Genomic DNA, 61188 nt, shown 5'->3' with positions numbered 1-61188 from the left:
TGATCCTAGACTCACTCTCTGAAGTGTAAGCTCCAAATAAACTCTTTCTTCTCTAAGTTCCTTTGGTCATGATGCCTCTTCACAATAATAGAAACTTAACTACAACAATAAGGAAAAAGAGAACAAGGGTAAGGATAGTTTTATGAGATTTGCAGAGATTCATTGTGTTTGCCATTAGACCCTCTTGGACCACTCTGCAGTGTCTAATGGGATAGTGAACTAACAAGCAGTTATTGTCCTGATCTAAAACCATATATTCCAGTAAGAGAATCCAGATGGATAACTACAATGAAATTTATTATTATTATTGTTGGTGTGGTAATGGAGGATTTTGGAGACAAGGTCTTAGCATGTAGACAAAACTCAGTAAATTCAGGCTGGCTTAAAATTTGGGATCCTCTTTTATCAGCCTTCTGGAATTAAGGCCTGTGTCACCATGCTGGACATAGAGGCCAATTTAACAACTTTCTGATGAAGCTGATAGTAGGAGGATGCACAGTGCTGACTGAGGCTATGGTTAGAAGAAGGAAAGAACCAGTGTGTTTTGTGCTTTTAGAAAGTTGTAGAGCTCTCTTCCCATTTCTTCTGTTTAGTAAAGTTTCCAAGCCTGGAGGACAGGAAAAACCAAATTTTAATGAGACTTCAGAGCCTGTGTGTGTGTGTGTGTGTGTGTGTGTGTGTGTGTGTGTGTGTGTCTGTGTCTGTGTGTGTGTGTACATGTGTTGGGGGGGGGCATGGGAACTCTTTGGCCAATGACTCAGCAAGATGTTTCCCCTTCCTGGAACTGGAGGTTTCACTACGACATGTAGTTGGGACTTTCTCTCCCCATCCCATGATGACTCCATTTTGATTCTTTTCCTATATGTATATTTTTAGGATGCTTCCACCGTAGCAGGGTTCCATGTGGTTTTTCAAATGGCTTTAGTGTTAGTTGCCCCTCTCTAGTCTTTCTTTACCCTTCTCTCCCACCCCGCCCTATTCTAATTTACCTTTATCTCTTCATAACTCTGTATTCTATTCCCCTTTCCATTAAGATTCTCTCTTCTCTCTGAGTCCCTTACTAAATATGTAAGCTAGGTGATCATTCATTTTATAGCGTGCAGATCAAAAGCTTAAAAGCTAACATCCATTCACAAGTGAAAACCTGCAATATTTGTCTTTTTGAGTCTCAGTTTTCTCAGTCAGGATGATTTTTTCTTCTAGTTCCATCCACTTGCCTATACTTTTCTTTCTTTCTTTTTTTCTTTTTTTACAACTGAATAATATTTCACTGTGTAAATTTCCCACATTCTCATTACCCATTCATCATGGACATCTAGGCAGTTTACAATTTTTGGCTATTATTCCCAGAGAATAAATGAACATGGATGAGCATGTATCTCTTTAGTAAGATATGAAATACTTTGGGGTATAAGCCCATGAGTGGTATAGTGGATCTATTTTTAGCTTTTCGAGGAACCTCCACACTGGTTTCCATATGGCTGTACTAGTCTGCACTCCCACCAGCAGACAGTGTAGCCTATTTCCAAGGCTATTGATTTCTATCCACAACCTAACAGTAAGGTCCTATTGCTTACTACTTATTCCTATTGCCTTACTACTCATGCCACTAAACACAGAGAAGGTGAGTTAGTGTTCAACTAGAAATTTCATCCCTACTGACTAGTATTCACGGTGCTGGAAGGTACACTGCATGGTACTAGAAAAGAAAGGTAATCGTCATTACCACCAGCTACAAATTCTATCACAATAACCCCTGCAAGATGCATTGGAGTAATGGCGGCACAGATGCTATGGGAGAAAGCAAACACTTTTTAGAAAGTGGATCCATCACTGCTGAAGTGGACAAGAACCTGAGACTGAATAGCTCACTGGCCCAGGGGAAAACCTAATACTACTAATCTGTCCAAGGGGACATGGCAATAAAATGACTACTAATGACACATTTACATACCCATAGATGATTGCATTACAATGCTCAACCATATCAAAGAATCTTCTTTTTTCAGTAGATGAACAGTAACCCAAACAATAACAACAGGACAATGAGCAGAGAGTGAGAGACTTTGGAGTACTGAGTCCTAAATGGGTTGTCTTCATCATTCCCCTCTCCTAAATACTCAAGAGTCTGTGTGGAAGAGGAGGTGGAAAGATTGTAACAGTCAGAAGTGGTGGTTGACTCCAAGCAAATAGTGTCTTTCTGACAAAACAGGACTGATACTCACGTGAACTCATAGAGACTGTGGCCCCAGGCAGAAGACCTGCATAGGTTCAAACCAGACAGGGTCCCAATGCTGAGAGGATAAGAGCGGGAAGTAGAGATGGGGTCCTACCCATAACTGAGACGCTATTTGAAATACCTTCTGGGAAAAGGAAAACCTGTTTTTTTCTTCAGTGGAGTTCTCATTGAGTATATGAACCACACGCCATTGTCTCATGCCAAACAGTAGTTGGCCAACAAAAAATGAACTCCATGTTTGTTTGTTTTTTGTCTCATTTGGTTGTGTTTGTTTGCTTTGGTTTTTGTTGTTATAGGATATTTATTTATTTATTTAGTTTGAAGGGGAACGAGGGGAAGTATAATGTTGGGTGGGTAGGGAGAAGGAAAGAATCTGAAATGGGGGAGGGTAAAAGCATGATCAAAATACATTGTCTGAAAAAACTGGAACTATTCTCCAAACAACAACAAAGCAACAACAAAACTAAAAAAAAAAAAAAAAACACAAGAAGATTTCAGAGGAAGAAAGAAGGGCTAGAAATGATAAGAAACCTTTGATGTAGGAATGATAGACTGGTGAATTTCCTGTGCTCTTTTTTGTTTCACAACACCCATCATATCATGCAAAGAATAATAAACTAGAACTGTGAGTGGGCGCAGGTTAAAACAATGTCCCAGGAAGGGCCTGTGCCTTCAGTCAGAGGCCCACAGTAAGGAGAGCCTATTATTATTATTATGCCAGGTGACTAGTCTAGAGTAGCTAAAGAGCACCTAACATTTGTACTGCACAGAACTTAGGAGAAAGGTAGCTGAAAGCCTGTACAAATCTACCATGCTGCATTCTCTTGCTTTTGCTCCATTTTTTTTCTTTTATTGAAAATAGTTTTTTTTTTCACACAATATATCTTGATTACAGTTTCCCTGTCCTCTACTCCTAATTCCTCCTTCCTCCCCTCTCATCTGGATCCACTTCCTTTCTGTCTCTCATTAGAAAACAACCAGGCTTCTAAAGGATAGTGATAAAATAAAACATAATAAGATAAGACAAAAACTAACAGGTTAGAGTTAGACAATAGAAACCAATCAAAGGAAAGAACCCAAGAGAAGGCACAAGAAACAGATACCCACTTGTTTGCACACCCAGGAATTCCATAAAAACTCTAAACTGGAAGCCATAATATATACCCAAAGGACCTGGTGAAGATCCCCCAGGTCCTGTGCAGGCTGCCTCAGTCATTCTGAATTCATATGTGCTTTGATCATGTTGAGTTAGAGGGCCTTGTTTTCTTGATGTCCTTCATCCCTTCTGGCTCTTACACTCTTTCTGCCACCTCTTCAGCAGGGTTCCTTAATCCCCAAGTGGAGGAATGTGATCCAGATGGTTCATTTATGGCTGAGTGTTTCAAGATCTCTCACTCTCTACATGTCTGTCTGTAGGTCACAGTATTTGTTTCTATCTGCTGTAGGAGGATGATTCTTTGATGATGACTGAGCAAGACATTGATCTATGAGTACAGCAGAATGTCTTTAAGAAAATTTTATTGCTACAATTTTTAAAACAATAGTATTTTCCTTTACCCTAGGTTCCTGGGTTATCTAGTCTCAGGTTCTTGGTCATCAAAGCAATGTTGAGTATGGATTCTATCTCCTGAAGTGGGCCTTGAGTTAAACCTGATATTGGTTGGTTACTCCCACAAGTTTTACTACCTTTGCCTTAGTACATCTTGCAAGCAGGACACCATTGTAGATCAAGGGTTTGTAATTGGTTTGGTGTTTATGTTTCTCTTTTGATACTTTGCAAAGTACCTTTCTATAACAAAGATGCCTATATCTCTATAACCTAGGTTATATCCCTATAACCTAGGGATGAAGGCTCCATGTAGGCATCAGCTCAACTTCTCCATGATTAATGAGTTATGTGTTGTCTTCAGCATGGGGGCCTTGTCATCAGTTTGTAGAGAGCAACATATAGTCCTGACAACCCCAACAGGTTTGGGGATTTCCATGGGTAGTAGATAGGGTATAAATAGCATTAGAATATATTATGTGAAATTCTGAAAAAATTAATAACATATATTTTTAAAATTGAAAAATTAAAATCCTAAATATAATATTGCAGTATGAAATAAAACAGTGATATGCAATAACTTGGAGCCATACAAAATTAATGAACAGTGATAAACATTGCTACATAGATAAATAAAAAGCAAATATATTTTGTTGCATTTTCCTTTTTACCTAGCTTACAAGATCAATACATAAGATACAATTATATATGTATTCCTAGCAACATACAAGTAAATATGTGTATAGTTTTACATGTATAAAAAAGTATCTGACATCATTTTAATACAATTTGCATATTTGAAACTGATACAAATTTAGTATCATCGTAGCTTTTACTATGGAATAAATCACCATTCACTTCATTGAAAATGAAAGTGTGACATTGAATGTAGCGCTGGGGTTTTATTTGGCTCATGGTCAAAGGTAAAACTGTCCTCTATGTACCTGTAGGACTACACACTCCCTTACCATCTAGTTAAGCTTTTGCAGGACACCCCCCATCTCAGCTGGATTAACTCTGTTAAACAGTTTATAGCATGATGTGGTTCTTGCAACTTCTACTGCATTTGATGTCTTATCTATTTTATGCTGTCTTATGTCAAAAACCTTACAAATAGGTGTGATTACCATAAACACTGTGCCCTAGGCCCATGTTCTGTCTTTAAGGCTTCATATTGAATTTTTAGACGTTATCTAAGGCATGATGGATGCTTTCTTCTTCTGTGGCCTTGCCTATTTTGGCTCTCACATTTATTGAGAAATAGCCTTTGTTTTGTTTTTAAAGAGCAAGATATTCTTGAAAAGGATGTTAGCATGAGCTTCTTGACTTCTGCTTTACACACCAGACAGTTCTGGCTTGCTAGCTGGACCCAAGTGTGTCATTAGTACAAAATATAATGATGCATTGTAAGGGACTCTGAACTCTATATCTGTTAAAATTATGTTTTAATTAAAAAATAAAGACAATTAAAATAAATAAATAAAATTATTACAGAAAATAAAAAGTGTTCCTCATAGCCATGCATAGTGGTACATGCCTTTAAAGGCAAAACTCAAGAATCAGAAGTTAGTGGATCTCTGTGAGTTCTAGGCCAGCTGGGTCTATATAGTAAATTCTGGACCGTCCAGGACTACAGTGACCCTGTGTTTTAATTAAGGTTTCTATTACTTTGAAGAAACACCATGATCATGGCAACTCTTATAAAGGAAATCATTTAACTAAGACTGACTTACATTTCAAAGTTCTAATCCGTTGTTAGCATGGCAGGAAGCATGGTAGCACACAGGCAGACAGGGTGCTAGAGAAGGAGCTGAGAGTTCTACATCCAGATCTGCAGACAGCAGAAAGAGAGAGTCCCTGGGCTTGGCTTAAGTACTCGACAGCTTAAAGCCCACTCCTAGTGACAGACTTCCTCCAACAAGACCACACCTCTTATTAGTGCCACTCCCTATGAACCTGTGGGGGCCATTTTCATTCTCACCACGACACTCTGTACTAGTCACTTTTCTATCACTGTGATGACACACCATGACCAGGTAACTTATTGAAAACAGTTTAATGGGGGCTTACAACTCAGAGAGTAAGTCCATGGCCATCATGGCAGGAAGCATGGCAGCAGGCAGGCAGACAGGAAGGCATAGTGCTAGAGCAGGAGAAGAGAGCTTCCGTCCTGATCCACAAGCAGGAGACAGAGAGAAAGAGCTAACTGGGATTGGCTTGGGTTTTGAAACCTCTGAGCTCATCCCAATGACTTACCTCCTCCAAGAAGGCCACACCTCTTAATTCTTACCAAACAGTTCCACCAACTAGGAACCACACATTCAAACATATGAGCCTAAGAGGGGCATTCTAATTCAAACCACCAAAGCAGACTCTGTCTCAAAGACAAAAAATTTGTTCCTCAGATTTTGACATGGAACCATATTTACTAAGTGAGATTATTAACCCAGTCAGTTTCTTTAGAATTCCTTTAATTAGAAGTTCTTTCAAAAGTCAAAGAGGAAGTGTTTTATATAACTGCATTGTCAGGCTCAGAGAGAAGTTATGGAGTGTGAAATACTCCTGAGCTACAAGAACCTCACTCAGATTTGGTGATATAGAAAGTATGAATCATTGAATACAAGGAAGTGGCTGTCAGAGGTAACTCAGGAAATATTTGAAGTTTAACTTGAAATTCATTCATACATGCTCCCTCACATTGAAGCAAATGTTTCTTAAGTTTGTATTTAACTAAGATTCCAGATTTTTACTTTTAGCTGCTCACATAAGAATGTTTATTTTTAGCAAATCTTTGGTCACTGTCAGTATCCACAAGATGGCAGTCTCTTCTTAGAGACATGGGGGACCTCTCAAGTGGTTTTGAGTGACAGAGTTCAGGGGGGAGGGGTTTGTTGGTGTCACAAGGGTGGGGAAAAGAGCTTTGTCTTCCTACTTGGTGGCACAGTATCTTGATGTTTCCTGAAGGAGAAACATTAGAAACGTGAAACTGATTTTTTTTTTAAACAAGGCTTAAAATCTGTATCCTCAGTGAAGAAAGAAGAGAGAATAATGAAATCCTTGAGTGTTTCACTAGTGGTCCTGTGGCTTCAGTTTAATTGTGAGTTTTGGCCCTTCTTTTGGATATAAGGTGTGATACTTGGAGTTGTTGCCTACTCTAGGATAATGGTAGGAACACAAATTTTTTCATCCCTAGTTAAGGGGTGGGAGGCCCATGGAAAAGCTATTGTAGAGTGTTAGCATCCATGTGCATCTAGTCTTCCTTGTGTGACCCTTGTCTCTCTTCACAGGGGTGAGCAGCCAGCAGAAGGTGGAGCAGAACCCGGAATCCCTCAGTGTCCCAGAGGGAGCCATGGCCTCTCTCAACTGCACTTTTAGTGATAGTGCTTCTGATTACTTCAGCTGGTACAGACAGCGATCTGGGAAAGGCCCCGAGTTGCTCCTGTTTGTATTCTCCAGTGGTAAAAAAGAAGGCAGATTCACAGCTCACCTCAACAAAGCCAGCCAGCATGTTTCCCTGCACATCAGAGACTCCCAGCCCAGTGACTCAGCTGTCTACCTTTGTGCAGTGAGAACACAGTGCTCCCCAGACACCTGCAGCCTGCACAAAAACCTATTGGGCCCTAATAAGGCCTGAACTAGAACATACTTGATCGGAAAAGTATTTACCTTAAGAAAATATCTCATCCTGAACACATGGTGCTCTAAGCATCATGTCTCATATACCTTCTCATCCTCTTTTTTTCATTACCCACTGAATCTAGTTAGTGCTGCCCATATGCCTATGGGTGTGGGATCATCTACTAATACACGGGTAACCTACAAGTGGCCACTTTTCTAAAGAAAAATGACTCTCCTTGTGCCAACAACCATCAATCGCCAATAGCTCCTCAGCAAGAAAAAAGCCTCAGGAGCCCCTTTCACCTCCATGATTGAATTTCAAGCTGTCTTGATTTTGTGCATGTCTGGTACAGGTAACTACAGGTCCTGTGAGTTCATGTGTGCAGCAGCCTTGTCATGTCCAGAGAAAAGTATTTTGAAGCTCTTCTCCTCATCTTCTAGTTCTAAATGTTTTTTTTTTTTTGTTTGTTTGTTTTGTTTCACTTTTCTTCCAAGATATTCCCTAAGCGTTGTTGGGATGAAGAGTTGGTAGAGGTGTTTCATCTATGGCTGAGCACTCACAGTCTCTTTTTCTTAGCATTTTGAGCATTCTTCTTATCCTTGGGTTTCTACATTTTTCAACCCCCTCCTTTGTGAAGTTTTCCTAGCCTTGTAGGGGCTGATACAGATATCCCACTTAGGTTTGGACACTCAACACCTATTCTCAATACCTTGGGTGGTTATGCATCTCTGTGTCAACTCACTGAAAGAAAGCATCTTTGACCAAGGTTAAGAGCAACACTAACCTGATTGTTGGCTCTTGTCTGAACTCAGTCGTATTCCTTCTTTGCATCTGGGAGATACACTTGGACTTTTCATTTGGATGATCAGATTATCAATGTTTATTCAAGACAAGTGCTTCATAGACGGAGTCTCAGATCTGGCTATACCTCTGTGAATTTCCTCAGGGATCCAGGCGCAAACCACTGGCTCTGATCCTGTTGCGTCATGGCAACGTCCTTTGTACTGCTTGGAGTCTGTGTCAAAGTTCTCATGTATATTTTAGTTTCCATCAGTTTCCACCTTGCTGAATTTTGTGTAGATTAAATTCAGTTTCCTTTTGCAATCTTACAGTATTCTCTGTTTTCCACAATCTATTTCTTGTTAGCTATGAAAATAAAAAGTTTAATATATTTACCAGCACTAGAGACATCTGCAAGGTAGAAGTATCAATACCAGTCATTGACTACGAGCTATGAGGCAGCCAAGGTCAGCATTCCAGAAAGCACAACTCAGAGGTGGGTAGAGGGAGGCTTTAACAACTTCTAATTGGGTAGGTAGTACCTGAACATCACATGATCATCTCCCAACTTGGGACATGCATAGAGCATGTGGGGGTTCTACTAGTTCAGCCTGTGATCACCCAGAAAACTAACCAATCCCAACATAATTATATCAGAACTTGTCCAGTCTCTTCCACAGCCCTATAAAGACCCTAGACAAGGAGGGTGACAGTTCCCTCCTCTTTGAAATTATTCTTTCTCTGAAATTTCCCTCTCTTTTCCTTAATTTTTCACTTTTCTGTACCTCTCGTAATAAAGATTGCCTTGACTTTGCATACCCATACAAGAATCCACATCTTTTGCCTTCATTGATAGCAGATCACAAACTCAGAGCCACTGTCCCAGGTCAATCTTTGGTGAATGTCAGTGTCTGGCACCAGGGCCTTTGGTCATGTACAACTGAGTTGTGAAAGGGTCTGTCACCTAAAAAACCCCCAAAACTGAAAACTAACCAACCAACCAACAAAACCCCAAACTCTGCATTCCTGGCATCCATATGCAACTCTGTCCTCGTTCATGAAGACATGAATTAGACTGTTACCTTTTAATCTGTTCTAGGACAAGGCAGAGAATGAAACAGCTTTGCAATTTCTTCTGAATCAGCTCTGGACCCTCAACTCTCTCGTACCATGTTCAAGTAGCAAAATGAGGTGGTAAACACCAGATGACAGATGGCAAGATGGTGATGCTTCTGTCCCTTAAGACTTGATGTTAAGTCATGCTTCCGTGTGTGTGTGTGTGTGTGTGTGTGTGTGTGTGTGTGTGTGTGTGTGTGTGAAGACTGAGCTTTCCTCTGACTGGTTAGGATAAAACCAGGGCTCTGGGAAATAGACTAAACACACCTCAATTGGGGGAACTAACTTTTCTCTCTTAGGAACCCAGTTCCAAATCAGAGTCCAAAGCTGCATCCCCTGTGAAAAAAGGGAGACTGAGTAAACTCTGGGAGTTCTGGTGGCTGTATGCCTACAACTAGCTAGTGAGTTCAATCTATTGGTAATGGTAACAGGGATATCTAAGTTCAGGGGATGCACCATTGAAGAGGCCAGGTGTTTTTAATAATTTGAACATGCACTTGCAAAGTATAAATGCTGACTTCTGATCTCTAGCTTGTGTCTCTGTCTAGAAGTGAACAGCCTACAAGCAGAAGAGAATCCTCAGAATCCTCAGGCCCTAAGCATCTAAGAAGCTGAAAATGTCACCAAGAACTGCAGTCACAAAACTTTCATAGCTGCCCTACTGCAGCCCAGACAGGACTCAGGTAGAGGCCCTGCCCTGCTAATCTTAATCAGTTTAACTGTGAAAGAAAAACAGTGAAAGACTAAGAATCACTGTGGGCCCTGCCCCCCCCCCCCCCCCCCACTGTGAGTAGCTGCCGCCTTGCTTGCTGACCTTGACCAGATGTCCTCCCTATTCAGATTCCCTGCCGGTTTCCTTCTCACCTAATGATCAACCAGAGGTTCTTTGTTCCTGTATCTTGCATTTGGTGTAAACAGCTTAGATGCAAGAATGTAGGGAACTTCTGCCCTCAGATCTGCCATTGTGCTGTAAGCCTGTATTTAAGGTTTCCTACCTCTTTCAATAAAGGGCATTCGGCATTCAGCTGTGGCAAATGACTCCCTGTCTCTTGTCTCTTATTTTTTAATCCACAGCCCCTCGCTGGGACATGGTGAATGGGTTGAGGTTGCGCGGGCGTTACCGCAACAAATCACCATTGAGGGAGGGACCAGGTATTAAAGAGATTCACTGATAGGCTGAGAGATAGAGGAAGGGGACACTTCATTAACAAAAGTGGTGAACTTCCAAGATGGCTGGCTTTATCTTCACCCTGCTGATCTGAGATAAAGCCTAGCAATTTAAAACAGAGGGCTGGTGAGGCTTTTCTCCATCAGTAGGCCTCCTGCTGCTGCTGGACCTGAACAAGTTCAAGGCCTGATCAGCACATGTTTGTGTCAAAGCTGTGGGCCAATCATTTACCTAGTCTTTATTCAAACTGACCAACCATAAATTAGGGGAGAAAAACCTCTTAGAGACTCTTAAATACCAGCCTTGGAGAAGACACTAGAGTTTTGGGTTCCTGAATGCCCTCTCTGTACTGCAGAATGTCTTTCTTTGTGTTTCTCTCTCTCTCTCTCTCTCTCTCTCTCTCTCTCTCTCTCTCTCTCTCTCTCTCTCTCTCTCTCTCCTGTTTTCTTCTCTCTCTCCTCTTCCTAATACAAGCTTCTCTTCATCAGTTGATTCTGTCTTCTGTCTCTTCCCTGCTGCCATGCGTTGCACTGGAGATTTTTGCTGCTTTGTAATTCTTTAAATGATAGAGAAAAAGAACTGATCAAGACCCCCTAGATAGTAGGAAGACCTCTATCTTTTCCTGTCCTGTTCCTAGCTGTGCACACTGCGGCTTACTCCTGTGCTGCAGATGGAGTGTTTATCATGTACCTGTTGTTGTAATGCAAACCCTCTGAGATGCTTCCTACAAACCCCACCTATGGATGGAGTCGGTACTTCTATCTTCTCATGAGGAAAAGTCTGTTATCAATAGGAAAGGCAAACCCTTTCAAACTTGTGACTTTAAAAGCATCTGTGATTGAAGCAAAGTGCTATGAGCTTAGATTAAAAAACTGAAATGCAAGGCTCAGTTCAGGCCATTCTTACATAAATGTCTTCAAGTGTAGTGACTTTGTATTTCTTCACTTGAAATGAAGCTCAACACCTTCTGCACAGCTAAGGACTTTACCATGTGAATGGGAAAATCTTTTTAAGCTATATATATGACAAAATGTTAGTGTGTAGAATATAAAAACAACTAAAAATCCCTCAACATTAAGAAACAAATCCAATTTAAAAATGGAGCTCAACAGAGAATACTGAAGATTTGAATTACAAATGACTAAGAAACATTTAAAAATGTTCAGCATCTTTAGCTATTGTATAAATGAAAAATTAAAACTGCTTTGAGATTTTATAGAACTCCAGGAAGAATGGCTAGGATCCAAAAAGCAAATGAAGAGAAATATTGGCTTGGATTTGGAGAAAGGGAAATATATATTTACTGCTGATGGGCATGCAAACTGGTGGATCACTATGGAAGTCTATGTAAAGTTTCCTCAAAATCTAGAAATAGATCTACCAGATAATCCAGTTAAGTATTCTTTGGAATATACCCAAAGATCTCTGATTAGTCATGTTCATTGCTGGTATATTCATGATATCTAGGGAATAGAAACAGCCTAGATGACCACCAGCTGAAGAGTGGGTAATTAAACAGAGGTACATTCATTTGGAGTTTTGGGGGGCATTAGCCATTCTTTCTCAGTAAAATGAAATCTGAAAGTGATTTTAATCTGTATTTTCATGATATCTAGTAGTGTTTACACCATTTGTACTTCATCTTTTGAGAACTTTTTGTATAATTCCATGCTCTATTTTTCATTGGGTTTTCAGTTTTAATGATGTTCAGATTTTCAAAGTTCTTTTTATATTCTAGATATTTACCTTTCTCAGATATATAACTGGAAAAGATTTTCCTATTATACCTTTCGAAAATTCACATAGAAATGTATTATAGAAGCTTCATAAATACATCTACACATACATAAAGAGTTTCAGTGGAGTTACCCTGTAATGGGGCAACAATGCCCCAATTAGACAGCACAAGATAACAAATAAAAAGCTAAGTTCCAGGAATAGGTTACTTCCTACTGACTAGTGTGGTTCCATATATCCCTATATATTATGGGATATTGTCAAATCTGTTGATCGCCCTTTGAAACACGATGGTAAGAACCTGTTGAATAAGTCAAAGAACGTGGAGAAATTAAGCTGATACTCAGCTTGAGCTTCATTACTACTGGACAGCCTCCATAGTGCTAGAATGTGCTATGCATACTCCTGGAGTAGAAAATGAACTGCCAGTCTTTCTGATCTCTAAATCCTATGAGCTACAGCCACAACCTGGCAGACATGCCCATTGGTTTAATAGTGGCACAAATGTCACGGGAGTAACCAGCTAACTTCTGATTAGATTTAAGGTCTCCTCCATAAGCTGAAGCTCATAAGTGGCACCATTTGGGGCTCTAAGCACTTGTGACTAGACAAGACATAGACCCTATGGAAGAACCTATGATTATTACTCTACTAAATGGACATATTATTAGATCAACTCTTAATGAATTATTGTTATAAACATACAATGGTGCATCAGTCAGTCTTTATCAGAGAAGCTTCTTTTTGCAGCACATTGTGATTTCCACAGAGAACCAGACCTCTTGTGCTGCAGAGAAGAAGAGGCTGTGGCACACTCAGCCCCAGATGGAACATCTACATCACACACCCTCCTCCAAGGTCAGAGGTCACTGAGGAAGAGGAGGTGGAAAGACTGTAAGAGCCATATGTTGGGAATGACTACAAGGAGACAGTGTTTTCTGGACACAGCAGGGCAGCTGCACACATGGACTCACAGAGGTTGACAGCACACATACTTACAAAGGATCAGACCAGACACAATTCCAGCAGGCAGAGGGAATGTGGGTATTCCCACTCTTAGCTAAGGAGCTATGGGCAGTTGGTAGCTGCTGGGAGAGAGAATTGGGATTCTTTAAAACTGCAGCCCCTGGTACATAGACCACCCTCCACTGAAGGCCACACCACCAAGAGTATATGGACAGGACAACTTGTAATACAAGCCTTGAGGTGATTTATTGTAAGTGGGGGCACAAAAATGGGTTGAGAGTGAAGTGTGGATGGATCTGGCATAAGTGGAGGGAGCAGGTGAGTATAATCAAAATAACATTCTCAAAAAAACAATAAAATGAGAAAAAGTAGAAACATTTTATCAGAGGCATATCTGTGTGTGTGTGTGTCTGTGTGTATTCTTATATGTTCACTCATCACCCTAAATACCACAGTATACATATAGTTCAGTAACATTGGTAATTTCAGACAGCCAATATGGACTTGAGACTTGCCTCCTTTGGGTGAGGTTTCAAGTTTATTCACAGTATTTTGTGCAGACACATGTGGTGCAGTTTGAAGGAAAATCAGCAGAGGGCGCTGCGTCTTCGGATGTGGTTATTTTCTGCATCCAGGTGGTGGCTTCACGTGAAGAAACTGTCACTGTGCAGAAGGAGGTCCTTGTTTATGAGTGAGGAGTTTCAGTAAGGTCCTGCAGGAGTCTTACCCTGTGAGTTTGGTGCACTCAAGAACCAAATGTCATTTTCTTCTATGAACATGCTTCCTGACACCTGCTCAGTTCTGGTGCTGCTCTTAATGCTCAGTAAGTTACATTTACCCTAAGTGTCGATAATGTCATTTTCTTACACCTATGAAAGTCTTTACCTTCTTCCTCACATAGAAAAGTAATTTGTCCTTATTTATTTATTTATATTTTATTTATTTATTTATTTATTTATTTATTTATTTATTTATTTATTTATATTTATTTTCAGGGAGGAGCAATGGAGACTCAGTGACCCAGACAGAAGTCTTGGTTACTGTCACAGAGGGGTTGCCTGTGATGATAAACTGCACTTATCAGACCGCTTACTCAGATACTTTCCTTTTCTGGTATGTACAATATCTGAACAAAGCCCCTCAGCTACTCCTGAAGAGCTCCACAGACAACAAGAGGACAGAGCACCAAGGGTTCCAGGCCACTCTCCATAAGAGCAGCAGCTCCTTCCACCTGCAGAAGTCCTCAGTGCAGCTGGCAGACTCTGCCCTGTACTACTGTGCTCTGAGTGACACAGTGAGAGAGACTGCAGGGGAAGCTGCACACAAACCCAAGGTGCAGGAGCCTGAGGGAAGTGGCCTGTGAGGGAGGCTGTGTGTCTTCTCTAAGTGGGGTTTACCCAGCCTCCTGAAACACAGCAACACATCTCAGGTCAAATTCCTAGAAACCTAGGAATCTGTGGATACTCTGACAGGATAGGATGGAAGTCATTGTTAGAGACAACCAGGCTTTGATCCCTAGAAATACTGTTCTTTCCTTATGTGAAGGACCTCTCACAGAAAACTTCCAGGAAAACCCGGAAAAGGAATTTATCTCTACTGAGATGTCTTACAAAATTTAGTGATTTAAACTCTCCAGAATCTTCTGTTCTTATCCCACAAATTTGTGGCCAAGTGAAGAACATAGATTTCCAGTACTTAAAAATCTGCTTCAGTCTCACTCCACAAGTAATTTAGGTTCTTCCTCTCCTTAGTTCATAAGACAGAGAGTTCAGTCTGACTTCTAGTCTCAGCTACTGTTCTATTGCTGTGATGAGACACCATGACCAAGACAACTTATAGAAGGAAGCATATAACTGAGGGCTTGATTACAGTTTCAGAGGGTGAGCGATGATGATTGTGGTGGCATGCATAGTAGCAGGGAGTCAGCCATGTCCCTGGAGTAGTAGCTGAGAGCTTCTATCTGATCACTAGCAATAGGCAGAGAGAGGGAGAGACTGGATCTGGATTAGACTTTAAGACCCCAAAGCCCACCACCAGTGACACACCTCCTCTGATAAGGCCACACTTCCTGTTCCTTCCTAAACAGTCCACCATCTTGGAACCAAACATTCAGATTTTTGAACCTATGGAGCCATTCTCATTGAAACCTTTACACTCCCCAACAGCATTCAATTAGTGAAGCTGCTCAGGAAATACAGTTGTTGGAACTCTCAAGATGATGCCTGAGACGCAGCTCCATCTCTTTCCTACACACCATGTAGGAGGCAACCTGGTCACAAAGAACTCTTTTGAAAAATTCTTCCCCTTTAACATCCACTCTCATAGGCTATTGCACTTTGTTTAAATCCTGAGGGTGTGGTGCAGTCACTCACCTGGGGTTAGAGTTAGGTTCTCAGATAATTTTTCAGTGTGAGAAGGGAAGTCAAGGTTTTGATCCATCTCAATTCTGGAAACAAAATACTGGTTTAAAGTAAAATGCTCTAGTATTCATATTTATCTCCCTATAAAGGAACAACAAAGTAGTATTTGCTGTCTTATCTTTAGGGAGCAAAATGAGATGTCAAACTCAATTTTCAAACTTCAAAAACTACTTTGAAGGCACAACATAGGATAGAATCTCTCAGAAGAGTGCTTGTCAAACCTAGAATGAATGCCAACTCTAATAAAAAAAAATACCAGTGCCAGGCATGGGAAACCTCTCTTCAAGTTGTTAGTTGAGGCTTCCAGAGGCTCTCCCAAATGAAATAGGCTATTGCCATTGCCTTTGATTGCCTCATAGTAATTCAAGTTAAGACTATTTCTAATGCCATCACATAGTTTAGACATAGGACTTGGAGGATCTTAGCTAGAAATGACCTGAAGACTCTTCCCTGAGGACAAGTTCTCATAGTATATGAAGGTGCCATGTAAGAATCCAAGGGAAAAAAGCAAAAAATAATCCTACCAAGCTGTGTAAAGACTATGAACCAAAACAATAATCATATGGCAAGATGTTCACAAGGGAACAATAGTAGCACTATTCTCTTTGGGGAAACTAACGTATGCCTTATTGAATTCAAGATTGCTCAGTAGCAATGAATTCAGACCCAATACTGTAAACCTAGTTAACTACCCGTGGCTGGAGAGGTCGTAGACCCTAGAGGAGAACCTTCTACAGCCATTTTCCTAAATCAATACAGCTTCTAACTATATCCTAAATACTCATAATTATACAGTAGGTCAGGGAAACTGGAGAGGAGATGTGGAGTGGGGGACTAAACACACACAGAATACTTATCTGTGTCTTCATTTTTCTTTTAACCATTTTATACAACCTAAGACAAAAATCTCATGCAAGAAGGAAATCACCTTACAACTGCAAGTTACACATTTTCTAAAATCAAATTAAAATCCTTACACAGGAAGAAATCACATTACAATCACAAGTCGCATGCTTTATTAGAAGCCCACATGTAATTAAACATTATCTTTTGTATTAATTTATCAACCATAACATCTTCACCCTAAAGCAATGATTCTTTTATTATTGATTAACTAAGTTTTAAGCAAGCCAAGTATATTTCAGCCAGTTCCTGTGTACTGGCAGGCAGCAGTTTGTGGTTATAGTGTAGCAGATTTTTATCCTGATTTTATTTAACAGAACCTTAATCAAGTGGTCTAGCTAACCATCAATTTTTCTTTACACACAGTAAGGTCATTTAACTTCCATTTACAAATTTGTTTTCTCAAAGTGCACACTGAAACCTGAGATTAATTCTGTAAGCTTCATGATCAAGGAACTCAGACCTAACCTTGGATGTAGGGACATAATTGCCTTTTTTAATCATCAGTCTGTTTTTCCACAGACAGAATTCATGTGTCTATAATACCTGAAACTTCCTTGTTTTCATCAGCTGGTCTCACATCTCTAAGCTCCATTGCTCTATAAAAACCATCTTTGTTATGATCTGCAATTAAATTGTCCAGTGAGGAGTGAGATTTTCCCATAAAATAATCTCACTACAATAAATACAGTGGGATTCTCCCAATCAGCAACTATACCATGACAAATCCAGTAAGTACAAGATAGCAGCAAGCAGGAGAATGGCCAGCAGAAGTAACGGGCTTTATGGAGACACCCCAATGGCGGCATTGCCTCTCCATAATACACTCATCCTAGCTGTGCTCACTGGTGAGTGTTACTCCATAAGCTTCATTGGTGACTGCAGCTCCTCCTACATGGTCACCACTAATACACACAGATAAGTGTAGTTCTAAACCCTCATGAAAAAAGCTTCACTTCGAAGCACAGAGGGGCTACTATAGTCATAGACAACTGCTCAAAAATCAGAGAATAAATATTGTAAGTTCTCTAGTCCCAGTTAATTCATCTACAATGCAATCCCTACACATGAGGCTCAGGGAGCACCACAGAGGAGGAGCAGAAGAGCCAGAGGACCGGGATACCACCTGAGAGGATGACATGAGGGAGAAAACTTATTGTCAACGTGAATACAAATGGGCACAAACATTATGGAAATCAGTATGGAGTTTCCTCCAAATTCTGACCACAGATCTACCACAAGATCTAGCTATGCCAGTCTTGGGGAATTAACCAAAAGATTCTCCATCTTTCCACAGAGATGCTTGCTCCTCCATGTTCGCTGTTGCCCTATCCATAATCACTAGGAACTGGAAACACTCCAGATGTCCATCAACTGATGAGTGAATTGTGAAAATGTGGTACATGTACACAGTAGGGTTTTATTCAGCTGATAAGAAAAATGAAATTATGAAATTTTCAGGTAAATGGGTAGAACTGCAAACAGTCATCCAGAGCAAGATAACCCAGACTGAGAAAAACAGAGTATTTTCTCAAGTATGTGAATGCTAGCTTTTAATATGTGTGTTTCATTTGAAATAACCATAGATGTTAAGTATCAATAAGAAGCCATGAGGGAGGAGGGGATCTTCAGAGGAGGGGGAAACAGAAAATGACTTCCATAAAAGGGCAAATGGAATGAGCAGGATTAATAGATGAGAATGAGAGGGCAGGGTAGAGGGAGGAATATGGGATAGTGATAACTAACACTACAGACATTTTGAACAAAACAGTATGGAAAACCTTTTATAGAAACTCATTGAAACACATATTCCAACCAAATCGGGGACTAGCAATAATCTTCGAGTATAAACACACACTCAGAAGGCAGTTCGATATGACCATTTAGCAAAATAATAATAGTAGTTTCCTCCTAGTACCTAAGGCCTCCTGAACCATGGGATTTTTGACCATGTCACTGTACTAGGCATGAATTCCCTCCTGTTGATTAGGCTTCAAATCCAATCAGAAAGCACTGTTATTCCATAGTAGTCAGGCCACAATTACACCACTGAGCACATATTACCTGGAAGTTCAGTACTGTAGCATGCAGGGTCCAGCTCTGGTTAATACTCTTGGGACCTTTCTTCCCCAGCAGCCTGCGTAGGACCTTCCAGCTAAGAAAGCTAAGCAACAAAGAGGACTTTCCTCAGTCAGTTCAAGGTTGATTTCTCTACGTCATGCAACTGTAGAATGTGGTGGCTTTAGCCATAGTCTCTCACCATCTAGTTATAGTGGGTGACCAAGAACCATGACAATATCCAGTGCTGTTTTGTATACTTCTGAGGCCTCCCTGGGCAATAACTCCCATGCCTGATACTGAGATTGTTGTTTAATAAATTCATCTAATTTCTCCAAAGCTAGATTTATGCATGTAAAAGACCATAATATGAATACTGATGTGATAAATTGTTATATTAAGATTTCTTTGTAGAGCCCTTCTAGCCTGACCAGGAAGGATCCCCTTCTCCAAGACCCCTGGCAGACGCTGCAATCTCCACGCCCTGCCCCCATGCCCATCGGCCCAAACCCCAAGCCTCTTCCTGAGACTTAGAGGCTGGCCCCCAGTTCCCATCTTGCCCCTGACTTCTCTTCTGGAGCACAGGTGAGTGCCCTAGCTGGGCCTGGACCCAATCCCTGGGCACCAGCCACTCTGGGGAAGACCTGCCCAACTTGGCCCCAGGTTCTGGCCACTGGGCAGGTTCCCTTCTAGCCCCACCAGGAAGGATCCCCTTCTCCAAGACCCCTGGCAGACCCTGCAATCTCCACGCCCTGCCCCCACGCCCAGCCGTCCAGACCCCAGTCACTTCCTGAGATTTAGAGGCCGGCCCCCAGCTCCCATCCTGCCCAGGACTTCCCTTCTGGAGCAGAGAGAGAGAGAGAGAGAGAGAGAGAGAGAGAGAGAGAGAGAAAGAGAGAGGGAGAGAAGAGCTCCCATCCTGTCCCAGACTTCCCTTCTGGACAATAGCTCCCATCCTGCCCGGACTTCCCTTCTGGACAAGAGCTCCCACCCTGCCCCGGACTTCCAATTTGGACAAGAGAGCTCCCATCTGGACAAGAGAGATAGACTTCCTGAATCTGTCAGCTCTGTCTGAATCAAGTGTGTGGATAAGGCCAAGAATGAACCACATGGAGATGGGCAGACGTCAAGGCAGAAACACATACAACAAAATGAATAACAATACAGCATCACCAGGCCCTAGCCCTCCTCCAACACCTAGACCTGAACATCAGAAATTGGAAGAAGCAGAAGAAAACAGCTTTATGAATGACATCATGAAGAAGCTAGAGGCTTGTGTAGAGGAAAAGACAAAAAAATGGGAAGAACGCTGTAAACAACTAGAGGAAAGGACAAACAAATTAGAAGAAATCAATAAAGTCCTGGAAGAAAATAATAAAGTACTGAAAGAAAATCAAGAAAAATCAATGAAACAAATGAAGGAAACAGTCCAAGACCTGAAAAGGGAAATAGAAAAAATGAAGAAGACACAAACAGAGGGAATGCTGGAAATAGAAAATCTGAGTAAACGATTGGGAACTTCAGATGCAAGTATAATCAACAGAATGCAAGAGATGGAAGAGAGGATCTCTAGCATTGAAGATACAGTAGAAGAAATAGATTCATCAGTCAAAGAAAACACTAAAGCCAACAAAGTCATGACCCAAAATGTCCAAGAAATTTGGGACACCATGAAAAGACCAAACCTATGAATAATAGGGGTAGAAGAAGGAGAAGAATACCAACTCAAGGGCACATAAAATATATTCAACAAGATCACAGAAGAAAACTTTCCCAACTTAAAGAAGGAAATGCCTATGAAGATACAAGAAGCCTGTAGAACACCGAACAGACTAGACCCCCCAAAAAAGCCCCCTCGATACATAATAATTAAACAACTAAACGTACAGAATAAAGAAAGAATATTAAGAGCAGCAAAGGAAAAAGGCCAAATGACATATAAAGGCAAACCCATCAGAATAACACCTGATTTCTCAATGGAGACTTTGAAAGCCAGAAGGACCTGGACAGATGTAATGCAGACACTAAGAGACCATTGATGTCAGCCTAGATTAATATACCCAGCAAAACTTTCAATCAGCATAGATGGAGTGAACAAGACATTCCATGACAAAGCCAGATTTAAACAATACTTATCCACAAACTCAGCCCTACAGAAAGCACTAGAAGGAAAATTCCAACCTAAGGAAGTCAGATACACCCTCGAAAACACAGGCAACCCCAACGAAGGGAAGTACACACACATCACCACCAAAAAATAACAGGAATGAACAATCACTGGTCATTAATATCCCTCAATATCAATGGACTTAATTCACCTATAAAAAGACATAGGCTTACAGAATGGATAAGAAAGCAGGACCCATCTTTCTGCTGCATACAAGAAACACACCTTAAATTCAAAGATAGATACTACCTAAAAATAAAAGGCTGGGAAAAGACTTTCCAATCAAATGGTCTTAAGAAACAAGCGGGTGTAGCCATCCTGATATCCAGCAAAATAGACTTCAAACTAAAATCAATCAAAAGAGATCAAGAATGGCATTACATACTCATCACAGGAAAGATCCACCAAGATGAAGTCTCAATTCTGAACATTTATGCCCCAAACACAAGGGCACCCACATATGTAAAAGAAACATTACTAAAGCTTAAATCACATATAAAACCCCACACATTAATAGTGGGAGACCTCAACACCCCACTTTCACCACTGGACAGATCTCCCAAATTGAAACTTAACAGAGAAATAAAGGACTTAATTGATGTCATGACTCAAATGGACTTAATTGATATCTACAGAACATTCCATCCTAACAAAAAAGAATATACCTTCTTCTCAGCACCCCATGGAACCTTCTCTAAAATCGACCATATACTTGGCCACAAAACAAATCTAAACAGATACAAAACAATTAGAATAACCTCCTGTGTTCTATCAGACCACCATGGTCTAAAGTTGGATTTCAACAACAACAAAAACTACAGAAAATCTACAATCTCATGGAAACTGAATAATACCCAACTGAATCACCAATGGGTTAAGGAAGAAATAAAGAAAGAAATTAAAGACTTCCTAGAGATCAATGAAAATGAAGACACCACATATCCAAACCTATGGGACACTATGAAAGCAATACTAAGAGGGAAATTCATAGCACTAAATGCCCACGTAAATAAGTTGGAGAAATCTCACACTAGTGTCTTAACAGCACACCTGAAAGCTCTAGAACAAGAAGAAGCAAAGTCTCCCAGGAAAAATAGATGCTAGGAAATTATCAAAGTGACAGCTGAAATCAATAAAATAGAAACAAAGAGAACAATACAAAAAATTAATGAAACAAAGAGTTGGTTCTTTGAGAAAATCAACAAGACAGACAAGCCCTTATCCAAACTAACCAAAAGACAGAGAGAGAGCATCCAAATCAACAAAATCAGAAATGAAAAGGGGGACATAACAACAGACATTGAGGAAATCCAGAGAATCATCAGGTCATACTTCAAAAACCTCTATTCCACAAAACTGAAAACCTAAAAGAAATGGATAATTTTCTGGATAAGTACCACATACCTAAGTTAAATCAAGACCAGATAAGCTATTTAAATAGTCCAATAACTCCTAACGAAATAGAAACAGTCATTAAAAGCCTCCCAACCAAAAAAGCACAGGACCAGATGGTTTCAGTGCAGAATTCTCCCAGATCTTCAAAGAAGAGTTAATACCAATACTCTCTAAATTGTTCCACACAATAGAAACAGAAGGAACATTACCAAACTCCTTCTATGAGGCTACAATTACCCTGATTCCTAAACCAAACAAGGATACAACAAAAAAGAGAACTACAGACCGATCTCCCTCATGAATATTGATGCAAAAATACTCAATAAAATACTGGCAAACAGACTCCAAGAACACATCAAAACAATTATCCACCATGATCAAGTAGGATTCATTCCAGGGATGCAAAGGTGGTTCAACATATGAAAGTCCGTCAATGTAATACACCATATAAACAAACTCAAAGAAAAAAACCACATGATCATCTCACTTGATGCAGAAAAGGCCTTTGACAAAATCCAACACCCCTTCATGATAAAGTTCTTGGAGTGATCAGGAATATAGGGAACATACCTAAACATAATAAAGGCAATTTACAGCAAGCCAACAGCCAACATCAAATTAAATGAAGAGAAACTCAAAGCAATTCCACTAAAATCAGGAACGAGGCAAGGCTGTCTGCTCTCCCCATACTTATTCAATATAGTACTTGAAGTTCTAGCCAGAGCAATAAGACAACATAAGGAGATTAAGGGGATACAATTTGGAAAGGAAGAAGTCAAGCTTTCCCTATTTGCAGATGACATGATAGTATACTTGAGCGACCCCAAAGATTCCACCAAGGAACTGATACAGCTTATAAACACCTTCAGCAACATAGCAGGATACATGATCAACTCAAAAAAATCAGTAGCCCTCCTATATACAATGGACAAAGAAGCAGAGAAGGAAATCAGAGATACATCACCCTTTACTATAGCCACAAATGACATAAAATACCTTGGGGTAACACTAACCAAGCAAGTGAAGGACCTATATGACAAGAGCTTTAAGTCCCTGAAAAAAGAAATTGAAGATGTCAGAAAATGGAAAGATCTCCCATGTTCATGGATAGGCAGAACTAACATAGTAAAAATGGCAATCTTACCAAAAGCAATCTACAGATTCAATGCAATCCCCATCAAAATACCAACACAATTCTTCACAGACCTGGAAAAAATAATACTCAACTTCATATGGAAAAACAAAAAACCCAGGATAGCCAAAAGAATCCTGTACAATAACACAACCTCTGGAGGCGTCATGATCCCTGACTTCAAGCTCTACTATAGAGCTACAGTAATAAAAACAGCTTGGTACTGGCATAAAAACCGACATGTGGACCAATGGAATCGAATTGAAGACCCTGACATTAATCTGCACACCTATGAACATATAATTTTTGACAAAGAAGCCAAAAGTGCACAATGGAAAAAAGAAAGCATCTTCAACAAATGGTGCTGGCATAACTGGATATCAACATGTAGAAGGCTGCAAATAGATCCATATCTATCACCGTGCACAAAACTTAAGTCCAAGTGGATCAAGGACCTCAACATAATTCCAACTACTCTGAACCTGCTAGAAGAGAAAGTAGGAAGTAGTCTTGAACACATTGGCATAGGAGACCACTTCCTAAATATAACACCAGTAGTACAGACACTGAGAGAAACAATCAATCAATGGGACCTCTTGAAACTGAGAAGCTTTTGTAGAGCAAAGGATACAGTCAACAAGGCAAAGCGACAGCCTACAGAATGGGAAAAGATCTTCACCAACCCCACATCTGACAGAGGACTGATATCCAGAATATATAAGGAACTCAAGAAATTAGACATCAAAATGCCCAACAGTCCAATTAAGAAATGGGCTGTAGAACTAAACAGAAAATTCTCAACAGAGGAAACTCAAATGGCTGAAAAACATTTAAGGAATTGCTCAACATCCCTAATCATCAGGGAAATGCAAATCAAAACAACTCTGAGATACCACCTTACACCTGTCAGAATGGCTAAGATCAAAAACCCTGAAGACACCTTATGCTGGAGAGGATGTGGAGCTAGGGCAACTCTCCTCCACTGCTGGTGGGAATGCAAGCTTGTACAACCACTATGGAAATCAATATGGCGCTTTCTTAGAAAATTGGGAATCCATCTCCCCCAAGATCCAGCTATACCACTCTTGGGCATATACCCAAGGAATGCTCAACCACACCACAAGAGCACTTGTTCAGCTATATTCATATCAGCATTGTTTGTAATAGCCAGAACATGGAAACAACCTAGATGCCCTTTAACTGAAGAATGGATAAACAAAATGTGGTACATATACACAATGGAATACTACTCAGCAGAGAAAAACAATGACATCATGAGGTTTGCAGACAAATGGATGGATCTAGAAAAAATCATCCTGAGTGAGGTAACCCAGACTCAGAAAGACAAACATGGTATGTACTCACTCATAGCAGGATACTAGATGTAGAAGAAGGATGACTGGACTGCTACTCACATCACCAGGGAGGCTACCTGGAAAACAGGCCCCCAAGAAAGACACAGGGATCGCCCAATGACAGAGATATGGAATGAGATCTACATGAACAGCCTGGACATGAGTGGGGATAGTGAAGGGCGAGGGTCAAGGGAAAGAGAGCGGGGGGGGGGGGGGGAGTGGGAGATCCCAGCTGGATCAACAACAGAGAGAGAGGAGAACAAGGAATAGGAGACCATGGTAAATGAAGACCACATGAGAATAGGAAGAAGCAAAGTGCTAGAGAGGCCCACAGAAATCCACAAAGATACCCCCACAACAGACTGCTGGCAATGGTTGAGATACAGCCCTAACTGACCTACTCTGGTGATGGGATGGCTAAACACCCTAATTGTCGTGCTAGAAACCTCATCCAACTACTGAGGGATCTGGATGCAGAGATCCATGGCTAGGCCCCGGGTGGATCCCTGGGAGTCCAATTAGCAAGAATGAGGAGGGTTTATATGAGCGAGAATTTTTGAGACCAAGGTTGGATAAAGCACAAGGATAAATAGCCAAACGAATGGAAACACATGAACTATGAACCAATGGCTGAGGGGTCACCAACTGAATCAGGCCCTCTGGATAAGTGAGACAGTTGATTGGCTTGATCTGTTTGGGAGGCATCCAGGCAGTGGGACCGGGTCCTGTGCTTATTGCATGAGTTGGCTGTTTGAAACCTGGGGCCTATGCAGGGCCGCTTGGCTCAGCCTGGGAGGAGGGGACTGGACCTACCTGGACTGAGTCTACCAGGTTGATCTCAGTCCACGGGGAAGGCTTTGCCCTGGAGGAGATGGGAATGGGGGGCGGGATGGGGGGAAGGTGAGGGGGGCGGGAGGGGGGAGAACAAGGGAATCCATGGCTGATATGTAGAACTGAATTGCATTGCAAAATAAAAAAAATTAAAAAAAAAGAAAGTAAAAAAAAAAAAAAGAATTGCCTTTAATAGTACTCTAAACTGCCTTCACTAAAGTACTGAATAAATATTTGTTTATGAAAACAAAAGATTTCTTTGTAGAACACATACGTGATAAATTACCTAGATTGGAAGAATATTTAATGTGGGGATAATGAAGCACATGCTCCAGAGTCCCTTACCCAAACTGGCTCAAGGTCTAAGGAGAGCCCAGTGATGATTAAATTGTCTTCAGTTTTAAGTGGTGTTCAAAAAGTAAAATATTTTGAAGACTGTTCATCACCAAATACCCCTCAATTACAATTTTCACCTGCCAGTTGGTGATAAAGTGGCCATAAATATGTCTTTGATCTGGCTAGGATGAATGACTGAGTTGGACTTATTCACGTGACCCACTGTCATTCATTGTACACATAGAAGCTGCCATCAAGATTTCGCAGCCTTTAGCTAATGCTGTTTTACATTGTGACTATTTGCTTGTTGGTTCCTTAACTCAAAGTCATGTTGGTTTATCAACAGACAGTTTCTGGTGTTGGAATCTGTAGCTCCCCTCTCTATATTGTTGAATATAATACAGCTTCCAATATTCTTTACTGTTCTAACTGCTTGCTGCTGCCATACTGGGCACACTGATCTGTCTAAAGAGGATTCTGTCCTTTTTGTTCTTCCTTTAGCACAAAATTACCTCATTGAATGTTACCTGTTAAGGATCTCAATGACTTCATTTTGATTGATACCACACACAGAGACTACAGAGAGAGGGGTGGGGTAGGGACAGAAGGAGAGAGGAGGAGAGGGGGAGGGAGAGGAGGAGAGACAGGGACTTATTCCTCCAATTAACACTCAAAATACCTTGCTAGAGGGAGAACTGTGGTAGTCTAATTGGAATGCAACGCTCATAACTCCTGCCCTCTGGTGTCCATGCATGGCATAGTCTTCTCAGTGGGAAAGACGTAGACTGTGCCAGGTGACAATTCTGAATTATGTTATATTTTATAAGTCAAGGGACTGCATAGTTTACTAAGTCTTTCATCGTGTTGAATTTGAGTTTCAGTTCATCAAAGTGAAGACTGTCTGTAGCAGACTTGCTTGTTTGTTTTTTTATTGTACTTTTATAAACTATTCAAATTTGTACTTCTTAGTTTACTCTTCATGTAATAACAAATCTACAATATCCCTAGCAACATCAATCGCATCTTTTTCTTGGGTATTTTGATGGCATTGTGTAGAAATCTGGTAACTATGCAGTGTTCTGATTTCTATGTCCCTGGTACTTGTTTTAAATATGTAAAGATTCTGTAATTTTCTCACTCTAAAGTATCATATTCTCCCATTTCAGTTCATAACTTTGTATTCTTCTTTTCTAAAAACTCACAAGTCTCTACTTAGAGAGCATTAAGCTTCCTCTGTGCGTGATCAGAAAGCCTTAGAATTCACATTCAGAAGTCAGCAAAGACAGGGGGAAGTGTACTGCCCTTGTGAACTTGTTATTTCTCAATTGGGCCTCTAGAGGACACTCCTTTCTAAAAGGTAAATGATGTTTTCATAGGTTAGAATAAACACACAGAAACCTTCCTTCTCCCCTACCCTGTCACACCCCTCTCCCCTTAGTGCCTCTCCTGCCCCCTTTGACATTACATTACCTGTGTTCTACTACCTTACCACTTTCTCCTAAGCTCTTTCTTCTGGCCCTCATGATCCTGTTCTGGCTTCCTTGCTTATGGAGGGGAGAGGGATTTAGTGGGTTCTGGGAGGAGTTGTAGGGAGAGCAGGGTGGTAGTGGTGAGCATGATCTGAATACTTTATGTTCACAGATGAAGTTACTGAATAGTTACTTTTTAAAATCTTTTCCACTGCTCTGGTAGGTGTTCTAACAGAACATACTTTATGCAGATGCCAGAGACAGGCTAAGGGAAAGACAGTGTCTCTTCCTCATTGTCTCTGTATTGTCCCGATGACAAAGGCATTTAAACCTCCTTAAGTCAGAGCAACCCCTGCCTACCTCTCCCAGTCCTCATGCTGTTCGTGTTTCATTTCCAGTCTCATTTCTCCAGCAATTGTCTTCACAGTGAAAACTTTCAAATGCATTCCTCTACTGTTATGAACTCACGTGCATTGTTCCAAGCAGTCACCATGTGCAACAGCACACCACCGCTGCTGCCCCTGTCGCTCTGGAACGCAGGACTCCTACATTGGTTTTCGCCATTGCACTTCCTTCTTATGCTGCCATTGAATGTTTTCTGTACCCTGATAGTGGGTTTCTCCGGTGATGCAATAAATCATATCAGGCCAAATTAATAAGATCAGTTTTAATGTGAGCAAAGCAGCTCCTGGGTGACTCTTGGAAAGGAAGCAGGAGAGAAATCATATTGCAGGTCTAGAGACCTTGTCGTAAGTACCCTGTAGTTGTGGTCTTGAGCATCTCTAGGAGAGGAGCCGACCCTTGGTGGGCTTTCTGAGGGGCAGGATCTGGAATTGGAGGAGTGGAGCCTGAGCAGAGATTCCCAACAGTAATATTTAAAACAATATTTGGAACAAACCTTTACTGGTGCAGGAGTATCCTAATTTTTAAAATGATACTAAAACTATTAAACCATTACATCTATACTTACTCTATCATGATGCTGTTTGTTTTGCTACTGCAGTGATTTTACTTAAATTATTTCATGGGTGATGATTCTTTTTATTTTTCAATGTGTATGAGAGTGGGTCTGTGTAAAATGTATGGTACTTGTGTACAGGTTCTCAGGAGGACAGAAGAGATTGTCAGGTCCCAGGATCTGGAGCTACAGACAGCTGTGAGCCACCTAAAGTAGATGCTGGGGAGGGACCTAAGGCTTCTTGGAAGGATAAGGATCCTTATCTGCTGAGCCATCTCTCAGGCCTCAGTAAAGGGTGTTTTGTCAGAACATGCATCTGTTTCCTGAGCTAAACCTTTAGCTGTTGCTTCTCTGAGTGTGCCTGGCTCTGTGTGTTGCTGAGGCTTTTTCTGCTAGGGAGAGGCTGGTCTTCTCCTGCTTCCTGGATCCCTAACCCCACACAACCCCAGAGTCATCTCAAAATGCCCTGCCCCCACTGCACTCCACCCAGACTCTCAGGTAGGTCTGGTCTGGGAGGAGCTTCAGGCTCAGAAGGCTGGGAGGGAACTCTGCAGTGTCTGGCCTGGCAGGGTTCCTGGGTGGGGCTGACTGGTGGCAGGAGGAGGGACATTCAACAGCCATCCTGACACCACAGCCCAGGCCTTGGTTCCTTGCTTCTGTCTCCAGCAGCCAGACAAGCACCATGAAGAGGCTTCTGTGCTCTCTGCTGGGGCTGCTGTGCACCCAGGTTTGCTGTGAGTCTGGCTGTCCACATTCAGGGACAGAGAGGATTCTGTCAGCACATGGGGGGTGGGGAAGCAGCTCAGGAGTCCTGCAGAGCTCCCATCTTCTCAGAGGACATGGCGTGTGTTCAGGGTTCTGTGGATGCTCAGTGACCCCATCTATGTCTCTTTCTCTGTTTCTAACCAGGGGTGAAAGGTCAACAAGTGAAGCAGAGTCCTGTGTCCTTGGTTCTGCAGGAGGGAGAGCGTGCAGAGATGCAGTGCAACTTTTCCACAATTTTGAGCAGTGTGCAGTGGTTTTACCAAAGTCCTGAGGGACATCTGAAGAGCCTGTTTTACAGTTCTTCTGGAACAAAGCAGAGTGGAAGACTGATGTCCACAACAGTCAATCAGGAACGTCGCAGCTCTCTGTACGTTTCCTCCTCTCAGACCACAGACTCAGGCACTTATTTCTGTGCTATGAATGCACAGTGCTCCCCACACACCTGCAGCCAGTACACAAACCTTCAGCGGGGTGGATGTGGCTCTTCCCTATCATGAGACATCAAAATTTCACCATAGTACATCTGCTTGATTTAATATCCGTTTTCTGTATAGAAAGAGTTTTAACTTCTGGTAAGCTTTTGGCTACGTAGGTTAAGGATTTGGGTCTTTAAATTCTCAATATATTCTCCCTCCTGAATTATAAATATCCATCTTAGAACTAATTGAGGACTTACAAGTAACATTTTACAGATGAGCATATTGTATTTATGTGGTTTGGAATAAATATGATTATACACATATGTGTAACAATGATTAATGAAAGAAATAGCCATAAAGTTGAAAGAGAGCAAGGAGGGAACACAGGAAGTTTTGGAGGGAGGAATTGACATGATTATATTATAATCTCAAAAATAAAGAAATGATAAAAATGAATGAAAGAAAACTGAAGTTTATGATTTAATAATCACCATGTATACAATTAGTCTATATAAGGGGTCAATAAATTTGACATGAATTTCAAACATTTGCTTATTTTATAAGCTTTATTGTAAATAACAAGCAATGTCATCTCCTTTTGTCTTATGACTGGCTTCTCTCATTCTCCAGAATGAGGTAGTTTTTGGCTCAATAGAAAGATAGGGAATCCTGGGTATGCATGGAGGAAAGTCTGGAAGGGGTAGAGAGAAACTAGGCTATAGCTGACCTCAACAAAGACACATTCACATTCCATATCAAAAATATTGGCTCCAGAGGAAGATTCAATGCATTTCTTTCTTCAAGGCATGGTCTTCTAAGCTCAGGACACTGTTGAGTGAAGACCTTATTTGTCTACAGAGGGGCAGTGCTGCTTCAGAGCAGGTGAAGGTTGTGGCTCTTACAGACACTGCTCAATAAGCTAGAGATGATTATTTAAAATAACACAACCATTATCTCCTCCGCCCTTAAGTTTAACTAGAGAAGAAAACATGCATCTGCCTAGCCTTTTACCTATATTATACCTGAATATACTGGGCCCATAGTGAGGACAAATAGGAATTTGCAAGTGAACACAATGAAGATATATGCCATCCTTCATGGCTGGGGCCAGATCACATCACCTTCTCTAATGTACATTTCTAAGTTTGTCACCCACACTTGGTCTGATATACAGTCACCCTGATATGACCTGTACCTAGAATTACATTATATATCCTTTCCACTGGGAAATCTACCCATGGTTTGAAGCCAGCTCAGTCTTCTCCATCAGGATCTTCTCTGACTGGATCAGGAAGCAGTGTCCACACTCTTCCTTCATCATCCTGTCTAGACACACAGGTGTCTTCGGTAGGCTTCAGTTTTCTGTTCTTGAGTGCTGAGACAAGAATGAAGATAGAACAGTGTGTGTCATGAAAGACACCCGAGCACTACTGTAGAGTAGGCAGTTAGACACTCAGCAAATACACAGAACTTCTTCCTCATCCTGTTTACCTTTTTCAGTTTTATGTCCCTGTTTTCAATCATTTGATATTTTAATAGCTAGTGAAAACTTCAGAAATAAGAAGTCCATTTGATATAAATACCTGTCATTCCTGGTACTATCAGAGATCCCCCACCACTAATTGTGATCTTCTTTGTTCTGCATCTCCCTGTTGTCCATGTCACTGGTCTGTTTTCATTGAGCAGCCGTCTGTGTCATCAGAACGACTGTGCAGGCATCAGTGTTGTGTGGTGCTGCCATTTAGATATGCATAAGAAAAGGCAAATGTATTTCATTTCAGTGAAGGAGTTAAAGCTTTTCAGGGATGCATATGTATGTATAGAAGAAAACACAATGTGCATGTGGCTCAGCAATGTTTGTGATTTGAGGCTTTAGGACATCATGGAAGGTACTCCCCATAGATGACAGAGTGGAGTATACTGGACAGATGTCTGGCTGAAAGGAGTAAAGGAAAAAGAAAAGACACCAAAGTGTAAAAAAAAAAGAAATAAAAAATCCCTAGGATGCTGAAGTATAATCTATTTGGATAGAATTTTATTATTTTCTTCCTTCCTTCCTTCCTTCCTTCCTTCCTTCCTCCCTCCCTTCCTTCCTTTCTTTCTTTCTTTCTTTCTTCCCTTCCTTTCCTTCTTCCTACCTTCCTTCCATCCTTTTCTTTTTTTGTCTTTCTTTCTTTTTTTTTTTTTTTTTTTTTTTTTTTTGGTTTTTCAAGACAGGGTTTCTCTGTGTAGCTTTGCGCCTTTCCTGGAACTCACTTGGTAGCCCAGGCTGGCCTCGAACTCACAGAGATCCGCCTGGCTCTGCCTCCCGAGTGCTGGGATTAAAGGCGTGCGCCACCACCGCCCGGCTTTTTTGTCTTTCTTAAGACAGGTTCAGGTATTCAGGCTGACTTCAAGCTTGTTACATAACAAAAATGTCTTTCAATTTCTGACCTTTCTGCCTCTGACCTCCAAGTGCTGGAATTAGACATGTGCACCATGTCCAGTTTATGCATGATGGCAGCCAAATCAGGGTCTTGGTAGTGCACTCTACTGATTGAACTACAACCTCAGTCCTTTCTTGGAGACTTTGTGGAAAATGGACCATTGTCTGCTGTTGGGCTGAGACTGAACCTGTGATGACGTCACATATACAATACAACCCTCTCTGCTGTAGCTTCCTCACAGTCCTTTAACTCCTATTATTTACAGCACAGAGGCGCTCTACTTTAGCACTTGATGTTTCAATTATTCACCACTTCCACTTGATGCCTTCTTGAAATCAACATATAAAGCCAAACTGATTTTAATGTTTGTATTTCATTTATGAAATTGCATATGAGGAAGATAATAAGTGTTTATTTGAATTTTTAAAGGTGTGTGTCCTGTGAGGTTGCAGAATGTTTTCCATCCTCTCACTTATCTGAAGATGCAAGCCTTTCCTGTATAGTTATTCTACTAACTTCTAATTTCTTTCCCATAGGTGTATTCTTATATGCATTTAGTTAACCTGGTCATTATTTTATAACAATATAATGAAATTTCAATGAATTCAATCAATTATTTGTTTTTTTTTCTGTGAATTTTTATTTTATTTTATTTTATTAAAAGATTTTTTAATTCATTTTACATACTTACCACAGATTCCCCTGTCCTCCCTCCTCCTGCTCCCCAGCCTTCTCTCCAAATCAATCATTTGTAAGGCCATGTAAATCATTGAAATGCAAGCAATGACTATAAAATTCAAGTTCTCTTAGGTGAATGGAGCATATATTCTCTATGTTTCACTTATATATGACTTTGTCTCATAATGGGATATTATATTCATTGTGTGTCTCGATATATCTTATTAATATTTGCAATAAAACCCAAATGCTCTGGGTCTGAAAAGATGGCTCTATGGTCAAGCATACTTGGTGTACTCATGCTCACCTTGCTTCTCCATGCTAAGATTTTGTCTGTCTTAGGCTTGTACAGGCTTTGTGCAGACTATCATAAAAACTGTGGCTTCTTATGTGCACCTGTCCTGCTATATCCAGAAGATACCATTTCCTTGTAATCATCCACCACCTCCAGCTCCAACACTCTTTCTGCTTTTTCTTCCACAGTGATCCCTGAACCTTGGGAGGAGGGATCAGCTATGTGATGTAGATGTCCCATTAGGGCTTTCCATTCTACAGTCTCTTATTATTCTATGTGTATTAGATGATATGAGGCACAGTGTCAGCCATCTACAGTGATTAGTTTCTCTAATGAGTATTGAGATTACCATTAATCTATGTGTACAACACTAAGTCATTAGGAGTTGGATTTATACTATGTCCATTTAGTAGACTACTAGTATTAAGTTCTCTCCTAGGACATGATATGCCTAGCCAGAGATTCTTGACTTGATAATGGTGCCAGGTGTGGATTTCATCTTATGTAGCATTATCAGAGAGTGGTTGGTTACTACCAAGATGTTTGTGCAGCTACTGCACCAGTGGGCATGTCTTTCCAGCCCAGTTCTTATCGTTGCTCATGGTGTTCACAGCTGGGTGAGACAGAGGATTGCTTTTCTCCTCTGGTAGCATGCATAGCACATTCCAGCAGTATGAAAACCATCTGGTAGGGATGAAGTTTCCAGGTCACTACTAGCTTACTTTGTCCATACTCTATATTGCAAGTCTGGGATATCTTCAACAATAGGTGCTTACCACCAAAAAACCAATAGCATTTTTAATGTCCTCTAATGTTCAAAAGAGGTTGTCTATGGGACTACACTGGCCAAGAGTTGTGGGTGTTCTTTGTTTTTTTTTTTGTTGTTGTTGTTATTTTTTTTCAAATTGATGCAAACTAGAGATACTCAGGAAAAGATAACCCCAGCTGAGGAATTGTTCTCTTCAGATTGTCATGTGAGCATGTCATGGAGTCATTTTCTTCATGTTTGATGTTGGAGGACCCAACCCATTATTGGCAGTGCCACCCTGGTCTGATGGTCCTGGGTTGTATTAGAAATTAAGCCTAGCATGTCATGGACTGTGAGCCACAAATTGTTGTTCCTACATTTTTTCTGCTTCAATTCCTTCCCTGACTTCCCTCAGTGATGGATTGTAATCTGGGAATGGTACCATATAAAATACCTTTCTTCCTCAAGATGTTTTTGGTCAGAGTTTTATCACAGCAGCAGAAAATAATTAATACAGAAATTGATATTAGGAATACAGGCAGTTGCTTTGATGAACCTGACCATGCCTTTGGGGGAGATTGTGGAGGTGTTTTGGAACTTTGGTCTAGAAAAGGCCATCGAGTGCTCAACATTTAAAGAGTTCTTCTGGAAGGTTAGAACATAAGAATGTTATGAGAGGTATAGACAATGGAGGCTGGCTATGAAGCATAAGAGAGCAGCAAAAACAGTTATTAAGACTGTTGAGATATTTTGAATTAAGAATCTGTCAAAATGAAACTTTTGCTTATTGAACAATTGATCCTGATTACTTGGTGCTGAAGAATTAGGTTTAATGAATAAGGGGCTAGCTAAACTGGAGCAAACCTCATGGGAATTATCTTCTAACATTCAGCACACAGAAGCTATGGTCTGGGGAGGTCATGGATTCACTTCAATCCAGAAACCCAACTTCACAATATGTAAGAGTCCCCCATGTGATGCAGGTTTTGGCAGAGAGGAAGCTGCAGGACTGAAGGAAACAGGAAGAAGCTGAAGCTAGGTGCTGTGAATTTGCTGTGTCTGATTTAAGTGTGTCCTGGTTCTTACCTCATGGAATAAGAAGTTTGGGTGTGGTGGTGCATACTTTGATCCCAGAACTTGGGAGGCAGGGGCAGGGGGAGCTCTTTGAGTTCCAGGAAAGCCTGGTCCACAGAGTGAGTTCCAGGACAGCCAAGGCTACATCGAGAAACCCTGTCTTGAAAAACAAATAAATAAATAAAAACATAAAAAATAAAGTAAGTAGAAGTTTGTAACTATTTTGGATTTTACAGGAACTCACAGAAAACATTACTTAAGTTAAAATACTTCCAATTTATTTTGGTATTTATTTATTTATTTGTTAGATTTTACATTCTGCCCTCAGTTTCCCCTCCCTCTTCTCCTTTAGTCCCTCTCCTCCACCTCCTCTCTCCCCCTCCCTCCCCCCATACACTCTTCCTCCTCTGCTTCTCTTTAGAAAAGGGCAGGCCTCCCATGTATATCAATCAGCCTTCCCATATCAAGTTGCAGTGAGACTAGGCATCTCTACTCCAGTTAAGGCTGGAGGAGGCAACCCAGTCTGAGGAGTATGCTCCCAGAAGCAGGCAACAGAGTCAGAGACAGCCCCTGCTCCGACTGTTAGGAGTCCCACAAGAAGACCAAGCTATAGAACTGTAACATAGATGCTAAGGGCCTAGTTCAGTCCCATGCAGGCTATCTGGTTGTCAGTTCAGTCTCTGTGGAGCCTTTCTGATGACAATTGAGCTAGACACCAATCTGTGAGTATCACAGAATATCATTAGTTATCATTTCATTGACTTTTTTTTTCTTTTTTTTTTTTTGCATGTCGTGTTTGGTTCTGTCTAGGCTGTTCAGTCTCTGGGCTGTGGCCCTCTAGGCAGTGTCCAGGTGGGCTCCCTCTCATTGTATTTGTTTCAAGCTGGACCAGTATTGGTTGGCCACTCCCACAATTTCTGTGCCATTTTTACCCCAGCACAAACTGTAGGTCTAAGGATTTGTGGATGGGTTGGTATCCCAATCCCTCCACTGGAAGTCTTGTCTGGTTACAAGAAGTGGCTGGTTCAGGTTCTGTATGTATGCCCTATTGTTAGAGTCACCCTCATAGATTCCTGTGAGTTTCCATTGTACTAGGTTTCTAACTCATCCCAGAGATGCCCTCTTCTGGATTCCAGTTGTCTCTCCCAGTACTCTCTCCAACCATCCTCCCTACACCTGATCCATCTTGTTCCCATCCCCAACCACACATCTAGACCTCTCATTTTGTTCACTGGTGATGTCTGTTCTATTTCCCCTTCATAGTGAGATTCATACCCCAGATTGCATTGATCCTTCCTTCTCTGAGTCTTTGGATTGTAGCATGGTTATCCTTTACTTTACAGCTAATATCCACTTGTAAGTGAGTAGGTACCATGTTTGTTTTTCTGAGTCTGGGTTACCTCATTTAGGATGATCTTTTCTAGTCCCTTCCATTTGCAAGCAAATTTTATGATGTCATTGTTTTTAACAGATGAGTGATACTCCATTGTCTAAATAAAAAAATGGTTATTTAAAAGTTGTACTATTGTTTATATTGTGATACTAAAATAAGATCTTGGGGATCAAAAATAGTGGAAAGATTTTGGCTAAACAATGCTGTTTTATGGATCAGATTGATAAGGGGTAAGTTGTGATGGTTAATTTTTTCAACTTGACACAAAGTAAAGATACCCAGGAAGATGGAACCTCAATCAAAGGATTTTATTTGTCATGCTTATTTGCAAGAATGTTTGTGGACATTGTGTTCTTTAACAATTGACATGAGAGGGCCCAGCCTCACTGTGGTCATTCTCGTCTCTGAACAGGAGGTCCTGTGTTATATAAAAAACAAGATAATCAACCGTGGGGGAGCAAGCCAGTCAGCAGCTGTCATGTATGTTTTCTGCCACTGTTCCAGCTTGAGTTCCTGACTTGGCTTACTTCAGTGGTAGACTATGATCAGAAATGTAAACCAAATAAATCATTTCCTTCCTACATTTAATCTGGTCATTATGTTTATTTATCTTACCAATAGAAAGCAAATTAATTCAAACACCAGAAGAGGTAACTCTTTTCTGGCACAGGTTTTTATATATATATATCACCTGGTATCTAGTAGATTTATTCTTGTTGTAAGGTAACTCCATCTTAACTCCTTTCATGTATATGCATGTAAAAGCTTCTAGGATGAAGAAAAATTTAAATTGATCTGTTCTTTATTCACACAGTTACCATAGTCATCAGCACACAATAATTGTACAAAGTAGTGGGTTTGTTGTAAAATTTTAGTATATGCATTTGCATAGATTTCCTCATATTTATTTGTCTTCCCCCTCTCTTCTTCTCTCCCTTCCCCTGTTCCCACTATCTCTCTCCTTACACATTTATATTACTTTTATTTTCAGATCATCTTTACTTTCTTTTTCTTTCTTTTTTTGTTAGTTTTCACATATGAGAACATGTATGTATTGTGTATTTTTTTGGGTCTGCTTTATGTTGCTCAATATCATGTCTTCATCTGTTTTCCTACAGATGGCACCAGTGCATTCTTCCTTGTGGCTGCATATTACTCTGCTGTTTCAGGTACAATTTCAGGTAGAAGTAGGCAGATCTCTGTGAGTTCAAGGCCAGCATGAGCTACACAGCACGTCCCAGGACAGCCAAGGCTACACAGAGAAATCCTGTCTCAAAAAACCAACACACACGGGAAGGGGGGTGTCAAGGAGAATTACGTGGGCCCTACAAAGACTTATTAACAACGCTGCAGATACTTCAAATGAGAACGTGTAAGTATGACTGATGCCAAAACAGACTTTAGAGGATGGCCAGCAGTGCCCAGGAAGTCAGCAGGTAGGTCTATCCAGATGACTCTCATTCTGTTTGTAGGTTCATATCCCACAGACACGTGTGAGGGCACATGTGGAAGGTAACTGTAGCAGGGCAGTCATGGAAGCCTGTCTGACGGGGGAAGGGCAGAGGATAAGGCAGACTCAGACTCTCATCCTGGGTGATGGTTACTGTATGTTTATTTTCCTCTGAGATATTTGAATACTTATGCATTTTCCTGCTCACTTATGTTTCTGTATTTGTTTATATCTATGTTGTATTTCATGAAAAAACAAAAAAGGAAAAATTGCTTAGTTTTGAATATTGACTGGTGGTACCTAGGTTCTATCTACATCTTGGCAATAGTGAATGGTGCTGTCATAAACACCAATATGCAATATGTCTTTCTTATATGATGACCTCATGTCCCCTGGATAAATGCCCATAAGTGGTATTAGCTGGATTGTTGGTCTTTCTTTTCTTCTTTTTCTTCTCTCTCTCTTTCTCTCTTTTTTCTTCCTCCCTTCCTCTTTCTTTATTTCTTCCTTTCTTTCTCTCATTCTTTCTTTATTTTTTTCCTTTGTGTATTTCAGAAAATTCACACTGCTATTCTTGGTGAGTATGTCAACACACATTTCTACAAACAGTGTATAATGGTAGAATTACAATGAGAGGATTTCTGCTTCTCAATGACTGTTTTTGCAGCAATAGTAAATTTGAACAAAATTGGAGAATACTTCCTATGTCAGAAATAGCTTTAGACAAAGTGTTTGTGAGAGGTGGAGCCTGTTGAAAGAACTTAGTGCCTGTGAAGTTACAGTCTCTGTTTTAGGGGAGATAAAAGGCCTTCATAGTTCTCCCCAAGATTCAGTCTAGAAGGAATGGACAAGATCCTGAAAGCATCATTTTTGGTCCTAGCCCTTCACCTAGCCTGTGAGTCTTAGAGGAGAAACTTCAGATATGGGATTAATGTGGATACATGAGGGAACTGGGGCACCAGCCAAAATCATAAATGTTAAAAGCGTCAACACCAAGTACATACCCGGGAACCTAATGACATTTATTATTTCTCTACACAGGGGTGAGTGGCTAACAGCAGGACAGACGTGACCAACAGCAGGTGAGACAAATTCCCCAATCTCTGACAGTCTCGGCAGGAGGGACTTCAGCTCTGAACTGCACTTATGAGAACAGTGCATTTGACTACTTCCCATGGTACCGGCAATTCCCTGGTGAAGGCCCTGCACTTCTGATAGCTATACGTTCTGGGTTGAATATAAAGGAAGATGGAAGATTCACAGTCTTCTTCAGTGAAGGCACGAAACAGCTCTCCTTGCACATCACAGATTCTCATCCTGCAGACTCAGCCACCTACTTCCGTGCAGCACAGTGTTCTCCAGGCACCTGCAGCCCATACCCAAACCTGTAGCTGGGGCTCCACCAAAACCTTGTTGTGGGGCTGAGCCTGGCAGAGGTGCAGAGGGATTTTATTTGCAGGAGCAGGTGACAGGTGATACAGTGAATATAAGGATCAGACTCATTCAAGCCAGAGACCTAGCTAGGTGAAGTCACAGCTTGCTTTACTCTAGTCTCCCTTTGTACCACTGGAGTTATACATGTATTTCCTTAACTAGCTTAATTCAATTGTTTTCCTGAGTGGTTGTACAGATAGTTCTCTGTGTGGATGGATTGTACCAAGTGGAAATTGTAACATCCCCATCTTCCTACACTCTTTTCAAGGGTGTTGTTAATGGTTATTATAGTCCAATGTCATTCACTTTGTGGCTAATGTGATAGAAGTCACACAGAATTGTCTTTTACCTTAATCTACTCTGATGACAAGGGAAATGGTGATTTGCATGACCACTGACCACTTCTACTTCCTCTTGTTTTGAATCTTCTATACCTGTCTACATTCAGAAAACTCAAGTATTAAGCCAGGAGGCACTCACAAGGATGCATGTGTGTTTACAACAGACAGATGACATCCATGGGGAAAGAATAATTCAATACTCATATAATGAAAATACATAACTTTCACTATAGAAATGATTTCATGTATGTATTTCATAGATGAAAAAATAAAAATTGGTGTGTAATTTTTTTAGCTAAAAGAAGCAGCTGCAGTCTTTATGGCCATCAGCAGCACACAGAATGGAAAAAGTGCTTCTCATTGCCTAACACTTTGCAGGGTTTACTCACTTCATGCTACATATATACTAACAAAATTTCCACTGGAAAAAATTTAGTTAGTTTATAATATAATATTTCCATATCACATAGTTGATGGTGATGTTAGCCCTAACCACCTAGGAAGTGAAGCTAGGAGGAATGCTTGAGCCTAGGATTGGAAGTTTAGCCTGAGCAACATAGTGAAACTCTGTCTTAGAAAACCAAAACCAACAAAAGCTATGTGGAAAATATTTAACTTAAACTTGTAAGCCTGCAAGTTCCCTTCTTATCCACAGTGAGTAACTTTCAGTATGCGAAAAGGAAAGGTAAGAAGGAAATTAAAGTCAGTTGGCTCTTAGCAGTAGGAGATAAATCTCACAACACCAGTGGGTGAACTCCCCAAGTCTTTCCAAATGTTTTAGCCTTTTCAAGTTTAAACTTGAGCTAGAAATTGGGAACAGTGTTTGTATCGGATTGGTATAGGTTTCACTGAATACAAACACCTAGCTTAGAAGTCAGCTAAAGAAAAAAGGCATCCTTGAGGATGGAGAACGGAGAACTTTGAAACTCTGGGTACCTAAGGACAGATCCCACAAATTCCTAGGGAATGAGAGGCTGGAAAGTACTTAAAGAGATCTGAGAAACAGTGAAGACAGGTAATTTATAATAACATAATCATTACCACTCGGGTGTCTTCATGTGTAGTCAAGGCAGATCTCTGAGTTTGAGGCCAGCCTGCTCTACAGAGTAAGTGCCAGGACATCCAACTTAGGCGGTGAAGGAGACAATTGAAAACACAAAGCTGGTGAAAATGTAATTCAACAAGGGGACCATGCTCCAGTCCCAGTAAGCAGCAGAACTTGGCAACTTTGGCAACATGTGCTCAGGCTTTAAAATCAAGGATATAAGAAAGGGTTTGTGTAATCTCCGTCTGCATGTAAGGAAAGGCACTGAGGCCAGGCACATGTCAGGGGTATACCTGAATAGTTGTCCAGAAAGGCAGTTGCATGAAGCTGTGAAGGTGAAGTCTGTATTGCTTGGGTCCCCCAGGATGTTGGAGATGCCAGAGTCTTGGGATACCTGCCAAGGAAAGCTGCTAACAGGCAATGGAGCCAGTCCAAGAGAAAAAAGTTTGTTACAGTTAACAAAGCTGAAATGAGTTGGAGATCTGAAGAGAATTTTGACATCAAATATAGAAATGCAGATTTTGGACTTGGCCCAGCTGGTTTTTAGTCTTGCTTTGGTCCAGCATTTCCTTACTATGCTCCTTTTTGGAATAGTAATGTATATTCTATGCTGTTGTATGTTAAATATTGCAAGTCAACCCCCAGGATAATGGGATTAATCCACAGAGTCTATTTAATGAGCAAAAAAAAGTCATTTGGAGGTAACTCACAACCAAGGGAGATATATCACAGGGTCCATGAAAGTTGAGCTATATCCCGTGCTGATTTGCCTAGTCCAAGATGTCAGCATCCAAATCCACAAGGTAGCAAAGAGAGAAAGAGAGCGCACATTCGTGCATCCCAGGTCTTAAGGGTCCCTTCAAAGCCATACCCCAGGGGCATGTACATCAAGGTCATAGGCAGGTGTAACAGCTATCTGTTCCCTCACTAGGGGTGGTACTTTAGGGCATGGTTCAAACAGGCACCCATTACAGTGTACTTTTATACATGAATGTAACAAAGACAGCAATGATTCAAAGACAGATATTTGAGTTAAAAAAAAACCAGAAAAACATGTAAATAATAAGTGCCAGTAAGCAAATATTAAACATTAAAGAGAAGCCATGTCCCAGAACTTTTTCAGGACAGGCCAACTTTAACAACGTTGCCTGGCACACACTATAGATCATTTCTGGGAAAGCACAAAAGCAAAGCAGATGGCCATATCTAGATTCAGAGTACACTGACCAAATTGGTTTCTATAGCTATGTTCTGACATTCAACAGTAATAAGCATGTCTTATAAATTGATGTAAATGTTTGGCATATGTAGTCAGAAGGTTTCTCCAGTCCCTTTGGGCCCCCTACAGACCCACGGTCACTTATAAAAATAATCACTCAGAGGCTTAGTAATATTTATAACTGCTCGGCCATTAGCTCAGGCTTATTATTGACTAGCTCTTACACTTAAATTAACCCATAATTCTTATCTATGTTTAGCCACATAGCTTGGTACCTTTTCTCAGTTCTGCCTTGTCATCTTGCTTCCTCTGTGCCTGGCTGGCAGCTCCTGACTCAGCCCTTCCTCTTCCTGTCACTCTCTCCTGGATTTCCTTCCTGGCTATAACCTGACTCAACATAGGCCAGAGCAGCATCTTTATTAACCAATCATAGCAACCCATATTCACAGGGTACAGAAAGACATCCCACAGCAGGCACATGTCCAAGACCAATCCAGGTAACACGGTGCACTTAAGGTAGAAGGTTCTCTGTCTTGTTTCCTGGCGCTTCTCTTATAGTTCCCCAAGACATTGTTCACCACACATCATTATTTCGACCATTATAGTGGTTTGAAAGAAAATGTCCCCCAAAGGAAGTGGCACTATTAGGTGGTTTGGCTTTGTTGGAGGAAGTGTTTCACTGTGTGGGTGGCTTTGAGGTCTCTGTTGTTCAAGATACTCCCAGAGACATGGACCATTTTCCTGTTGCTTTTTGATCAAGATATAGACAGCATCATGTCTGCCTACTATCATGAGATATCCACTGGAGTCTGCTAAGGGGGTATTATGGAATTTATTAGGATTTAAATTGAGGAAATACACTCACAAATACAGAACTGAGTAGACAGCTAAAGTCATGCTCTTTTCTGACCTGGCGTGAATCTACCTTGCAGTTCCATCACACCAGGAAGCAGGGAGAAGGGACCTCATGATCCCTTTCCCTTTCCTTTTAAGAGGTCATGTAAAATGGCAGGAAGCATCGCCTTCTTTAGGCCTCATAGCCCAAAGTTATGGGCAGAGCAAATACCACTACAGCCCACATACTGCACTGCTCCCCACAATGATGATAATGGACTGAACCTTTAAAATTGTAAGAGAGCCACCCAATTAAAGGTTTCCTTATAGGAGTTGCTGTGGTAATGGTGTCTCTTTACAGCAACAGAAATCCTAAGACAATGATGTTCCAACTAAATGGACTAAAACTCTGAGACTGTAAGCAAGCTTCCAATTAAATACTTTCTTTTGTAATAGTAGACTTGGTCATGGTGTAACTTCACAGCAGTAGACCAGTGACAAAGATCCAACCCCACCAGTATACTTAATCCTCATTTTCCTGAATGAATGATCTCTTTTGTATGATTCCTAAAATATTAGGCTTTATTTTTTAAAGATTTGATTTTTATTTACATATGTGTATGCACGTCCATGTGTGTCTACACAAACTTGTGTGTACACATGGTTACACACACCTGTGTGCATATGAAGGCCAGAAGATGGTGTCAAATCACTCAAAGCTGGAGTTGCAAATTTTGCTGGGAACTCAGCTTATTAAAACATGTTCTGAACTTCCATCTTTGTGTTTAGCAGCAAGTGCCTTTCACTGCTGAGCCACTTCTCCACCAACCTTAAGCTTTATCTTCACTGGGAAGTATTGTTTGCCAATTAAATCTCAAGGACAGACAAGGCAGCATTTAGCATGAGACCAACTGTCCAGCCCAGCACTCAAACCCAATGTGCTCCAAAGCCTCACCACAGAGGCTGTGGCCATGCAGCATGGAGAGCATCCACCTGCTCCATGGAGAACTAGAGCAGGAGCACAGCTCTTTCATCCTGAGCTCCCCAGGCTGCTGTGGCTCCCATGGTCTCCTGCTCATCCACGGAGACTGCAGTCCAGGGCATGTGCTGCCTGTCAGCACTCAGCAGTGAGGTGGGCAGAGGAGTTTACCTCAGATACCAGAAAATCTTCCCCTTGTACATGTTGACTGGCTATCGGGGACTAAGGGGGTCCATCCCTTCAATAGTTCCCTCCCAGGGTCTGGGAAGAATCTACAACCAGCTGATAATTTAATCTTTGAGGATAAGAAATGAATCTATGTACACAAACTCTCCTTAGTCCATATACTTTATTATTCTGTGTCAGTTCTCTCTCTACACAGCTTCTATTCTGTTCTCATGTCTAGCTCCTTTCTTGCCTGATTCCTCTCTATATTTATCTGCTGTCCCCTCTAAGTTCTATCTTAATTCCTTCATCTTAGTTCTGCCCCACCTAGGCTCTCATCCATCTAGTTATTTCCCATATCAGCTCCTCTCCCATCTCCTTCTCTCTCATCTTGTTCTTCCTCAACTCATTCTTCCCCATCTGGCTTGTCCTCATCTTCTACCTTGTTCCCCTGGCACTCTTTTTTTAGCCCTTCAATCTAGTTCTTCCCATCTAATTCATTCCTCTCCAATTCTTACCCATCTAGTTCTTCTGTTCTCTTGTCTCTTCTCTGTTTCATCTTCAATTTGTCTCCTCAAAAATTATTCTCTCTCTCCTTCTACCTCTCAGCTCTCTGTATTCTCTCTCCGTTCTCTCTAAATCTCTCAGGAATCCAGTTATAAACTCAAGCAGTAGCGATCCTCTGGCAGACAAGGTCACAAGGCTTGAATTCTTATGGGGTCATAAAGGTAGGTAAGAATTTTCCTCCGGCAGTGACTGTTAGGCTTTCTTTTACAACCCAAAAGGGAAGTGGTAAAGAAGGAGGTCAATAGAGAATGAAAGATTAGTATATCAAAAAGGGGATCTATGTGCTCATTCTACATTCCCAGAAGTGGTTATGTAAGAAGTTAGGGGTCTATTAGTAAGGCTGTATAAGAAAGGAGGGCCTCACCCTAAATTGCCCAAGAAATAAAGCTATCCACCTGACCTAGGAGACAGGTGTTGTTTCTTATGGCCTTGGATGCTTGATAGACATTTTAGATAAATACACTGTTAGGAGTTCTTGGAAGCATGCAAGAAAATCATTTTAGGAGCCAGCATATATATATACAAAAAAGCTAAAATATCACCAAGACTTCTTAAGCCATGACTTGACCTTTGGAGAAGTCCTTGACTTTTCCAAGTAGTAGCTTTTGTGATAGTAGCTGAATTCCATTACGTTTTCCTGGGGCTTGCGGCAACTGGTTATTTAAACTCATAGTGAGAACTGGAGCTCTTTCAGAGACCTTGTTTGTACTTTCTCTTCTGATTGCCTATTGATTCATTTCATCCATTGGGATAATGAGAGCAAGTGAATAATTAAGAACTACAGACTAGGCCTTTTGGAGCCCACTACCTATGATGGAAAAACTCACACAGCCTTAAGGCAGTGTGAGGAGCTTGGACATGCCTCTACTAAATGTACTTCCCCATGGGAGGCCTTACCTTCTTGTAGGAAGGAATGGGGGGGGGTTGGGAGGGGAAGACTGGAGGGGCAGGAGGATGGAAGAGGGGGATCTTTGATTGGTATGTAAAATGAATAAAAAAATTCTTAATTAAAAAAGAGCTACAGACTAAATGATGATAAAGCAGAACTCAAAATTCAAACATCAATTTAAGTGGCATTAACATGCTCCTAAGTTCTTTCAGGTTATATATATCATGTACATGTAATAAGCTGGAGACACAGAGAAAATGGCAAGATTATCATGACACCATTTTGTACTTTAAAAAATACCCAGAATTTAACAAGTGAGACTGAATACTTCAGGGCAATAGTATAGAAGCTTCTAGGACATGTAATAAGCAGTTCTTTTTGTGGAGAGAATAGGACATCTTCTGAATAAAACTTGATGTTAGGATTTTACAAGCTAATCAGGTTTTATAAAAGTGAGTTTTCAAATTAGTATAACCCTCTGTCTCTCTCTGTCTCTGTCTCTGTGTGTGTGTGTGTGTGTGTGTGTGTGTGTGTTTATAATCCAGTGGTTAACACTCCTCTATTGATCTCCACATTTATTTATTCATGTACTTATTTGTATTTACTTATTTATTTATTTATTTATTTATTTATTTATTTATTTATTTATGTGGTAGAGGTTTTCACTGAAACTGAAGCTCACTAATTGGACAAGACTGATTGACTAGTGAGACCCCATGATTTTCCTGTCTCTGTTTCCCAGAGCTCTGACTGCAGGTGCACCCATATCAGCTGGATTCTTAAGTGGCTGCTGGAGATCAACACATAGGTCCTCATGATTCACAGCAGGCAAGCGACACACTGAGTCTCTCTTTAGTTTGAAAGGACTATGATTTTATTCATATTACAGTTTCACAGAACATAAACAAACAAGTATCTTCTGGCATTCTGATGCACTGCACTTTTCCATGTGATTTAAAAGTAACTCTGTTAATTGCTGAATTTATGTGGACTCTAGCAGTAAAGGAGAAAGATTATTTCAGATCCCAGTGAGTCACAGAGAAATTTACAGACCTGTGAGGACTTTTTTTTAAAGTAAGCTTTATTAGATAATAGATGTAGAGAAGTAAACATAAGACAATGGTCTGTAAGTGCACTAAAGACTGCACTTTAAGTGCATTAAAGACTGCACATGGCGCATGATGAATCTGACTTTGGTTCTCCCAAATTATCCTTCTAAATAACAACCATGAGTTCAAAGCAACTTTATGCTCAGCAGGGATGGGTTTTCCCATTCTCCCTTTTAAATGCTGCCTCTTTTAACTACCAAGAAAGACAGGAAGCAAGTAAAAGTCCATGGTGAACTACACTGTTTCTCTCTGTACAAGGAACTTGTGGCCTATGATCATACAAATCCCCATTTCCTGCTTGAGGTGATGTAGGAAACACAGTCAGTACACGTGCAGGGTCAGGCACTCAGACACTTAGCACTGATCTAAGGCTGAGGACACACTCATAGAGAGGGACATGTGCCTCATGCCTCTCCGCAGCCTGGTCTGTGTGCTGGTGGCCTTGGCTTTCTCTGGTATGGATGTCTTACATATAGTTAAGTAGATTAAGCAGGAAGCATTGCTCTAGGCATGTAGCAGTTCGCATGGACATGGTGGGGAACAGGGATTAGAGAGAAGCAAGTAGAATATGTCTTCAGTTAGGTTTGTCTTGGGCCTTAAGGTACAGAATATCAACAGTGTTTTATTCACACTATCACAGAATAAGCTTTTTTCTTTCTTTTGATTTTTCTCCAGGATCCAATTTGGGCCAGAAAGTGACTCAAGTCCAATCAACCGCAAGCACACGGGAGGGGGAAAAAGTCACCCTGGACTGTTCATATGAGACAAGATCGAAGTTTTATCATCTTTTTTGGTACAAGCAGCTTCTTAGCGGAGAGATGGTTTTTCTTATTCGCCAAATTTCTTCTTCTTCTCATAGTGAGTGGAGCAGTCGCTACTCTGTTGTCTTCCAGAAATCAACCAAGTCTATCAGCCTTGTTATTTCAGCCTCACAGCTAGAAGATTCAGTCAAGTATTTCTGTGCACTCTGGGTAAAGACTCACAGTGTTTGAAATGATAGCACAAGCTGAACAAAAACTGGAGCTCCTTAAGCATAGCCTCCCTCAGGGAGCCCAGATGAGAAGCACACCTGCACACCCAGACTAGAAGTTTCCAACCATGGCTCCTTCATCTGTGGTCTGAATCAGAATTGTGTTTCTGAGTAAAACCTCATATTATGAAATTTATAATCAGTCTTGGTGAGTGTCTTTCTTTTAATTCTATGTCTTGAAAATATTTGGATAAAAATAGACCACAGAGAACATGTGTAGTATTCTCTATATTTGGGAATCTTACACCATGATAATCTAAAGTATTAGTTTTTCTTTAAGTTGGTCACAGCACAAAGCTCAGACTAGGCATCTGGAAGAGCAAAGAACATAATTTCCTTGTGAAACTGAGAGAAGCAGAGCCATTATGAGTGAAACAGTCAGAGACAAATTGAAAGGACCAAGCAGATGCCATAACTGGCTGCTCAGTCTTCTCTCAGAGATCAGGCCTCAATTTCAGTTTCCTGAGACTTGAGCAAGCAGTTTCTGGGAGGGCCATGAACAAAAGACATAGTCCTTGCAGTAGCTCCCTTTCTGCATGTACTCTGACTGCTCAAAGTTCAGCCACATGTTTACTTTCTGGGGCCCCTCACCAACTTAGAGTTATGTGCAGTACGTGCTTGGCCAGCCAGCCCCCATGGTGGCTCAAGGACAAAGCCTGGGACTTGTGCTGGACTGCCCCCAAAGCAATAAATTGTAACCACCAACCAGTAAAAGAGAACAGAGATAGAAATAAACCAATCCGAGTTGCACCCGTGCAAAACTCCCCCAACCCCCTGAAGGGCTTGTGGATTTTGCCTTTAAAAAGCTAGCCACACAAAGAAAAAGCAAGTTCCTCCTGGCCTCACGACTACGAGTGAGTGCTTTGGATCGAGCTTCCCTGCCCGCGGCTTGTAAACAAACAGAAATAAACCATGCTGTTGCATTCTGAACCTAAGGTCTGTGGTGAAGTCTTTGGGGTCCCTATCTGGGCATAACATTTGGTGCGTTGGCCGGGAACCCCAGAGACCCCACCAGGACCCTCAAGTGTCCAGAGGTTTATTGACATCTACCGGTAAGAGCGCTCTCTGTTTGTCTGTGTCTGTCATGTTACTGTTGTTTTGTACCAGTCGATCGATTTGTACTTTGCAGGCTCGATTTGTACTTTGCAGGCTCTCACTGGGACAGACGTGTCCGGACAGTGATCCTGGAAGGGAAAGAGAGACGTCTCATTCCCTGATTTGGGCAAGAGACCTCTTGGTCTCGAGCCATTTGAGGCCACCTCAGAGGTGACCATTTGGTTTAAGAGCATCTTTGGGTATCTTCCCCCACGGTGGTGGGAGGAAGTGCCACTTTGTATTTTGTCCCGGGAATTTGTCAGAGACATTTTGTGGGTTTTTTTTTTGTATGTTTTGTTGTGATCATTGTTACTTTACTCTCTCCTTCTCTTCCAAGAAAAAAAAAGGTGCATGTCTGACTGACAGGGATGTGGAAGCCCCTGATGTCTGTTTGATCAAGGACAGAGATCCTTGAGTCTGGATTGTTTTTGGTGTGATTGAGCCTGGAGGGTCACTCCCCCCAGAGCACATCAGGTTGTCATTGTTCTTGGAGCTTTGTTGGTTGTCTTGTTGGGGCAAAGTCTTTCATGTGCCCTTGGTCTTGTGTGTAATGTGTTAATTGTTCTCGTTGTTGACTTGACTGTGACGGACGCTATGGGACAGTTCCCTTCTTATCCACTATACCTTTGCCTAGCCCACTGAAAGGATGTGCGAGCCACAATAGAGGGAACTGGGTCCCCCACCCCCACTCCCCGACTAAACTGAGATAAACAGGTAGCTCCTGCCAGGTGGGGCTTGCATTCTGCAAGAGGGGCTTGCTGGCTGTGAATGAGGCCATCGTCTCAGTGCTGATGTACCAGTACTTGGATTGTCTGTGTAAATGTTATTTGTTTCTGTCTACTAACCTCCCTTATTTTCCTAGAGGAAGAGGAGGAGAGAGAGGCATAGCAAAGGCCACCTCCCTCCCTCCATAGCTCTCTTGCTATCAGGACTGCAGCCAGCTGGCTGCTCTTAGGAGGGTGGGAGTGTGTGCTCTCGGTACAGGCGGGCAAAGACAGGAGCTCTGGACAGGGTAATGGGGACTGCCTGCAATTGACAAAAACTGTGTGAACACTGAGCAGAGAATCTGACTTTAGTCAGAGGAGTTAACAAAAACTTTTTTTAGGAACACTGGCAGTCAAGGACACGCTCTATGCCCACTGCTCCCCCTCCCTCCCTTTACTGTGATAACTTCAAGATCTCTTCTGCTGGCCAGCCGCTTCTCTTGTTAACCCTTCTCTGTCCTGGTATTGCTTGAAAAGAAATGTTAAATTACCAGTTCAAGACACTGGGAAAATTATGCTTTTGTTTCCACAGGAAATATAAAAATTTACATGGTGTGAAACCTCAATAACCCCCCTTCCTCTATCCCCTACAGACAAAGAGGAGCATAAACCAGGATTCCTAAGTGTAGATAAGAAGTTAGACCCCTTTTTCCCAGGTGGCTTTATCAGCTACAGAAACTTAGAAAAACACAGAGTCAGAATATATGGCCATCTGGTAGAGGCTAAGTGGTCATAAAACATCCCAAACTTCTGGAACCCCGGAGACAGCTCGTAAAACTCCTAGACATGGTTGTTTAACTAGCCTCACAAAGAAAGGGTGCGCTCCTTCCAATCTCCCTGCTGTGTGTGAGAGATTTGGAACAAGCCCCCTGCCGCGGCTTGTAAACTTTGACTTCATCTGAATAAACCTTGCTTTTTGCATTCTGTACCTAAGTCTCCCAATGGCTTCTTTGGGGGCGAACTGGGCATAACAATGGGTTTTGGTCATTTGAGTTCAGTGGGTTACAAATACTTGCCATCATTTAAGAGAATTGGTTTCAAATTATTGTTGGTTAAGATAAAATATAATATTTTTATAAAAATATGAAGGTTTGAGATATGAGGATAAAAGTTTAAATAAATGAATTTTTTTGGTTTGAGAAAGCAGTTTAAGATATAAAAATTTAAAGGCTTAAGCGTGTCATGAGGATTTAAATATATGATATTTTGGGTCTAAATAAATAATTTGAGATATAAAAATATAGAACTTTAAAGTTTAACTTTAAAGTTTAAATAAATTATAAGATTTAAATAAAGTTTATATAGGATATAAGATATGTAAGTTTGTAAAAATTCTCTTGTTAGATCTGTGCTAAGAAATCTTTAGGTGTTTGCTAAGTTAAATATATGCTAATGGTAGCCCTGTATAAGTTTGTAAAATAGATCTATAGAGTTCCTTTAAGAATATAAGCTTGCAAGAAGAATCTAAGGTAGTCCTAAGACATGTAGTAATAAGCTTGTAAGAAGTAAAGATGCTAGTTGTAAATGTAAGTTTAAATAAGAAATAAGATGGAATGAACATAAAAAATATGATAAGTATATAAAAAGTAATAAGAAATATATTTGCTAAAGTAGTTCTATAGTTTCCTTAAGGAATATAAATAAGTAGATGTTAATATGTTATATATGAGTTTGTAAAATGTTGAATGTGAGTCTAAATGCTTTGCAAGGAAAAAAATGTTATATATGAGTTTGTAAAATGTAAATGTTAAATGTGAACCTATTCTTAATATATATGGTTGAAAGAACCTGAGACACAGAAGGAAGTGTCCTAGTAGACTGCAAAGTAGTCAGTCTGAGTAGTTTTCAAAAGTTCCAGAAGCCGCTAAGAAGCTAAGAATGGCGGACGCCAGAACCAGCACAAGGCATCCGCAGCTGAGATCCGTAAAAAATCGACACAACACAGAAAAACCTGAGCTAACATCAAAAACGGTGCGGTTTAGAATACTACTGTACCTAAAAAGGTCTCTGGCTTAAGAATAAGTTCAGAGACGCTTGTTTGAACAAAAATTGTTAACTGCAAAAAGTTTTGGTTAAAAAAACATCTCTTCATATTTTGAAGTGAAAGCCTAATACCAGAATTTATTTCTTGTTTGAACTTTTTGAACTTAAAATGAGATAAAACTACAGAAAGATTTTGGTTCTGGATTTCTTCATATTTGGAAGGCTAGTACCAGAATTTATCATTTGAATTTAGGACTTAATGAACTGAACAATAGATTTCATTGCAATGGGACAATTTTGAGTTTACTTACAGTAATGACCCAGAAACTGTTTTCTGGGACTGGTTTTGTTACAAATGGAACTGTTTAAATGGAAAAGTTTGGGTTTTCTAATTAGGCTTGAGATTTTGTTTAAAAAAATTATAAAGAAAAGGGGGAGAGTTAATATTCCTTAGTCTAATTTCAAAAGTTGTTTGAGTGGATTAATGTCATGTTTTTGTTAGTAAGAAATGCAAATGGGGTATACTAAGAGACTACTTTTAAAGTGTAAAGAGTTTTATTCTTTTGGATGTTTTGCTAAGTTTTCAAAGTGTTAATGGTTAGATTGAGAAGATTGCTTTTCAATATGGGTTTATAGGAATTGTATAAGTTTGGGTTCCTCTAACTAGGTTTGAGATTTTGTTTAAAAAATTATAAAGAAAAGGAGGAATTATGAGATTGAATTATATTTGCAGAAACCTATTGATATTAATGCACCCTGGTTTTATGGAGTTAAGGAAATATTTAAATTTGATATGAATACATTGAAGTTTTTCCTATGTTCTGTTAGCAAGAAAATTCAAATGATTGAGTTAAAGTTATAAGACGGAGAAAATTGTTAACTATATTTAGCACCATATATGCTAATTCAAATGGTTCTGTTAAGAGTTTGCTTTCAGTTGTAAGATTGAGAGAATTATGACTATATATAGCAATATTTATATTAACCTGTTAATGGTAATGATGAAGCTAAGGGATTCTTTAAATTTATAGTCACCTTAAGAGTTTTTGATTTAGAAAGGGCTTGAGGCAGCTAAGACTGCTGTAGTCACCTTAGACCTAATTCAAAAGAGAAATGCCATCTTTATCATCATCTACTCCCATACTGGGAGATGTAACAGCTATGGAGATTGCTGTAAGCCATTAATAGTTATTTTTTTATATATTAAGAAAGGGGGACCTATGGGAGCCCATTCTCGGGTTCCTCATGGCTTTACCCAGCAGGTCCACATAGAGGATGATTAGACCACGGGCCTAAGTGCAGGTGTCTGGGATGGTCTGCACTTGGCTGTGCTGGGGGAGGAGGTCTTTTGCTCCACCCCTTGGCTTCTCTATAAAAACTCTGGGGAACTGTGGGGATGGTTGGGTAAACGCCTCACAGTTATTAGAATACGTAAAAGCAAGATATAAAGGTCTGAGGATAAAAAAGGCTTAAATAATGATTTAAAACAAATGACTTGAGATATATAAAAAAAAAATGAAACATGTTTCAGATTTCTTTGTCTTGCTATTCTGCTGTTACATTGAGACTCCAAAGGATCATAGTTATAAAAATGTCTGTCTACTCTACAGGTATGAATGAAAAATATGGCCACATGTATGTTTGATTTTGAATGTCTGAGTTTGCATATCCTTTATGTTAAGGAATACAAGTTAATACTAGTCATCTGGCTATTCAGATACTAGTTTAAAACATAAACTGTTCTATTTAAATAAAAAAAAAACTAAGAGGTATATATGACTAATATATCTATAGGAGAACAAATTGGCCTGGTTATTGTTACCAAACTTAGAGATATTTTCAAGATTAGGCCTAGATTTGTTTGGCTCAGATACATTTAATAGGTAATGGTTCTCAAACCTGTCAAAGATCTGATGAATATGGCATTTACATTATTTGATAAAAAGCTTACTATAGCAAACAGAGACTCCGAGCTCCCCAGCGCCTAGAAATGACTCCCAAGGTCTCCAAAGAAGATATGGAACAATGACAAGAAGATACCACCTGAATTGCGGACAACACCGACCACTGGGCAAGACGCTCTGACTCAACACCTGCTGCCAGGGATCTGGCATAGAAGAATGGACAAATGAGACACTGACAAGATAAAGTCAGTCTTTCTCCTCCACAGGGAGAATTTCACATTATGGGCCCAGCAGCCAAGACTGATGCTGTCCTAACACCTGTCCTGCCAACACTATGAAGACTATAGGAGCCTGGGACGATGGCAGTCTGGGTTATGGATAGTCTCTGTTGTTTTTAAATAGATTTAAAAGTCTGCACTCAGGTAGAATTTATCCTTCTCAGATCTTTGATAACATTGATGACTGGGCTAGCTATACCTTTGTCAGCTTAATAATTGTTTGATCAATGGATTAATTAACTAAAGAGAATAAAAAAATAAAGCTAATGAGGAGAATAAAGCTGGAAAATGGAAGGCTGAGAGACACTGCCAGCCGCCACGATGACAAACAACATATGAAGATGCCGGTAAGCCACGAGCCACATGGCAAGGTATAGATTTATAAAAATGGATTAATTTAAGCTATAAGAACAGTTAGCAAGAAGCCTGCCACGGCCATATAGTTTGCAAGCAATATAAGTCTCTATGTTTACTTGGTCGGGTCTGAGCGGCTGTGGGACTGGCAGATGAAAGAGATTGGTTCTGACTATGGGCCAGGCAGGAAAACTCTAGCTACAAGTCTCTTTAAAAAAGATAAACAGATTCTAAATATAGATTTACAGATGCTTTTCATTGGGCCAAAGAAATTTCAGTTCAATATGGATTTCAGGGCAAATTGATAATACTACAATTACTAAGACTATGGGTCTAAAAGTTCCAAATAAGTTCGTAAGTTTTAACTCCTGTTCCTAGTTTGTATCTGTCTCAACAGGCTTCCACTAGGCTGACAGATACATCCAAGCATCATTTGCTGGTGACAACCTACTGCAAATGACTGTGAGCCCTGAACTTGCTGAAAGCTGATATGGACCAATTCAGCTGATATGCATACCATCTCTTCAGCTGGTCAATAAAACATTCCCTTTTGTCTTTGACTAACATTCTGGCTTTCCAGGGCCCTGACAACAACATCCCAATGTCAGCAGGAAGTAATTACAGAAGAGAAAACATCGTCCTTGTTCCCCCCCCCCTCCCCCCCCGGAATGTGAGATCAAAAGGGAATTTCTTGTCATAGGGAACCTGAGATAAAGTTCCAAGTTTCTTGAGGATAAGAAACTCTGTCAGCCATCACAAGGCTTTTGGCCCTTGTGCTTCTGCTAATTATTGTTGGCTCTTATATTACTGATGTCTTATTCGTGTCTGGGTACCACTAAACTGAGGATGCTAGAATTCCAATATCCACCTCTGAACCCATGACACACTTGAAGATGGCAAAAACTGAATAAGGGAAAGCTCGCTTTGCCATTGATAATGGAAAAACTCTTATGTTCTGGTCCAATTAGCCTCTGATATGATCTACTACCCTGGTGATAAAGTCTTTTACCAAAAAGCAACATCTCCATGATTGGAGATGATATACAACTCAAGGGGGGAATGAAAGGACCAAGCAGATGCCATAACTGGCTGCTCAGTCTTCTCTCAGAGATCAGGCCTCAATTTCAGTTTCCTGAGACTTGAGCAAGCAGTTTCTGGGAGGGCCATGAACAAAAGACATAGTCCTTGCAGTAGCTCCCTTTCTGCATGTACTCTGACTGCTCAAAGTTCAGCCACATGTTTACTTTCTGGGGCCCCTCACCAACTTAGAGTTATGTGCAGTACGTGCTTGGCCAGCCAGCCCCCATGGTGGCTCAAGGACAAAGCCTGGGACTTGTGCTGGACTGCCCCCAAAGCAATAAATTGTAACCACCAACCAGTAAAAGAGAACAGAGATAGAAATAAACCAATCCGAGTTGCACCCATGCAAAACTCCCCCAACCCCCTGAAGGGCTTGTGGATTTTGCCTTTAAAAAGCTAGCCACACAAAGAAAAAGCAAGTTCCTCCTGGCCTCACGACTACGAGTGAGTGCTTTGGATCGAGCTTCCCTGCCCGCGGCTTGTAAACAAACAGAAATAAACCATGCTGTTGCATTCTGAACCTAAGGTCTGTGGTGAAGTCTTTGGGGTCCCTATCTGGGCATAACAAAATTAGCAGGAGTTCACCCCATGAAACTGCTGCTTCTGGGGAGTTCCTACAAATCAATGTCTTCGAATCTGTTACTGAGCCTGAGATACAGAAGGTCAGCTAGACCAGAATAGGGAAGGACGGCAGCATGAGGGCAGCACCTGATGGTACTCATACTTTTGGAAACACAGTGAGGCTCATAAGTCAATCTCTTTCATTTTGGGGGACTTCAAAAGGTACATCAATTGCCAACATACTACACACAGACTTGACCCAACATAAAGAAAAGCTCTAGAAGTGAGGAATAGAAAGTTAATGGTAAATTGAGTTGGAACCTCATTGAAATCATATGTGCCTTAGCCTGAATCAACTGAGGTACATAAAAAAATATAACTATATACAAATATATCCCACCTGTTTCTCAACTCCTCTGCAGTTTATTTTTCCATGTCCAACATCCAAACAGAACAACATAGATGGGGAATGAAATTCTGGGAAATGTGTTTCCAGATACATTTTCAAAGATTTGTTTATTTTATATTGTTTTTGTAACTGTTTTTCCTGCATGCATGTGTGTACTGTGTGTATGTTTGGTTCTCATGGAGGCCAGGGGAGGGCCTCTAAAGAGCCACAAGTGCACTTAACTACTGAGTCGATGTTCTAACCCCTGTTTCTAGATAGTTTGCATTGAGACTCCAAAGCTATCGTAGGACTTCTGAGTAAGCTATCAGATTAGTTGTCTGGTTTCTGGGATAAAGGGAAATAGAGAAAAGGTAATGCTAAAATAGGTCATTTAAGAGAAAGAGATCTTAAAGCAAAGGGGAAGTATCTGAGATCTTACTTTCTCTACAAAGAACCAGTCAAGCAACCGAGCTGTAACAACTCTTCCTGCCAGTTACCACCACCTGTAGCCAGCACTAAAGTGTCTGCCTGCAAGGTCTCTCTGAGAGCCACAGAGAGAAAATTCAGCTGTCCTAATGAATTTTCTATGGTCTCTGCTTCAGTTTGTGACTCTAGATTCCTGCCCTGAGTTCTTACTTGGTTCTCTCAATGACAGACAGTGAGGTTGAAATGTCATCTGAAATATTTTCTTTCTAATCCAGATTGGTTTTGATCTTTGTTTTATCACAGAAACCCAAACCAAAATAGAACAGGGCCTCACATCATAAACTTCTGACAGAAAAGTAGTCTTTCATCACAGAAATCCTCTTTGGAAGGACCAACTGGTAACTTGTTTGGATTCATGAGTCTAGCAGCCTTTTCCCTCTGTAGAGACTGATATGTAATCAACCCAAGCAGAAGGAGAAACAACCTCATCCTGAAGAGGATGAAACAATGACTGTGTGCTCGATGCCTTTTATTTCATAATGCTGGGTATTTCAATGTTTTAAATTTATTATTATTGCACACTTTTACACACACATATTATTTGTTTTGATTGTATTTCCTAATTATTCTCTCTGATATCCTCCCTCTCCCCTCAAACTTCCTTCCAACAAGTTTCATTTTTATATTTATATCCTTTTCTTGTGGCCCACTGTACCTTAGTAGCGTTTCTTCCATGAGCATAGACCTGGGCAATGGAATTACTTGAATAAAGACAACTGGTTGTCAGTATATGTCACTGAGGAATATGATTTCCCCTCCCCAAGCAAGCACCAACAGACAACAGAATGTAGCTCCTCAGATTGGATTGAACCTCCGGACAATGACAATGTTTAAAGATCCAATCTTGTGCTGGTAGACACAGCTTTTGTGAGTTCATAAGTGCAATATTCATGTCATTTCCAGAAGATTGTATTTATTCATAGTTATGTTTATAATTTGTTAGGTTGCTATCTTATAATTTAATCTTGCTGTCAAAGCTTTTATGACTCAAGTCTTACAACAATTTCTCTATTGTCCAAAATGACTCACATGCTTCCTTTCCTCCTTTTCCTTTCCTTATTCATTTTATGATTTAAATGTTAACTCAAAAGAAGCACATTGTCGGGCTGGAGAAATGGTTCAGAGGTTAAGAGCACTGGCTGTTCTTCCAGAGGACCCAGGTTCAATTCCCAGCACCCACATGGCAGCTCACAATTGTCTGTAACTCCAGTTCTAGAGAATCTGACACTCTCACACCAATGCACATAAAATAAAGTTAAATAAATTATTAAAAAAAAAGAAGCACATTGTCACCCAAACACTGTTCTTGAACTTTATTGTGGATTTGGTAAAGTGCCCTAGTGTTTTCTACTGTAAGTCAGCACTGGGACTTCTGCTGAGTCATTATGTTGGGTAGTTCAGGCATATTCCCTGCTAAAAAGGATAGGTAACATAAGTCCAGGTAAAGACAAATGACCAGGAGAAGTCACACAAGACAGAGGATCAAATAGAGGAAGAAAGTTAGAAAACACATCTATCAGATGCACAAAGCACAATGAATAAACACAGCATATATGAGAAAACCACCCACTATGACATCCACCTAAACGCACAACTCCTCAGTAGTGGACACCAAAGAGAATGAGACAGCTAAAATACAAGATAAAGACTAAGTTTTCTCCTTTGAAAGAGTATAAATGACCATCTATAGGAGTCAATTCAGCATAATAAAAATGTAAGAGACTCAAACTTAGGGACTAGGTAAAAAAGTTATTAAAGTGAACAAAATAATCAGAAACTTAGAGATATTTTTAAAAATGGAGGAAAACTTCAGCAAGTAAATTGAGACTCTGAAAATGAACCAATCATAGTTGTTAGAAAAGGAGGAATCAATCAATCAAACAGAAAACATCAGAAAGCACCATTAACAGACAAGTCCAGGTAGAAGGATGAGTTTCGTAGATGAAAGACAAAGTTGAGACAGCAATACAATCATAAACTATATAGAAAAATAATGAACATAACCCAACCTTCCAAGAACTGTGGGACACATTCATAAGACCAAAAACAAGGATCCATGGGGCTGAAGAAGGAGCTGAGAAAAAGTTTGAAAACATAGACCTTTATTCAACCAAAGGATAACAGGATATCCAACAAACTGAGTGAAAGAAATGGAGATCCGAACTAAAGAGCATTTTTCCTAAACAGGCATGACCAAAGAAGAACTGCTCCTTGACGAGTAAGGAAATGATTAAAAAGTATAAGGAAAGCCAGGCTGTGCATGCCTTTAATATCAGCACTTGAGAGAAAGAATCAGGTGGATCTCTGAGTTTGAGACCAGCCTAGTCTATAGACTGAGTTCCAGGACAGAAAGGAGAAAGGACTACACAGAAATCCCTGTCTTGAAAAATCAAACCAAACCAAACCAAAGAAAACAACAACAACAACAACAACAACAACAACAACAAAACAACAGGAAACAAACACTGTGGTAGTGCCTGCCTTAATGCCCACACTCTGGAGGCGGAGACAAGAGGATCCCTGAATTTTGGCCAGTCTGGTCTACTGAGTGAGTTCCAGGACAACCAGGGTACACAGAGAAACCCTGTCTCAAAAACAAGACAAACAAACAATAACCTCAAAAGAATTACAAAGGAAAAAAATACAAATCCACATTCAAAGAAGAAATATCAGACAAGACTAGATCACTCTAAAAGCCAAGAAAATATGCCACAATATCATTTAAGGCCTGAAATTAAAGAACTACCAACCAACATTGCTTTACTTGGCAAGTGAGCTCTTCAATTCAATAGAGAAATGAAACATTTTAACAAAAACAAATCAAAACAATTCAAACAACCCATACAACACTGCAGAAAATCCCGAGAGCAACACTATCAATGTAAGAACAAAGGTAGTCTCATCCATAAGAACATAAATTAATGTATTTCATGAGAGGAAGTGATAAAGGAGGAGAGCCAGGAAGGAATCCATCATGTCCAACACAGACACCCAACAAACCCATAATATGAACTCAGAAGGAAAGAACAGCAATGAACCACACAACCAATGCATCAACCAACAAAATCATGACAACAACAAGTCACTATCAATAATAAAGTTAAAAGTACATGATTCTTATTATATTAAGGTATCTTGATCTGGTTAATCCACTCTAAATCTTTGAAGATGAAGAACTACATCAGCAGCAGGAGGTTATACGCATAAGGCAATATCATATAGAAAGTAGAGACATTTACTGATTAAAGTTCCGCACAGATCCTTTAATAACAAGCATTACTTTAGAGTGATTGTGTTTAGGTTTCAATTAAGTCTATCTGTTATATGCTGGGGGGGGTAGAATTAAGAAGTGGACACATGATGGAATTTTCTCACTGAATAGAAGAGCAGATGCTAGTGATGCTTTGACATTAAACCCAGAAACCACTTGCAGCTGTGTGTGTCACCAATGCAACATGACCACAGGTGACTCATGACAAACATGGATGGCATGTTCAAAGGCATAATGTTCAGGCACTGGGTTTGAATGATGTATTACATAAATTATATATTATATATAAATGATATATTACATAAATTATAAATAATACAATAAATGTAAATGGCTTCAATTCACCAATTAAAAACAATAGGCTAACTAGCTGGATCAAGAAAATACCATTTGTGTCTCCATCAAACACCTCTCATAAACAAGAACATCAAAAACATAGGATGGGAATAAGCAGGCCAAGTAAGTGAAATCTGTAGACTTGGGACAGCAAGTCTCATCTGAAAAAGTGGACTTCAGACCAAAGCAAGTCAAAGAGGTGAAGAAAGCCACTACATAGCCATAGAGGGTAAGCACTGGGCATATGGGTACAAGGAGCGTTGGAGCTCCAGTTGAACAAAATAAACATTAAGTGACATAAAATCTCACATAGGATCCATAATCAGTAATAATCTGAGACCTCAATGGCTCACCATGACTTTAGCAAATCCTCCCAAACTAAAACCTAGCAAAGAAACTTCAGAGCTAAGGGATTCTGAAAGGCTACAACACTTATTTTTTGTAGGAGAATCCCTCCAAGGAATGCAAGGTAAGGCAATAGACACTTAGAGAACTCACTAAATGCAAACCATGAAATCATCTTAACACATGTAAAATTCATATTCTCTACTCTGAGCCTTTGCCTTGCCTGCCCATAGTGCTGTCCCATCAACTCCCAGCATGGTGCTGTTCTGCCCCTCCTATAAGTCTTGACTCAAATGCAACTGCCTATGAAGATTTCCCTTTTTCCTCCTTGAAAATGATGCTCTAGCTTACTCCAAATGTGGAAAAGTGAAGTATTTATTTTCAAAAATTTTTATTCGTAACTTAAATCATTTTATCAGTCTTAAAAAGTAGTACTGAATGTAATGAATTTCTAGAATTTGAGTCATATTTGTGGATGGGAAATTATAAGAAGCTTCCTGAGATGGAAGTTTCTAATTCCTAGAAGACACACGAATGGAAGTGGTTGAAAGTTAAGAGTGTTGTATCTGAACAGGACCAACAGAGGAAAGAGGAGGACCCATAGAGCTACCAAAGACTCAGCTCAGAATCAGTTTAGTGAACTCCCAGCCTTAGAGTTTCCCCCCGTGACTAAAGGATAAAGCTTTACTTCCTCCTCCTCTGAGGCTCATCTTCTGTCTTACCCTGACACCCAATCCTTTGTCTCTTCCTGGGAATGCACTCTGTAAAACCCTAGATGACCATCAGCATCACTGCTACATCCACATCCCTTGTCCCCTCCTACTGGCTCCTTGTCTCTCCCTTTGATGCCCCTTCTGGTTTCATGTCATGTTTATTCTGTTACTGTATACATTTCTGCTTCTTTTCTTCTTTTTTTTTCTGCCCTCTGCTAGGTTCTCTTTTCTTCTTTTTCATGTCCTTTTCAAATTCTATGACCAGTGGTATTCCTCCACATATCTATGTATGTGTAAACATTCATATCTAGGGCCTGTCTATGAGAAAAACATGCAATATGTGTCTTTTTGAAACTCAAAAGGAAGTAGATTTTACTGAACCTGTGCCACCAGAGATCTGAAGAAGTTTGATATTTGAGCTGAGCTCCTGGCTGCCCTCTAGTGCTTGTGAGTTAAATTGTGAGAACACGTAGTGGTGGCAGCTATCTTCTCAACAGATATGGAACTTTTCATTTGTATGTGGAAGTTAGTTGTTGAGTCAAAGAATAAGTAAGCTACAATCTAAAAAACCACAT

General features: G+C 40.5%; 1 gene segment (V, D, J or C); it reads left to right on the top strand.

Moving 5' to 3' along the window:
* Positions 1-17254: 17254 nt before the first annotated feature.
* On the top strand, positions 17255-38834 carry LOC131919010 (T cell receptor alpha variable 23/delta variable 6-like). The segment is given in 3 exon segments: positions 17255-17342; positions 37112-37162; positions 38554-38834. Coding segments are annotated over 3 exon segments (420 nt in total).
* The last annotated feature ends 22354 nt before the right edge of the window (positions 38835-61188 follow it).

Source organism: Peromyscus eremicus, chromosome 9 (assembly GCF_949786415.1).
Source record: "Peromyscus eremicus chromosome 9, PerEre_H2_v1, whole genome shotgun sequence".
Lineage (NCBI taxonomy): Eukaryota > Metazoa > Chordata > Mammalia > Rodentia > Cricetidae > Peromyscus > Peromyscus eremicus.
The sequence above is the reverse complement of the archived record's forward strand: the minus strand, read 5'-3'. Positions and strand labels throughout refer to the sequence as shown.